At 44.5% G+C, this 68,622-nt stretch overlaps 3 protein-coding genes, 5 non-coding genes and 1 pseudogene across 14 annotated transcripts; 2 read left to right on the top strand and 7 right to left on the bottom strand.

Moving 5' to 3' along the window:
• Window positions 1–12,666: 12,666 nt before the first annotated feature.
• On the bottom strand, window positions 12,667–18,081 carry LOC116418682. The gene is made up of 3 exons (XM_031935095.1): window positions 18,003–18,081; window positions 16,559–16,704; window positions 12,667–13,059 (listed from the first exon to the last, which is right to left on the bottom strand). Exons 1-3 carry the CDS (start codon window positions 18,079–18,081, stop codon window positions 12,667–12,669), a joined length of 618 nt encoding a protein of 205 aa, XP_031790955.1.
• Window positions 16,457–33,372, top strand: RFC4 (replication factor C subunit 4). 2 transcript variants are annotated; one of them, XM_023214704.2, is made up of 11 exons: window positions 16,457–16,724; window positions 18,436–18,578; window positions 21,468–21,546; window positions 25,457–25,536; window positions 28,942–29,061; window positions 30,468–30,611; window positions 30,804–30,924; window positions 31,565–31,690; window positions 32,862–32,942; window positions 33,012–33,125; window positions 33,203–33,372. In XM_023214704.2, the coding sequence occupies exons 2-11, from the start codon at window positions 18,448–18,450 to the stop codon at window positions 33,296–33,298; spliced, it is 1,092 nt and encodes a 363-aa protein (XP_023070472.1). In that variant the 5' UTR covers window positions 16,457–16,724; window positions 18,436–18,447; the 3' UTR covers window positions 33,299–33,372. The 2 variants fall into 2 exon arrangements, with proteins under 2 accessions (XP_023070472.1, XP_023070471.1); XM_023214703.2 differs by having other exon boundaries at window positions 16,650–16,859.
• On the bottom strand, window positions 33,367–41,659 carry EIF4A2 (eukaryotic translation initiation factor 4A2). Of its 6 annotated transcripts, none has more exons than XR_002732087.1 (12): window positions 39,675–39,776; window positions 38,835–38,883; window positions 38,616–38,748; window positions 38,200–38,339; window positions 37,251–37,419; window positions 37,025–37,134; window positions 36,614–36,757; window positions 36,009–36,146; window positions 35,688–35,777; window positions 35,387–35,466; window positions 34,846–34,956; window positions 33,367–34,142 (listed from the first exon to the last, which is right to left on the bottom strand). XR_002732087.1 is itself a non-coding variant. In XM_026455670.2 (12 exons), the coding sequence occupies exons 2-12, from the start codon at window positions 39,701–39,703 to the stop codon at window positions 33,998–34,000; spliced, it is 1,224 nt and encodes a 407-aa protein (XP_026311455.1). In that variant the 5' UTR covers window positions 39,704–39,866; window positions 39,964–41,659; the 3' UTR covers window positions 33,367–33,997. The 6 variants fall into 6 exon arrangements, 4 of the variants coding, with proteins under 4 accessions (XP_026311455.1, XP_023070470.1, XP_023070469.1 ...); XR_002732088.1 differs by having other exon boundaries at window positions 34,850–34,956; XM_026455670.2 differs by lacking the exon at window positions 34,846–34,956 and adding an exon at window positions 39,964–41,659 and having other exon boundaries at window positions 38,835–38,880; window positions 39,675–39,866.
• Window positions 35,522–35,660, bottom strand: LOC111544392. The gene has a single exon (XR_002732145.1). It is a non-coding gene; the product is annotated as a small nucleolar RNA SNORA4 (small nucleolar RNA).
• LOC111544391 lies at window positions 35,841–35,972 on the bottom strand. The gene has a single exon (XR_002732144.1). It is a non-coding gene; the product is annotated as a small nucleolar RNA SNORA63 (small nucleolar RNA).
• LOC111544397 lies at window positions 36,411–36,588 on the bottom strand. Its single transcript, XR_002732148.1, has one exon. It is a non-coding gene; the product is annotated as a small nucleolar RNA SNORA81 (small nucleolar RNA).
• Window positions 38,440–38,508, bottom strand: LOC111544398. Its single transcript, XR_002732149.1, has one exon. It is a non-coding gene; the product is annotated as a small nucleolar RNA SNORD2 (small nucleolar RNA).
• A 9,395-nt stretch (window positions 41,660–51,054) lies between the features above and the next one.
• LOC111544383 lies at window positions 51,055–51,161 on the top strand. Its single transcript, XR_002732138.1, has one exon. It is a non-coding gene; the product is annotated as a U6 spliceosomal RNA (small nuclear RNA).
• A 9,803-nt stretch (window positions 51,162–60,964) lies between these two features.
• Window positions 60,965–61,639, bottom strand: LOC111544262 (annotated as a pseudogene).
• Between the last annotated feature and the right edge of the window lie 6,983 nt (window positions 61,640–68,622).

Raw genomic sequence — 68,622 nt, 5'->3', positions numbered from 1 at the left:
TAAAAAAAAAAAAAAAAAAAAAAAAAAAAAAAAAAAATATATATATATATACTGCACATGTAATCCTCAGTCTCTTTCCCCTACCTGTGAACACAGATATGCCCGTAACTCAGTTTTGACCATACAGATAAAGACATTGTTCTAGGGCATGATGGAAAACCCATATGGAAGCAGTTTGCGAATCCTGAATAACTGTGTGGAGTAAGCAGCTTCCTATCTGCCCTGGACCGTGACATGAGATAGAAGTAAACTTATTATTTAAGTCATGATATGGCTGAGTCTCTGGTATCGCACCTTACTAACATACATGCCATGTGGCATTCCACCATGATTTCTGGGTCCAAAGAGTTTAGGAAATGATGTGGTTAGAAAAAGTATGCAGACTTCCTTCCTGTAGAATTTCTTTGAGCCTGGGTAATTTTTTTTTCCTATAGAACAACTTGAGGGAGAAAACTGCTGATCTCTTGTATTCTCTTGCTTGGTCTGAAAAACACTCTGGAAATGCTGATTTGGATGATTTCTACTTCCTTTAAATATTGCATAATGCACAGCTAGTGTTTAGTTTGTATTCAGAACACCACCAAATTGTACAGAATCAAAGCTGCCTTTAGTCCCACCATTCCATCCAAAGCATGGTACCTGAGCCCCTTTGGGGGACAATAGCAAAATTATAACACTATAGAGGACATGAACAATTTTTCCAAAAGTTTTAGGAGACGTTAATCTCATTGTTCTGTATTCTTTCTCATGTAAACAGGTGGAAAGATGACCAAAGCTTTACCGACAGAAGAGTCATTCTTTTTTTCTCACTTTCAAAGAGTTTTAAGAATGTACCACAACAATTAATTTCGCAACTATTTCCTGAGCAGCTACAGTGAACAAGGGCCTGAAGAAGAAGACACAATATCCACTGGACTGGAATGGAAAGACAGAGTAGACAGAGTAGATATGGTCCATAGCACCTGAGGACAGCACCCCAGAAACATCCAGCAATGACTGGTATGGGAATGGCTCCTCTGGTCACCCACCTGCCGTCTAAGATTTGCAGAGGGTTCATCCTATGAAGCATGGGAGGTTTGGGCACTTCGCACTCTGCCAGCACCATCCAGTATGGACATTTTCACAGATCCAGAAAAGGGCTGAGGTCCAAAAGGTTGAGAATGCTTTGGACTGTGTTACCATAGTGAGTGGCTGGCTATTCAGTGGTCAAATGTGTTTGAGAGGATCCAAGTAATGTGCTTCCTGAGGCAAGTGGCCAGAACCCAGGAGACTCCTCTATTCAGCTACAGCATGAAACATCTGAAGTTCTTACATATTCTCACACAGAAATGGATTCTCAAAGAGAAATGGATATATTGTGATAGGATAATCAGAGATGCTGTCGTAGCGCATTTGAGCTGCTATAAGAAAATACTATAAACTGGGTGGTTTATAAACAACAGAAACTGGCCAGGCACAGTGGCTCACGCCGGTAATCCCAGCACTTTGGGAGGCCAAGGTGGGCAGACCACTTGAGGTCAGGAGTTCAAGACCAGCCTGGCCAACATGGTGAAACCTTGTCTCTACTAAAAATACAAAAATTAGCCGGGCGTGGTGGTGTGCACCTGTAATCCCAGCTAACTGGGAGGCTGAGGCATGAGAATCACTTGAACCCGGGAGGCAGAGGTTGTAGTGAGCCGAGATTGTACCACTGCACACCAGCCTGGGCGATAGAGTGAGACTCAGTCTCAGAAAAAGAAAAAGAAAAAGAAAAAAAAAAAAAACCCAGAAACTTATTACTTACAGTTCTGGAGGCTGGGAAGTCCAAGATCAAGACACCAGGAGATTTGGCATCTAGCAAGGGCCTTTTTTCGGGTCCATAGGTGGTGCCTTTTCACTGTGTCCTTACACAGTGGAAGGGGCAAGGGAGTCTCTCTCAGACCCCCTTTATAAGGATAATAATCCCATTCATGAAGTCTCTGCCCTCATGGCCTGATCACCTCCCTATGTCCCCACCTTCTAACACCATCATCACCCGGGGGGTTAGGATTTCAACAAGTGAATTTGGGGGGAACATAAACATTCAGACCATAGCAGTGGCCAAAACAGAGAAGTCTGCTGAAAAACTTTTTAATGCATTGTAATGCATTCAGTGTGTTAAGTTAGTCACACACACACACAAGACTGAGTGCATAGATGTGTATTATAAAAAGTGTGAAAACATACCACCGCAGATTGTGTAGGACCATATATATATATGTGTGTGTGTGTGTGTGTGTGTGTTTTTACTTGCACATATGTCCATGGTTGTTAGTGCAGCAAAGGGCTCCGTGTGCTTTTAAAAATTCCAGTCTGTTACATTCACAAGCCTGGGTTGGATCTAAAGCAATTTCCCCCTTTGGGAAAGGCATCCTCATGACCTTACAATGGTTGCTGAATACAGTTGAAGGCAGTCATGGTTGGTGATGCCCGGAGCCCACTCCCCACCGTGCTGGTCTGCAGAACTTCTGCACACCATTCCCACAAGCAGGTCTTCTCTGCTCTGCTCGTCTCCACCTCCCTTTTCAGCTAAAGTCTCCTGTGCTTCACACCTTGCTGGTCTCAACCCTCCTCCATCTCTACATATGTTTAAGAAGCAGGAATCAAAAGGTGAAGGAAGGAGGAACTCATCTTCAATAGACAAATGAAAATAAGGATGGGAGAAGGAGAAAGTTGGGAAGGCGCTTAAGATACCCAGAAATGTAAACTGTTAGGAGAAGCATGGGACTCCTGAGGTTGCTCCCTACTATCTTGCAGACTTGCTGCAGGAACAAATGAGGCAGGATCTGTCAAGCACCAGGGTCAGCCCTTAAGCTTAGTGCCTTTCTGAACCCTGTGACCCAGCAGTCCCCATCAACTCGTCCCACCTGCCATGCACAGCTCCTCTGTTTCCCTGTACCTGAGCTCATGCTATTCCCTCCGCCAGGGTGCCCTTCTCCTTCTCCACCGGGAGAAGACACTTGCCTGTAAGACCCAGTTCCAGTGTCACCCCTTCCTGACTGTATCAGGAAGAGTCAGTGACGGTGTTTTGTGCTCCCAGAGAATTTGCCACATCGTGTTGTGATTCTGTTTCCACATCTGCCTCCCTCACTGGACTGAATGCTTCACTCATCTTCATACCTCCCCGGTCTCTACCTGGTGCCAGACCCATTCTCAGGGCAGGGGAGTGCTCAGGAAATAGGTGTTGAATAAAGGGAGTGTATACATACATACGTACATACATACATACATACGTACATACATATGTAAATGTTCTGATGGTCAAATGGAACAATGTGGGCTGAAGGATAACGCAGGTAAAAGAACCTAAGATTACAGATTATTGATTTGGGAGGAACTTTGTTTTATTGTGCAAACAATCTACAGCTTCAAAACAAGGAAGGCACTGTGTAGTTAGGAAGGGCAGTGGGAGAGGGTGGTCCCACAAAACAGTTCTAAAGAATTTGAAAGAGGAACACTCTGCAGGACACTGTTCCAAGGACCCCTCCCTAAGACTTTGTCTCTTATTGGGAGGAACTTTATTTTATTGTGCAAACAATTGAAAAACAGTCTACAACTTCAAAGCAAGAAAGTCACTGTGTTGTTAGGAAAGGGAGTGGGAGAGGGTGGCCCCATAAAACAGCATAAACTTCTAAAGAATTTGAAAGAGGAACACTCTGCAGGACACTGTTCCAAGGGCCCCTCCCTAAGAGTCTGTCCCTTAGGCTCTGCCCCTTTTTGGCCACTTTGTCAAAGGGCTTCTTTATGAACCAAGTGAAACACGTTATTTTTGTTTTCTTGAATTCTAAAGTGATCGTCTCAAGTTTCCTGGGACAGGCTCCTACGAGGTGTCCGTGACCCACTCCATTCCAGAAACAAGACCAGGAGACTGAAGACTCCGCCAGATCCCGCATGTAGTGAAAAAGTGAAATCAAATCACCCCTAGCAATTCCAAAACTAACTGAATCCTAATGGAGCTCTAAGTAACTCCAAAGTTAAGCGTGCTAGATAGTTAAGCCGTGGTCCTCAGCTTTTACACCCCCTACCCCCCACCCCTGCCCCTGCTCTGTGGTGCAGGGTCACGATGGGCTCCTCCTTGTGCTCCTGGGCTCCTGTCAGCATTCTTTTAACAATGGGTCTCCAACCTGAGAATGACAGTTGGTGTCAGTAGCAGCAGTTGGTTCCAGCTTGCCTTTTCCCAGCACTTCCATAACCAGCCTGACAATGCCCATTCAGAGACACCAGCATGGGCTGGGCATGTTCCCGTCCGAATTCTGCATCCAGCTCCCAGACCCTGGCTCTGAGCAGTGTCTCCTCCTCAGAGAACAACCTCCAGCCCTGGGCCATCTTCAGACTTCTGAGTTTTAATCATTCCAACTTCTTTTTGTTCCCTTAGCTCTTGAGGGGTAGTAGCTGCTTCTTGCAGTTGAAATCTTCATGATATCTCAACATCATCCTTTTCTTTTTTCTTTTTTCTCTTTTTCTTATTTTTTCTCTTGCCTTTTTAGTTTTCCAATAGTTGGGTAACAATTCCTTACATTAAATTTTCTGTTAAAATAATTGGTGTGGAGTCTATTTCAGTGATTGGACCCTGACTGACAGCAATGTTAAACCTAAGAAATTCTGAAAGTAAATACACCTTAAAACTAAATAAGTAAAAATTAAAATCAGAAAAGTTAATTTGCAAATTAAAAAAAAAAAAGGAAACCTGACAAGTCTGAAAATAAATAAAAAACTAGGCCGGGCGCGGTGGCTCAAGCCTGTAATCCCAGCACTTTGGGAGGCCGAGACGGGTGGATCACGAGGTCAGGAGATCCAGACCATCCTGGTCTACACACGGTGAAACCCCGGCTCTACTAAAAAAAAAATACAAAAAACTAGCTGGGCGAGATGGCGGGCGCCTGTAGTCCCAGCTACTCGGGAGGCTGAGGCAGGAGAATGGCGTAAACCCGGGAGGCGGAGCTTGCAGTGAGCCGAGATCGCGCCACTGCACTCCAGCCTGGGCGACAGAGCGAGACTCCGTCTCAAAAAAAAAAAAAAAAAAAACTAAATAGGTGCAAACCTCTGACGAAAATTTCTGAAAATCGGCAGGCCCCGGTGGCTCACACCTGTAATCCCAGCACTGTGGGAAGCCGAGGCGGGCGGATTACCTGAGGTCAGTAGTTCGAGACCAGCCTGGTCAACATGGTGAAACCCTGACTCTACTAAAAATAAAAATACAAAAATCAGCCAGGCGTGGTGCACATGCCTGTAATCTCAGCTTCTCGGGAGGCTGAGGCAGGAGAACTGCGTGAACATGTGAGGAGGAGGTTGCAGTGAACCAAGATCATGCCACTGCACTCCAGCCTGGGCGACAGGTAGAGACTGTCTCAAAAAAAAATAAACAACTGGAAAAATAATTTTTAAACTAACAAATCTAAACGTAAATCTCTCAGCAGTTACTTTGGAACCATCCCCTTGGAATTAACCTGTCAGGTGCTAAGTGGCTTGCGCACCCGGTCCACTGCGAGGCTGGGCCCCGGCGCTGGCAGGTTGGAGCTGCCCGGTGCCAGCTCCGGCTCCTCCTAGGCTCGGCCGAGCCCTAGGAGGCGTGGCCTCTGCGAGCGTCTGCCTCCGCCCGCCGCGCTCGCGCAGGCGCACTGGGGGTCCCGGTCCCGCGAGGTCCTTCGCGGGCGAGTGGGCCGGGGAAGAGTGGGCTCCGCAGGCCGGAGCTAGACGAGCACCCGGTACACCACTCGGGCTCCCGGCAGGTGGCCCTGGGCGTCCCCTTTCTGCCGCCGCCGTGGTGCCGGCTGCTTTGTGCGTAGCTGGGCAGGTCCGGGACCCCCACACCGCCTCTCCCGGGAATGCGGGCGCTCTGGAGCCGAGGAGCGGGGGCGTCCGCAAGGGCGCCGCGCCCTCGCCTGGAAACCAGCCGTCGCCCCCGCAGGAGCCAGCCGGCCCGTGGACGCCCTAGCGCGCTCCTTCTCGGTGCTGCCGGTCGTCCTGCAGTTCCGAGAGGAAGGTCAGAGACGCCGTGGCCCACAGAGGCGCTTAGTCTTGCCTCGCTCACACTCACGTTTCCTCCTCATCGCGTTCTTCTTTTTCTCCCTGGGTTCTTTCTCCCCTCTCCAGGAAAGCGGATTTGGAGGAACAGGTTTCGTGACTGTCATCAGACTGGAAAAGGCCCCGCGAGCTGGAAGGGAGGGGACGGGTGCACCCTCAGAGTTATTGCTGGAGGCTGTGGCCAGGCCTGGCAAGGTGGTCCTCCCATCTGGGCCACTGGGCTCCAAGCCAGAACCCCAGTTATGACCGGACACCAGCGCACCGCCAAAGAGACAGCCACGTGGGGACATGGCGGGCTAGCAGGGTCAGAGCCACTTTGAGGACTCGTGACCTCGGCTCCCTGGCTTAGCCAGGTCCTTATGGGGGAGAATCCTGAGGAGGGGGAGAGGGATGGGGGGAGAGGGACAGGAGGCAGGAGGAGATGATGAGTAGGAAGGAGGAAGAAGATGAAAGAAACAAGAAAGAAAGAAATTACATTCAGAGCGCTGCTCACCTTTTCCATGTCTTCTGCACCTTCATAACCTTCAAAGGTGTCCATGGAGCTAAACTCCCTGCTGGAGCAGCCCTGGGGAGAGAAAGGGAAGGATGGGGCCTCTGTGGGGTGGGAGGACAGTCCCTCTGCCCATGGCAGGGTGTAGCAGGCAGTGCCTGTTGCAGGCACGGCCCTCTCTCACTCCTGCTCTCCCAGGACCTGTACACCGCTGGGCTGTGAAGGGGATCTGGGATTTTCAGGCTAATTCCAGCGCTGAAATGCCATAATTCACTGAGAAGAAGCGCCCACGTGCTGTTCATGGCCCTATGTCCTTGTTCCTCCAAGAAAACAGTCGTCTTTATTGCTTGCCAGTCTTCTAACCATGCCTCCTTCCTTTCTTCTTCCCTTCTTTCTCACCCTCCTCCCCTTCTTGCTTCACTTTCCCGTAATGTCAATTTCCCATCTCCCTGGCAGCCTTTGCCAAGTGTCACTGCTCCGCATAAGGGAAAATCAGAGGAACAAGCAAGTGCATCCATCCTGCCTCTCTCCCCAGTGAACGGATAAACCCATCAGTCTTGTCCGTGGTGCACTTGTTACATCCCCGGGCGATGTCGGACACTGTGGGGAACAGCAGCCACCGCCAAATACTCAGCAACTGCCCTGTGCCTGGTGGGATGGCAGGCGTTTGTCAGAGTTTAAGCCTCACAACCCTGTAAGGGTCTCAGCCCCCTTTACAGTTGGGGAAACAGACAGCAATGGTCACTTGGCCAAGTCCTCTTGGCCTGTGGCAGGGCAGCTGGCTTCTCCAGCACCCCTGCTCTTTACCCTCGCTCTGAGTGAGATGCAGTTTCTGCACTACATGGCTTACAGGCCAGGGTAGGGAGCTGAGCATCTGCATAAAGGTGCCAGCACAGGGCAGCCCCAGACTGAGGCTTAACTGAGTAATCCACGCGGCGGGAATCGTGCAGGAGAGTGTCTGCTCAGGCGAGAATTCAGGGAGATTTGGGCAGGCCTTGAGGGGCGGGCAGGACTGGAGAGGGAGGGCATTCTGGGCAGAGGCATGGCGGGAGGGCGATAGGCGGCAGTGGAGGAAGCTGCAGTTATCTGGGTGAGCAGGCGGTGAACAAGTGGTATCTCCCGGCCTGCTCCCCCAGGGCCCCCTAGAAGCCGCGTTCTGGGCCCCACCCCTCCCCAGAGTAGATCAGTGGGGGCTGTGTGAGCAACACGGGGGGCAATTGGGCAGCGCCTCCCTGGAGGTCCCTCTGAAATCCCGCCGGACGCTGGCAGGCTCCAAGGGGGCTGGACACCATCCTCTCGGGTTGAAGCAAGTCCTGGCTGAGTTCCTAGTCCAGGAACTCAGGAGGGGCAAGGGGTGGAGGGCAGAGGAGAAACTGCGTCAGCGATGTGCCCCCCGCCTTCATCCTCCAGACAGGACTTGGGAGCGTCTGCGGGACCCCAAGAGATTCCTCTTTAGGGAAGTCATCCAGCCCTGGGGTCCCCTTATGCCAGGAGCAAACAGTAAGGACAGAAGAATGACCATCTATCTTGTTGAAAGCTCTGTGAGGGAGGAACGGAAGGAGCTGCCTCCTTGACCATCCCCTGAGTGTCCATGGCCTCTGTGCCCCGGATGATGCTGGGGCTGTCAGGGACCACAGAGCCACCCACTGGGAGGCGGGGGGTTGGCCTGGCTCAGGGGCCTTCCTCAGCTGTGGACACCCACAGCATGTGGTGGGAAGGGCTGGGAGGTAACACAGGAACTGAAAAACCTGAGAAGTTCCAGCCACTCTGTAGGGTAAGTTGCTCCTGGGGTAAAATAACTGCCTGGAGCCGGCAGCTGCTTTCTCTGCTCTCCCCCCCCCTGCAGGGAAGCGCGGGAAGGTGGCACAGGTTTGGACCCAGAGGAGCTCTCACATGCTGAATTGGACTGTTTCAGGGGTCATCTAGTCCATTCCCTGCCTCCAGGTGAGGATTTGCCTGAGCCTGAAGGATCCTCCCAGCACTGTCAAGCCCCAGATTCCACCTCCCTGTGGGTGGACTGTCAGCGCAGGCCCTGACAACACAGAGAAAGACACAGGATCCAGCTGAGCCAGTGACAGCAGGAGCTCCTGGTGCCACAGGTGAGGGTGGGGATGCCTGGAGCACCATGGGGGTCCTTGTTTAGTCTACAGCAGGGTCTTGAAATAGGATATAAGTGTTACATCTTGACACAGTGTACACCTGCTGACACACATATTACAACAAATTTTACACAACAGTATTATTCTGAGTATGAGTGATGCCTTTTAATGAGTTTATATTCTATTCACTTTGTAAAATGCTGGTCCACATCCACTGAATTGATTTTACGACCTATTAATCATGTGTTATAACCCACAATTAGAAAGGCATTGTTCGCCGGGCGCGGTGGCTCACGCCTGTAATCCCAGCTCTCAGGGAGGCAGAGGCGGGAGGATAGCTTGAGCCCAGGAGTTCGAGACCTGCCTGGGTAATACAGCGAGACCCCGTTCTCCACAAATAGAAAAAAAAAAAAAAAAGACAGAAAGGCATTGTTCTAGGGCAGGACAGAGGAAGACAGAAAAGAAAGAGAAGCAGAAAAGAAATAATAAGGACAAAGGGAAGGAAGAACAGAGAAAGTGAGGACAGAGTAGAGGAGGGTGTTTTGTGGGAGGTCACACAAATGCCTGCCATGATGTCCCTTCAGGCTTCTCCTAACATAAAGTACATCCCACTCTGTGTCTGTCCTTAAGTCTTTCCCATTGACCCTGGATTTATATTCTATTAATATAAAAGAATATATTTTTGGTGGAAGGGATATATAATAGAATATATAATATATATATAAGATATATATAATAGAATATATGTTTGGTGGAAGGACTATCTTTTCCACCTCTGTAAACCCACAGCTTCTAGCAGCAGAATTAGAATCAGGCAAAAAGCCTAGCGAACACCCCACCCCTAAGTCAAAAAATTCTCATTTTGCAGGAATGGAAACTGTGACTCATAATGGTCAGCCAGACGGTCAGTGATCATCCCCACCAGGCCCTGGCGCATCAAGATTTGCTAGTAGGTGGTCATAAGCATCTGTTTATTTCTAAAGTGAAGACAATGATATCTACTTTGGAGATTTAGTGGAAGGATTAGCAAAATGTACACCAAGAACAGGGTCTGGCCCGGGCAGGGTGGCTCATGCCTGTAATCCCAGCCTTGGGAGGCCGAGGCAAATGGATCACCAGAGGTTAGGAATTCAAGACCAGCCTGGCCAACATGGTGAAACCCTGTGTCTACTAAAAAAATACAAAAATTAGCTGGGTGCAGTGGTAGGAACCTATAAACCTAGCTACTTGGGAAGCTGAGACAGGAGAATCTCTTGAACCTGGGAGGTGGAGGTTGCAATGAGCCGGGATCGTGCCGTTGCACTTCAGTCTGGGAGATAGAGCGAGGCTCCATCTTGGCGGGGGGGGGGGGGGAAACGGGTCTGGTACACCATAGAAGCTCAATAAATAACATTTGCTAGTAATAAGAGTAATAACCAGCCAGGTATGTTGGCTCACACCTGTAATCCCAACACTTTGGGAGGTCAAGGCAAGAGGATCCTTGAGCCCAGGAGTTTGGGCAACATAGGGAGACCCTGTGTCTAAAAAAACTTTAAAAATTAGCTGGGCATGGTGGCCCATGCTGTAATCCTAGCACATTGGGAGGCTGAGCCGGGAGGATTGCTTGAGCCTGGGACGTCGAAGCTGCAGTGAGCCAAAATCGTGTCATCACACTCAGCCTGGGTGACAGAGCAGGACTCTTTCAAAAAAAGAGTCACAGCCTCAGAATAAAACCAGTCACTTCAGGTATGCTGCTGTTACTAACTTTTCAGGGAGTTTTGGCTGCCAATGTCTTCATCCTAGATAATGGAAATCATCACAAAAATGATCATCACAAAAATCATTATCTGGACACACCCAGATAATGTCCACAGAAATCAAAACAAAGGAAACACATGCACACATACACCAGCAAAAACTGAATCCAAGCACACAGGCCTTAACAAATACCTTGGTTACATCAACTTTTTTTTTGAGACGAAGTCTCACTATGTCACCAGACTGGAGTGCAGTGGCATGATCTCAGCTCACAGCAACCTCCACCTCCCCGGTTCAAGCGATTCTCTTGCCTCAGCCTCCTGAGTAGCTGGGACTACAGGCATGCACCACCATGCCCAGCTAATTTTTGTATTTTTAGTAGAGACAGGGGTTCACCATGTTAGCCAGGATAGTCTCAATCTCTTGACTTTGTGATCCACCTGCTTCAGCCTCCCAAAGTGCTGGGATTACAGGCTTGAGCCACCGTGCCCGGATACATCAACATTTCAAGTGAGTGTACGTTTTTGAAAAATGAATGGAATGATCTTATTCCCCCACTGATTTTGCTCAATATTTTGGGAAAGACATAATCCTCAGGGACTTTGGGCTACTCCCAGTCTATGTGCCAAAATAAACATAAAGAGTATATGTAGAAATGGATAATATAAACGGGAAAGGGAGGGGCAGGAAAATTATGATAATAAGAACTCAAGAACGTTCTCTCCTCTGCAGATCTTTGAAATTCATAGTTTATAAATATAAATGTTTTGGGAAATTTAGTTTTAGTGCTTAGTGTTTAGAATACTGTGTGGTTTTTTCTTTACAAAGTGAATCTATTAACAAGCAAATTTAGTAGATAATTTAAATTACGCTAATCAGAAAACACAGCCTGTTGCTGCGGTTCATGCCTGTAATCCCAGTGACTGGGAAGGTTGAAGTGGGAGGATCACTTCAGCCCAGGAGCTCCAGGCTGTTGAGCTATGATCACACTGCTTGGACTCCAGCCTAGGTAACAGAGCAAAACCCCAACTTTAAAAAACAAAAAACAAAAGAACACACTTTTTTGTAAATTAAAGATGGAAGTCTTTTGGTCTAAATTTGTCTTTTCCCTTCCACTAGATGGCAGAATGGAGCCATTCTAGATAGTGCTAGCAAGGCGGCAGCTCTTCTCCCAACATTTTAAATGGTCAAACTGTATTTTTGTTTTGGTTCCCTCTCTCGTTTAATGAAAAAGAAAGGTAAACATTGCATATGCAAATTTCAGGACCATTTCATTTTGGCTCAAAGAGCTGGAGTTGCCTTAAGGAAACTGCTTGGTCCGCGCGGTGGCTCACCCCTGTAATCCCAGCACTTTGGGAGGCCCAGGCGGGCGGATCACGAGGTCAGGAGAACGAGACCATCCTGGCTAACACGGTGAAATCCCGTCTCTACTAAAAAATACAAAAAACTAGCCGGGCGAGGTGGCGGGCACCTGTAGTCCCAGCTACTCGGGAGGCTGAGGAAGGAGAATGGCGTGAACCTGGAAGGCTGAGCTTGCAGTGAGGCTGAGCTTGCAGTGACCCGAGATTGTGCCACTGCACTCCAGCCTGCGTGACAAAGTGAGACCATTTCTCAAAAAGGAAAAAACTTAAATTAAAAAAATTTAGGCTGGGCGCGGTGGCTCAAGCCTGTAATCCCAGCACTTTGGGAGGCCAAGACGGGAGGATCACAAGGTCAGGAGATCGAGATCATCCTGGCTAACATGGTGAAACCCCGTCTCTACTAAAAAATACAAAAAACTAGCCGGGCGCGGTGGCGGGCGCCTGTAGTCCCAGCTGCTCGGGAGGCTGAGGCCGGAGAATGGCGTAAACCCAGGAGGCGGAGCTTGCAGTGAGCTGAGATGGCACCACTGCACTCTAGCCTGGGCGACAGAGCGAGACTCCGTCTCAAAAAAAAAAAAAAAAAAAATTTTAAAAATACCTTATAGTAAGCTTAGAAAATCAGTAATCTGTTTGAACTTTCAAAACATTTTGCTGAGGCAGGAGGATTGCTTGAGCTCAGGAGTTCAACGCTGTAATACGCTATGATTGTATCACTGCACTGGGCAACAGAGTAAGACCCTGTCTCTAAAATATGTGTGTGTGTGTGTGTAGTGTCTACCCAAGCCAGCGATTTTTGCATGTTTCACACAAAGACTTATTTCAGGTTGAAAGGAAAAAATCAACACTCAAATGGAAAACAATTTTAACTTATTTTATATATACACCTATTTGAGTAAGCAAGTATTAAAGGAACTAGGCCACCACACATAAAATGCTGTTACCACGTATTTACATGTGTATATTTGGTCTTCTTTTCTTTCATACATTCAGAAAAAGTTGCTTCAGTCCCTTGCTCACTTGGTTCTGGCATCCTCTCCCACTTCTCCAGCCCATCCTGCTGAGTTCCCTGCATGCCTTGATTAGGGTCCAACCAAGTTTTAACAGCCAGTTCTGTTAATATTGAGTTAGGCAGTATCAGTATGCCCACCAAATTCTCCAATCTTCTGTGTTGCAAAGGGAACAGAGATGAGCCCAAACCATGTAAGTCTGTGGAGGAAAACTCACACATCCCCAGGACAGTGATCATATTCTTTGTCCGCGTTTTCACGTGTCGTCTCAGGGCTACAAAGAAAGCCATGTGTGAGCTCAGCCTCCAGGGGCTCTGCATTGCCTGCAACAGCACAAAAGCCAAACCCTTCAGCCCAATATTTGAGGCCTACCTGCCCCAAGTCTTATTTCCATCCACCCTATCCCTGACTCTCCCAGACTGGGCTCCAGATCATCACTGAATGTGCTCATTTCAAGGCAGCTCTGTGATTTTCAAGGTTCCTGGGCCCACCTTTTACTACCGATGTGACTGGCACGTGTTGCCCAGTTGCTAGGATGGGACAGTGGCCTTGATTTCTGCCAGGACTGGGGCTTTGCCTTGTTTCCCGCCCTCTCTGCTGCCTGCCCCTGCACTCTTCTGGGTGGGGCCTGACCTTTCCCCGCAGTCTCCCTGCACCTCCTGATCACAGGTAGTCATGCCACAGCTGAGGAGCTTGTCCAAACCTCAGTGCCTGCCTCTCTCCTCGGCTTCTCGTACTGCTGTGTCTCACCCATCAGTGACACTCTGCTCTTCCCTGCCCAAGCCCTAGCTGACTCCATACACCCGGTACAATGTCCTCTTCTGCCCGGTTGTCTCCGAGAGGCCCTCTCTCTATACCCCTCATTGGCTCCCAGTGTCCTTCCTCTCACCCATGGCCCTGAAGTCCCTCTATGCTTTGCCCAGTGATAGGATTATTATGCTTAACGATTCCCAAGGTTAATAGGTATTATACAGTGGTGTAAGAATGAACTGAGGTGATGATATTTATGCGTTAGAGCTTTGTAAAGTGCTAGACAGATGTGAGGTACTGCTATTCCCAGTATTTCTGATCTTGGAATCTCGGACACAGCCCTCCCACCATTGCCTACATACCCCTGAGTCTGCATTCTGCTCCTAGAGTCTCATCCCCTTTTAGGCACTGGCTCCTGCTCGCTCACCATCCACTGTGGATCCCGGCTGAATTCGTAGAGCCCTCGCTGTTTGCATCACTCACCATGACATATCATCAGACCCTGCTAGTGCACCAGGCACAGGAGACTCAGCTCTGCTGTCAACAAGTTGTATGAAGTTGACTCCCTGTCTGCACTTCTGTAAAAGAAGGGGACTGGGACAATACCTCTGGGCCTTTTAGTTACAATGATTTATGTACAGTAGCCCCCTCTTATCCGCAGTTCACTTTCTGCAGTTTTAATTACCCTCAGTGAACCGCAGTTCAAAAATATTAAGTGGGGCTGGGCACAGTGGCTCATGCCTGTAATTCCAGCAATCTGGGAGGCTGAAGCGGGTGGATCATCTGAGGTCAGGAGCTCGAGACCAGCCTGGTCAACATGGTGAAACCTCGTCTCTACTAAAAATACAAAAATTAGCCTGGTGTGGTAGTACACACCTGTAATTCCAGCTTCTAGGGAGGCTGAGGCAGGAGAATTTCTTGAAACCAGGAGGTAGAGGTTGCAGTGAGCCAAGATCGCGCCATTGCGCTCCAGCCTGGGCAACAGAGCGAAACTCCATCTCAAAACAAACAAACAAAAAATATTAACTGGACAGTACAGTACAGTAAGATATTTTGAGAGAGAGGCCACATTAACAGAACTTTTATTACAGGATGTTGTTATGATTGTTCTGTTTTATTGTTGTTGTTAATCTGTTACTGTGCCTAATTTCTAAATTACACTTTATCAGAGGTATGTATGTATAGGAAACAACATAGCATATGCAGTGTTCAGTACTAGCCATGGTTTCAGCATCCACTGAGGGTCTTGGAACACATCCCCTACAGATAATGGGGGAGTACCATGTATCGATTTTTATTTTCCTCTTCATCTAAACGTCATGCTTTTGATTTCTACCCACAACCTAGAGCACAATGCCAGGCTCACATGGGACCCTGTAAATGAGGTTCTGTGTTGGTAACTGAATAGTGGATCTGTGCAACTGATACAGTTTGGATATTTGTCCCTGCCCACATCTTACGTTGAAATGTAATCCCCAGCTTCGGAGGTGGGGCCAGGCCAGAAGTGTCTGGGTCATGGGGGCAGATTCCTCCTGGCTGTCCTCACAATAGTGAGTGAGTTCTCATAAAATCTAGTTGTGTGGCACCTCCCCCCACAACCCAACCCCCTTGCTGCTGCTTTCACCACGTGAGATGCCAGCTCTCCCTTTGCCTTCTGCCATGAGTAAAAGCTCCCTGAGGCTTCCCCAGAAGTGAAACAAATCCTGGTGCCATGCTTCCTGTATAATCTGCAGAACTGTGAGCCAGTTCACCTCTTTTCTTTATAAATTACTCCATCTCAGCTATTTCTTTATGGCAATGGAAGCATATCGCCTACTGATATGGTAAGGTGATTTTTCAACACACCAACTGATATGGTAAGGTGATTTTTCCACTTGCCTACACCTAATTTATATTTTCATTTTCTATCTCATAACAACCGAATTGTTTTCTGGGAGAAATTTAGTTAGAATATTGAATAGTGTTGTGAAAGGCCACTCTCTTAGTCCATTTTGTGCTGCTATAAGAGAACACTTCACACTGGGTGATTTATAATGAACATAAATGTATTGGTTCACAGTTCTGGAGGCTGGAAAGTTCAGGGTCAAGGAACGAATCCAATCTCCCGGGAACAAGAACTCACTACCTTGAGAATGACAAGTTCTCACAGCCCCCTACTTCCTCTGCATAACCACACATCACATTGTCTGTCACTTTCCTAGTCTGTAAAGCTACTTGAGGGCATCTTCTAGCGTTTTCCCTGCTGTATCTGCAGGCATCTAGCACAGTGCGTGGACATTCGGTAAGCATTTGTTACAAGATAAATGAAAGAAACGTGCAGTTAACAATGGATATCATGCTGAGTGTGTGCCAAACAAAACAGTCATTTGAAGAAGACCCGGATCAACCTTATGGGTTAGTAATTAGTAAAGGCCTGTAGAGAAGGTGGCCTTTGAGAAAGGTCAGGTTTCAATAGGATTAAGAAGCATTTCAGACTAAACCAAGTACTTGGAAGAGATAAAAGCAGTGGTGTCAGTCACCTGCTTAGAAGCCACAGTGCATGAATCTTGGTGGGGCTAAACATGATTATCGATCTTTTAACTTTTATTGAACGCCTGCACTTCCAGATTTCTAAGTGGGGCTCAGGAATTATAATAGATGTCCACAGCTGCATGGTCTTCCCTCTCCACAACAGGCAGACACTATTAGAAGTAAAAGCCACGGGACTTTTACTCAAGAGGGCAAGGCAAGGCATCTTCAGATGTCTCTGCCCTTAAAGCACACGCGTTCTGCTCTGCGACGAAGCAGGACAAGGACAGGGACCTGCACGTCCGGAGGCCCGGACCTACGAAGATAGCGGGCTCGGGACTTTCGGTGGACCCTCAGGGCTCCAGAGGCCCGCGCGCCGCTGCCCCGCCCTCATTGCTGAGCCTGCCAGGTAAGCGGCGCCAGCGCCGTGCCCGCGCGACCTCTACTCCTTCGGGGAGGGTGGCGCTCACGTCTCAAGGGGGAGCAGTGCACCGGGACAGGGAGACCTCCTAGGCCATGCCTGTTCCAGTCCAGTTCTCCCTGAAAGTCCGGCTGGCTTATTACCTGCTTAAATAAAACCATATGCGTGCAAAGTCTCCCCGCTGGCAGCGCGCCCCAGGACCGGAAGTGACGCGTTACGTGCCCGCGTATTCCTACCGGCGTATTCCCGTCCTGCTTTTCGCTCGCCGTTCCGTGGCGGGAACTGAGGCCTGTGGGGATAGCGGTGATCGTAAGTCTCCTGGGCCCGTTATTCTCAGATTAGGGAACGGAACTAAAACTTTGAGACCATCTTGTCCGTTTTGAATCGCGGAAACCTCAGGAACTAGCCGGCGGCGGTGACCTGCACGAGAAGCCAGGCTGACTGGTAACCGGCTGGAGGAATTGCAAGCCCCCTTCGCCTTCCCCACTCCTGCCCTTGATGCCCCTGTGAGGTCTTCCACTTCCTTCGGGGCCCCAGCCTAGCCGCCCTTTCATGCCCTGGCCGCGCCCTTTGGTGAAAGGGTGGTTCCGGACAGCATCCTGCAGACCCTGGCTTTGGGCTGTATTAGTGTTTAACAGCCCGAGGCAGGGATGGACTAATCCAATAGCGTTATAAAAACCTTGGCTGCCGATAGATATTAACAATTTATTTTATTTTATTGAGCATATCCCCATATGCCAAGCAAGGAACTATGTATTTGCATACATTCTTTTATTTAACTCAGTTGTCCTATGGAATGGGCCTTAGCTCCTTTAACAGAAAAGGAAACCGGGTGTCATAGATGGTAATTCATTCACCAAATATTATGGGGCATCTACCATGTACCAGGCACTGTTCTCGGCACCAGGGCTTGTAGCAATGAAAAAAAATAGAATTAACTGGAGATTTTTCAGGCAAGCTAATGATGCTTTTTATCCCTGAAAACACCCTGGAAGAATGTTTACCTGCATGTTAGAAATAGTTACCTTCTGGGTGGGATTTTCTATTACTTTTTAAAATCCCTCATGCTTTTCTGCATTGTTTTGATTTCTTCAAGTGAGTGTGTTATGAGAAAAACAGCTGTTTCTATTTTAACAACAGAGTCCCCCACCTTCCTTTCCCCACAGAAAGTCTCTGAAGGTAGGTAGGCATTGACTCTGCCATTAAAATAGGTCCCTGGCCAGGCGCGATGGCTCACACCTGTAATCCCAGCACTTTGGGAGGCCGGGGCAAGAGGATTACTTGAGCCCAGGAGTTCCAGACCAGCCTGGGCAACATGGTGAAACCCTGTCTCTACTAAAAATTAAAAAAATTAGCTGGGGATGGTGGCGCACACCTGTTGTCCTAGCTACTGGGGAGGCTGAAGTGGGAAGATCACAGGAGCCTGGGATGTCGAGGCTGCAGTGAGCCATGATTGTGACACTGCACTCCATCCTAGGCAAAACAGTGAGACCCTGTCTCAAAAAAAACAACAACCAAAAAAGGTCTTTGAGTGAGTTCTGACAAGGAAAGGAGTGAAGGTTCTCATTTGTGGTGCAAGCACAGCACCTTTAATTGCTGAAGAGTCCATTTCAGGGTCTGAGCTAAAGCTAGGCCCATGACTGTGAAAGAAACCATGGAGGCCCATGTGGTTTGGTCATGAGGGACATCATATTTATCAATGCATTTGGAACTCATTAAACATTTTTGTGACATATGATCTTTGTTCTATAACTCCTGCACTATAAATAGATTCTAAGTTCCTTAGGGACTTTGACCACTTTTCTGTCCTCGTAGCCCTCAGTACAGTGCATTCAGAGTGTTCTAGGTCATGAGGTGATGTCCTTTATTATGTAACACCTTTGCACAAGGCTAAGTGTGTTTTCAGGCTGTACTTTCTCATAACGGTTCTCCCCCCACCCCACTTTCCTATGGTGCTGATTCTCAAAATGGTTTTGATAAAGCTTTTTTTTTTTTTTTTTTCTGTCTTGCACCTGACCAGGGTGAAGTAACCATGCAGGCATTTCTCAAAGGCACATCCATCAGTACTAAATCCCTGCTGGCCAAGGACCGAGGAGTAGCTGCCACTGCGGGAAGTAGTGGAGAGAACAAGAAAGCCAAACCCGTTCCCTGGGTGGAAAAATAGTAAGAACACTTGTGTCTTTGTTAAAATAATTAATAATTATCTCTCTAACCAGTTCTGATCACTTTTTTTTTAAACTTATGGAGGAATACTGTGTTCTGTTTAGAAGTTGGCTTTGAAAAAATCACCCGGTTATATAAGTCATAGAACCCTGGAACTGAAGTTACTTGAGAATAATCTAGTTTAATTTCCTTATTTTGTAGATAAACTGAGATCTCTACAAGCAGAGGCTTCCATTGTAGGGACTGGGATACAAAAGTGAAGAAAACAAGTTTCAGTAAAACTGGCTATAAATACTTGGTCAGGAGTTCTACTTTTTTTTTTTTTTGAGTTGGAGTCTCACTCTGTCACTCAGGCTGGAGTGCAATGGCACAATCTCTGGCTCAATGTAACCTCTGCCTCCCAGGTTCAAGCAGTTCTCCTGCCTCAGCCTCCTGAGTAGCTGGGATTACAGGCACCCACCACCATACCCGGCTATTTTTGTATTTTTAGTGGAGACAGGTTTTCACCATATTGGCCAGGCTGGTCTCAAACTCCTGACCTCATGATCCACCCGCCTCAGCCTCCCAAAGTGCCGGGATTACAGGCTTGAGCCACCGTGCCCAGCCAGGAGTTCTACTTAAATCCAAATAGGTAATCTGTTCCCCGTTTTCATTACAATAGGTGGAGATTATTACTATTATTACTATTTTTGAGATGGAGTCTCACTCTTGCCCAGGCTGGAGTGCAGTGGCATGATCTCGACTCAATGCAACCTCTGCCTCCTGGGTTCAGGCGATTATCCTGCCTCAGCCTCCCGAGTAGCTGGGATTACAGGTGCCCACCACCACACCTGGCTAATTTTTGTATTTTTAGTAGAGAGGGGGTTTCAGCCAGCCCTGGAAATTCAGTTTTGGTTAGCTCATACATTTTTGTCTAAACAACACTTGAATTGGCATTTAAATTGTCAGTCACCACCCAGGTGGCTTACGCCTGTAATCCTGTAATCCCAGCAATTTGGGAGGCCAAGGTGGGAGGATCACTTGAGGCTAGGAGTTCCAGACCAGCCTGGCCAACATGGTGAAACCCCCTCTCTACTAAAAAAAAAAAAACAACAAAAATTAGCCAGGTGTGTTGGCGGGCACCTGTAATCCCAGCTACCTAGGAGGCTGAGGCACGAGAATCACTTGAACCTGGGAGGCAGAAATTGCAGTGAGCTGAGATCATGCCACTGCATTCCAGCCTGGGTGACAGAGCAAGACTCTGTCTCAAATAAATAAATAATGTCAGTCATCTAAGTGATACTACCACAAGTAATTGTAACTATTGGTTGAATGTAGCCTTAGTAATTACCAAAGTTTACAGATTATTTACAGGCCGAGTAAGGCCCTCATATGTTTTTTGTGTTTTTGTTTTTTTGGTTTTTTTTCCTTGAGACTGATTCTCGCTTTGTCACCCAGGCTGGAGTGCAGTGGCATGATCTCAGCTCACTGCAACCTCTGCCTCCCGGGTTCAAGTGATTCTCCTGCCTCAGCCTCCTGAGTGGCTGGGATTACAGACATGCGCCACCACACTGAGCTAATTTTTGTATTTTTAGTAGAGATGAGGTTTTACCATGTTGGCCAGGCTGGTCTTCAACTCCTGACTTAAGGTGATCTGCCTGCCTTGGCCTCCCAAAGTGCTGAGATTACAGGCGTGAGCTAAGTATGCATCCAACTAATATTAATGCTTTCTAAGCAGGTGTTCACTTTAATTTTTTTTTTTTTTTTTTTTTTGAGATGAAGTTTCGCTCTTGTTGCCCAGGTTGGAGTGCAGTGATACGATCTCGGCCCACTGCAACCTCTGCGTCTGGGGTTCAAGTGATTCTCCTGCCTCAGCCTCCTGAGTAACTGGGATTACAGGCCATGCGCCACCCTGCCCAGCTAATTTTGTGTTTTTAGTAGAGACTGGGTTTCTCCATGTTGGTCAGTCTGATCTCGAACTCCTGACCTCAGGTGATCCACCTGCTTCAGCCTCACTAAATGTTGATATTACAAGTGTGAGCCACCACACCCAGCCCCATTTTAATTTCTTTCTTTTTTTTTTTTTGAGAGGGAGTCTCTCTCTGTCACCCAGGCTGGAGTGCAGTGGCGCAGTCTCGGCTCACTGCAAGCTCCGCCTCCTGGGTTCACATCATTTTCCTGCCTCAGCCTCCTGAGTAGCTGGAACTACAGGTGCCTGCCACCACGCCAGGCTAATTTTTTTTTTTTTTTTGAGACAGAATCTTGCTGTGTCACCCAGGCTGGAGTGCAGTGGCGCGATCTCAGCTCACTGCAAGCTCTGGTTCCTGTGTTCACACCATTCTCCTGCCTCAGCCTCCCAAGTGGCTGGGACAACAGGCACCTGCCACCACGCCTGGCTAATTTTTTGTATTTTTTAGTAGAGACGAAGTTTCTCCATGTTAGCCAGGATGGTCTCGATCTCCTGACCTCGTGATCCACTCGCCTCGGCCTCCCAAAGTGCTGGGATTACAGGCGTGAGCCGCCGTGCCCGGCCTGGCCCAGCTAATTTTTTATATTTTTAGTAGAGATGGGGTTTCACCGTGTTAGCCAGGATGGTCTCGATCCCCCACTTTAATTTCTAATTAGTGTTTGTAGTGTATAAAATAAAATCCTTTTGCTTAATTTTTGTGGATATAACAGAGTCAAGCAATGCAGATAGGAAGTAAAACATTATTTCACTCTTTCAGGATGTGTTTGCTTATGGTAAAAACAAATGGGGTTTCCACCTATTTCCAATTATGAAAAGGTTTCTCATTTCATTGCTGATGTTTGAGAATTGTCATTAGTATTTTAGTAGAAGGAACACTTGAGAGTTTTCTGTGGTTACTATAATATACTAAATAACCTCTTTCCTCCTCCCCACCCTGCAAGTCGCCCAAAATGTGTGGATGAAGTTGCTTTCCAGGAAGAAGTTGTTGCAGTGCTGAAAAAATCTTTAGAAGGAGCAGATGTGAGTTGCAAATGGTGTTTAATGTCACTGGGATATTTAAGACTTAATTTATTCACCCTCTTTCTTCCTTTGTAACTTCAAGCCTTCATTAAATATCATGCTCTATGTACAGTAGGTCCTTGATAACTATGATACTTAGTACATATGATAATTAGTACAATGATAATTAGTTCAAATATTTATTGAGCATCTCCGATTTAATCTTACATAGCAGTGTTACACAGTATTCAAGTAAAAGTCATAGTAATTAAGACAGGCTATGAAACATAGACATAGAACAAGACATAAAACGTAGAACAAGATGAACTATGCCCCTTTTTCATGGGTTTTTATTGGTAAGAGGGAATAAACAAGTAAACCAATAAATAATTCTAGGTAGTAATATGTGCTATAAAGAAGAGCCAGAGATACCTCTAAAGTATAATTGCTTACTAACTTTAGGATTTGGATTGACCTGTACTACAAAAAAAACCAGAGCTTTGAATTCTGCTTACAGCACTCTCTTCTGCTGTGATATGGGGGATAAAATATCCATGAATGATTTGCATTGTAAATTATTCTGAGATAAGATAAACCCATGTGGAGAATTAGCAACTTAAAGTTGTGTTACCATGAATGCCCAAAGTGCTTCAACAGCTCAGTAAAGTGGTGAAGTGGGATGTAGTTTTTGCTTTAGTTTCAAGATTTGCTTCCTTCCTCTCAATCTGGCTGCTTTTAATTAGAGGTTCTTTTGGGTTATGCTGCTGTCATTCTCTTGCTGAAATTATATTACTACAATACACATTTTGAAAGAAGTTAAATTTATAAAACTATTTAGAATCTTTTTCTTTACCAGTATGTGTTTTGATTTGATTCGTATACTCATACCTTTTTGGCCGGGCACAGTGGCTCACACCTATAATTCCAGCGCTTTGGGAGGCTGAGATGGGAAGATCACTTGAGGTCAGGAGTTCGAGACCAGCCTGGCCAACATGGTGAAACCCCATCTCTACCAAAAATTATAAAAACTAGCCAGGCGTGGTGGTACACACCTGTAGTCCCAGCTACTCAGGAGGCTAAAGCGGGAGAATCACTTGAAACTGGGAGGCGGAGGTTGCAGTGAGCCAAGATCGTGCCACTGTACTCCAGTCTGAGTGACAGAGTGAGACTCTGGTCTCAAAAATAAATAAATAAATAATAAAAAATAAATAACACAAATACTCTTATACCTTTTAATTCTATAATAGTATGCCATTTTATTTTTTGATATATTCTGCTTGTATATCTTGATAACAGTATATACCATTTTAATTGCAGTTGCGTAGTAATTCTTAATTACTAGTATCTTCAGCAAATGTAGTGAGATTAAGATCCAGTTCTTTTTTTTTTTTTTTTTTTTTCAATTGAGACAGAGTCTTGATCTGTCACCCAGGCTGGAGTGCAGTGGTGTAGTATCAACTCACTGCAACCTCTGTTCCCAGGCTCAAGTGATCCTCCCACCTCAGTCTCCTGAGTAGCTGGGACTATAGGCATGCACCACCACACACAGCTCATTTTTGTATTTTTAATAGAGACAGTGTTTAGCCATGTCAAGTGACCTGCCCACTTTGGCCTCCTAAAATGCTGGGATTACAGGTGTGAGTCATCCTGTCCAGCCTAAGATCTAGTTCTTGACTTTATGCCATGTAATTTATGAGGCTGAAGTAAGAACTTCAGTTTAATATTTTGTACATCTTTTCAGACTAACTTTTGTAAAGAGGTGAAATAGTTTTTTTAATTCAAAAGAGTAAAGGAAAACAATTCATTCAATTTACTTTGAAAGGTTTTACTGTAGTCCCAGCTACTCGGGAGGCTGAGGCAGGAGAATGGCGTGAACCCGGGACACGGAGCTTACAGTGAGCCGAGATGGTGCCGCTGCACTCCAGCCTGGGCGACAGAGCAAGACTCGTCTCAAAAAAAAAAAAAAGAAAGAAAAGAAAAAGAAAGGTTTTAAAGAATTATAAGAAGATAATTTTTTCAGAAATTGATTTTCTTTCTTTTTTTTTTTTTTTTGAGACGGAGTATCGCTCTGTCGCTGAGGCTGGAGTGCAGTGGCCGGATCTCAGCTCACTGCAAGCTCCGCCTTTCGGGTTCCCGCCATTCTCCTGCCTCAGCCTCCCGAGTAGCTGGGACTACAGGCACCCGCCACCTCGCCCGGCTAGTTTTTTGTATTTTTTAGTAGAGACGGGGTTTCACCGGGTTAGCCAGGATGGTCTCGATCTCCTGACCTCGTGATCCGCCCGTCTCGGCCTCCCAAAGTGCTGTGATTTTCTTTTAAGAACTGGTATTCCACATACAGTTCTTGAATGTACTATATATATTAGACTAGTGTATAATGTAAGGTTTAATAAGTTTACCGTGTTTCAAAGAATTTAAATTATTGTATCTGATAGTTAACCTGGGTGAATCATTACATTGGTAAGGGATGCACAGATCAAAATAATAGTTGTAGACCTCAATTACTAAGAAGCCTAGGAGGTTTTTAAGTTATGAATCTCATAGTTTGTACTACAAGCTATATGTTATGAATGTAACAGTAATAGTCTTCTAATTAACATATTTGTCTATGTATTGGTTTATTCATTCATTTGGCCAACATTGACTACTGTAGTAGATGCTAGGATACAGATGTGAATAGAACAAATAAGTTTCTTGGTTTTTTAATGAAGTAGGCAGGCATTTTACAATTAAGCCCCACAGTTAAATAACAATAAACCAACGCAAAATGCAACAAAGACTAATGAGATAATAGGAGAGACCTACTTTAGACTGAATGGTTTCTGATTTGTAATGCATTAGGAGTTGGCCAGGCAGAAAGAAGAGGATCAGACTCCAGGTCATGGGAACAACATATGTTAGGGCCAGAAAGTGCCAAGCTGTTAGAGGCCATTGTAAGCTGGAGCCTGGAAGGTGAAGGGGGTGGTAGGCAGATCATGGAAGTCCTTTAGGCCATGGTAAAAAGCTGAGGGTTTTTTTGTTTGTTTTTGTTTTTCTAAGTGGAATACTTTTAAGTAGCAAGCAGAGTGGTATCTAATTTAGGTGGAGAATGAATGGACAGGAAGAGGGAGGGTTAGGCAAGAGTGGAAACAAACTCTAATGCCTAGTTTCCTGTGTACAGTGATTTCCTTACGTGAAAGGACATACTGAAGAATGTACAGTTTCATAGCAGAGCTCATTAGAATTTAGTTGACTTACTGATTTTCACCTTAGATCAATCGACTGCTTGATAGGAGCCAAACTAGCTAGATATAAGATATAAAAGAAGGTAGCTAGTTATTTAATCTTATCCTTTCCTCTTCTAATGAATTGTCCCTGATACATGCAAGCATCCTTACAGAGTACATAATCGTGATGTGGGACAGTGCCTAGCGCTTAATGTATGTCTAGTTTTGTATTTTTTGTTAATATTTCTGTTCTTGGTACTTCTGCTCATTCAAAGCCCTAATTATGTCTTTTTTAGTCCTTTTTCCTCAGTTTTGGCCAAATCCCATTACTCTTTTGGTCTGCTTCCCCTTTGAAGCCACTGACATTTTGTATAATATAAAATCTTACCTAATCTTGAGCATAGAGGTGGGATAGGAAACTGAGATTCCCTTTAGAAATAAAAGGTTTCTCATTCCAGCTTTGAAAATGTATAGAGCACAAGCATAAATACTGGTTCAGCTTAAGAGATTAAAAAGACACTTGGGGAAAAAAGTGGTAGTATATGAAAAAGCAGGATTTAGATCTGTGAGTACTATGATGTCAGTTATATTAAGAAATCTTTAAACTTAGAAGTTACGTGCCCTATTAGAGAAGTCGTTGCACTGTTCCACAGACAGTTTTTTCAATCTTCCTTTTCATCTATTTGTGCCAGAATACCATTTATTAAAAATAAATTTAATTTCTACAGCTTCCTAATCTCTTGTTTTATGGACCACCTGGAACTGGAAAAACATCCACTATTTTGGCAGCAGCTAGAGAACTCTTTGGGTATGTTGAAATCAGTCTGTTTTTCTTTTTTAAAAGATTTGACACCAAAATTCTCTGATACTGCTTTTTTTTCCTCTAAAAATTTGCACTTTGTTTTCTGTAGGACAGTTTTCTTTCTATTTCTGATTTTTAAAAATCCCATGAGCCCATTTTGTTCCTCCCTCGCTCCCCTGAAGAAACCAGCTTGCCTGCATCTTTTTTTTTTTTTTTTTTTTTTTGAGACGGAGTCTTGCTTTGTCGCCCGGGCTGGAGTGCTGTGGCCGGATCTCAGCTCACTGCAAGCTCCGCCTCCCGGGTTTACGCCATTCTCCTGCCTCAGCCTCCCGAGTAGCTGGGACTGCAGGCACCCGCCACCTCGCCCGGCTAGTTTTTTGTATTTTTAGTAGAGACGGGGTTTCACCGTGTTAGCCAGGATGGTCTCGATCTCCTGACCTCGTGATCCGCCCGTCTCGGCCTCCCAAAGTGCTGGGATTACAGGCTTGAGCCACCGCGCCCAGCCGCCTGCATCTTTTGTAACCTTCATTCTGAATCTTGTTCACGTGTTTGAATGTACTACAACACTGGGAGCCTATGATTTTTTCCATCACTTTCTTTAAATTTTCCATTATAATTTTGGAGTCCAGAGGGTCCAACTTAATGTCCAATTGTGCTGATAGTTTTATAACCCTCTTAATGATTGTGTTCACATCTGTATGGCTGTATGATAGAATCTGCTGTTTCTGATGGTACTATTTGCACCATCCATTCTTGAGTCCTGCTCTAGACTTCCTAGGCTGTGACTCTGGAGTGGCCAGGCCAGCTCCTTGCCTCAGGTCTGCTGAGCATAAGTGGTAGTTGATGTAGTATGATTCCAGGTACACCAGAAAATCTTCCTGTGAGTCACCTTCTTAGGTTCCTCTTCCTAGATTGACCATCTTGGCTTAACCAGCCATTCTAGAGGAGCCCTTCACCTAGAGTTAAAAGATGTGTAGTGGGCTGGGTCTGATATACATGAAACATGCACCAACATAACAAAGGCTGTCTTGAGTTTTTCCAGAATTAATATTAGACATACAACTGATAGAAATATCTGAAATCCTACATATGAAAATAGGCCAGGAGCAGTGGCTCACATCTGTAATCCCAGCACTTTGGGAGGCCAGGGCGGGCAAATCACCTGGGGTGAGGAGTTCGAATCCAGCCTGGCCAACGTGGTGAAACCCCATCTCTACTAAAAATACAAAAATTTGCCAGGCATGGTGGCATGCGCCTGTAGTCCCAGCTACTCGGGAGGCTGAGGCAGGAGAATCGCTTGAACCTGGGAGGTGGAGGTTGCAGTGAGCCGAGATCACGCCACTGCACTCCAGCCTGGGTGACAGAGTGAGACTCGGTCTCAAAAAAAAAAAAAAAGATGCCACTGAAATCACCAAATGTGTAAGGATTATTAGTTATGTCAAAATGTAAAGGACAAACGGAGAAGCTGCTATGTGCCTAATATTTTATTTGACAGCAACTTTTGATGCTCAGTAAAATTATAAAAGAACTTTTTAAATTATTCTACAACTCAATCAGATAGAACCAATCTGAATCAGCCTTAACAGTTGTTTATTATTAGTTAGAGTAGGTCAGTCCAGATTATACAACTTTTTCTATATTCTTGTAAAATAATGTTTGTCTTTAAAGAACTTACTTTAACAGTGAATTTCATAGTTAATATTGTGGTTTTAAAATAGAAAATAGATGCATGTAAATGTTTATGTCCATAAGCATGCTTAGGATACCATGCTGATTAGGAAAAATAGAGATAAAACTAAATCACAACTCTTGTTTTTTATTTAAAAATGTGTGTGTGTGTGTGTGTTTAAAAGACTAGAGGGAAGTTTCAAAACAGTGCTTTGACAGTGTGCCCTTTTTTTTTCTTTTGATTTTTCTGATTTCTCTACAGTAAGCATATATTACTTTTAGTAATTTTTATTAAAACTCACTTTAAAAACCTGCTCATGTTTTAATCCGTTAATTTTCCTTAATCTAGTAAGTTTCCTTATAGCAAACTACCCTATGGAATTTATTTATTTGTTTGTTTGTTTATTTACTTATTTTTGAGACGGTGTCTTGCTCTGTTGCCCAGGCTGGAGTGCAGTGGTGCGATCTTGGCTCACTGCAATCTCTGCATCCCGCATTCAAGTGATTCTCCTGCCTCAACCTCCTGAGTAGCTGGGACTGCAGGCGCCTGTCACCATGCCCAGCTAATTTTTGTATTTTTAGTAGAAACAGGGTTTCACCATGTTGGTCAGGCTGGTCTCAAACTCCTGACCTCATGATCCACCTGCTTCGGCCTCCCAAAGTGCTGGGATTACAGGCATGAGCCACTACACCCATCCGGAAATAATTTAAAATGTGCTATATTCTAACATTGTTTAAAATTACAACATTTAAAACTAGATTTTTTTTTTTTTTTTTTTTTTTGAGACAGAGTCTCGTTCTATTGCCTGGGCTGGAGTGCAGTGGCCGGATCTCAGCTCACTGCAAGCTCCGCCTCCCGGGTTTACGCCATTCTCCTGCCTCAGCCTCCCGAGTAGCTGGGACTACAGGCACCAGCCACCTTGCCCGGCTAGCTTTTTGTATTTTTTAGTAGAGACGGGGTTTCACCGCGTTAGCCAGGATGGTCTCGAACTCCTGACCTCGTGATCCGCCCGTCTCGGCCTCCCAAAGTGCTGGGATTACAGGCTTGAGCCACTGCGACCGGCCTAAAACTAGATTCTAACAATAGAAGAATGTTAAGTAAATGATGGTACAGTCACAGGATGGAATATCATACGACTGTTAAAATGTTATTTACAGTGGTTTTGATAATATGCCGAGATACTTATTATACATGCGAAGTGGAAAATCGATTTAGAATTTTATATGTGGGGCCAGGTTGGTGCTTCACACCTGTAATCCCAACATTTTGGGAGGCCAAGGTGGAAGGATCACTTGACACCAGCATGGCAACATAATGAGTCCCTGCCTCTACAAAAAGTAAACAAAATTAGCCAGGTGTGATGGCATGTGCCTATAGTCCCAGCTAGTTGGGAGGCTAAGGTGGGAGGATCACTTGAGCCCAGGAGTTCAAGGCTGCAGTGAGCCATCATCATGCCACTGTTCTCCAGCCTGGGTGACAGAGCAAGATCTTGTGTCCAAGAAAATAAAAAGAAAAGAAATTGTATATTTTATGTAATAATGTCTACATTTTTTTAAATGCATGGAAAAAGCCAAAATGGTAACTGCAGCACTCTACCGAGAGAGAATACAAAAGTGATTGTGTGCCTTCTATCCATATTGTTTACTAAGTGGATTTTAAACATCTGCAAAGTGTGCAAGTGTTAAAATGTGATTTAAGCCTACTTGTGCTCTATGTTTCATATTTGTTTCATTTTGAGACAGACCTGAACTTTTCCGATTAAGAGTTCTTGAGTTAAATGCATCTGATGAACGTGGAATACAAGTAGTTCGAGAGAAAGTGAAAAATTTTGCTCAGTTAACTGTGTCGGGAAGTCGTTCAGAGTAAGTAAATTTGCCCTCCCTCCTCCATAGCATGTATTATTTTAAATATGTGTTTCTGCCATCGCTCCTCAGCCTTTTGGCTAAGATCAAGTGTATTTCTGCCAAATTGTCAACTCCCTTTTCATGTTAGAAGACTATCCTGCCTGAGGTAAACTGATTTAATCAACTATTTATGCTCCTTAGGTGGCAAAGGTCCAGGATTACATTAGTGGTACCTAAACATATATGTAAAATTTACACGAGCACATTTTAAAATTTATGAAAGTGAATGACTAATTTTTGATATCCACCTTGAATTGATGGTGCAGTCAGTCACAACCTCTATAGCACCTAATTTATTTTTATGTGAAATGAAGACTGGGAGGTGGACTAAAAGACTCTGAGATCCCTTCTACCATTAATACTTGAAATCTGTTTTCTTGGTATAATTTTCATATAATTATGTTAATGCCACTTTGGGTGGGAGAAAAATTTTAATGGCAGATTACCAAAAATCAGTGTGCAGAAGGTAATAACTCACAAAATGGGAGAAAATACAAATCATATATCTAAAAAGTACTTATGTCTAGAACATATGAAGAACTTTAAAAACTCAGTAATAAAAACAAATGACCCAATTAAAAAATGGGCAAAGGATCTGCATAGACATTTCTCCAAAGAATATATGCATGCCTAATGAGCACGTGAGAAGATGCTCATCAACATCATTATCCATTTGGGAAATGAAAATCAAAACCACACTGAAATACCATGTAACTCCCACTAGGATGGCTATGATAAATACAGAAAATAACAAGCATTGACAAGGATGTGGAGAAATGGTAAACCTCATACATTGCCGTTTGGAATGTAAAATGGTGCAGCCTCTTAGAAAACATCTGCTCAAAAACGTACACAAATGTTCATAGCAGCATTATTCCTAACAGCCAAAACATGGAGACAACCCAAATGTCCAACTGATTAATGGATGAATAAATGTGGCATATCCGTTTGCCATAGTATTTGACAGTACAAAGGAATGAAGCAAACACATGCTACAACATGGATGAACCTTTAAAATATGTTAAGTGAAAGAAGTCAGCCACAGAAGACTGCATATTATATGGTTCCATTCATATAATGTCCAGAATAGGCAAATCTATAGAGACGAAAGTAGGCTAATGATTGCCTAGAGCTGGGAAAGACGGGGGAAGAAGAGTGACTCCTAATAGGTACAAAGTTTCTTTTAGTGATAAAAATGTTCTAAAATTAGATCGTGGTAGTAGTTGCACAACTTCGTGAATATACAGAAAAACACTGAATTGTACATTTTAAATGGGTGAATTGTACGGTATGTATATTTCAACAAAGCTGTTAAAACCAATACACATATTAATGTTCAACTCTTACATGTTTCTCTGAATCAGTGGGAAACCGTGTCCACCTTTTAAGATTGTGATTCTGGATGAAGCAGATTCTATGACCTCAGCTGCTCAGGCAGCTTTAAGACGTACCATGGAGAAGGAGTCTAAAACCACCCGATTCTGTCTTATCTGTAACTATGTCAGTCGGTATGTATATTGCCCTGAAGACAGATGCTAGGCAGCCTCATTTTCATAACCCAATTAGGGAAAGGAAATTTAGAATTTTCAAGGCTACGTTAATTTTTCCTCCATCCAATCTTGATTTGTTCTTGATAAAATGAGTTCTTTTGGGGAAATTCTTTCTTTAGACACCAACTTGGTTTTTCTCATCTTCCACAGAATAATTGAACCTCTGACCTCTAGATGTTCAAAATTCCGCTTCAAGCCTCTGTCAGATAAAATTCAACAGCAGCGGTTACTAGACATTGCTGAGAAGGAAAATGTCAAAATTAGTGATGAGGTAATTACTAATTATTACAATTATTAGAGTTACTAATTCCTTTGATGAATGCATATAAAGAGACCCTGAAAGATTGAAATATGTGTTGCCTCAACCCTGATGCCAGTTCTTCAGACAAACTTAAGCTAAAGGGGCAACAATTGAAATGTGTAGGAATTACAAGGTTTAGCTTTTCTATTACTTTTTGAGTTAATTACTTTTAATATATCAAAGACCCAAAACTGAGGTGGATTTCATACATATAATGCAAATTCTGCAATATAAATCTCTGCATGCTGACAAGATTTTAGTCTTCTAGCTCATACTTCAGTACTTCCCTAAAATTGATAGAAACATAAGGCCCTTATTAATTATAACAGAATTTAACCATAATTTGAATTTGCTTTATGTGAGCAAGAAAATGGGATAGATATGGAACATTTTTTCATCTCTGGAAATTTATTTCAGAAGCAAGACATCTCTATCCTTCCATTGTACGCGGCCCCTAGACTGATCATATTTTATTCCAAAACACAAATGTTTTTTCTCATTAACTCTAGACTAAAACATAGGGTTTTTCACTATTACTAAACATTTTAAAATTAAAGTCATAAATCCTGAATTGGCCATCATAGGTTAAAAACAACTCATTTGTCTTCAGGGAATAGCTTATCTTGTTAAAGTGTCAGAAGGAGACTTAAGAAAAGCCATTACATTTCTTCAAAGCGCTACTCGATTAACAGGCGGAAAGGAGATCACAGAGAGAGTGATCACAGACATTGCTGGGGTAAGAGTACTGGATATTCCAAATTTCTTTTTAGTTGGCTTTTTTGTGGCTTTTAGGAAATTTTCATCCAACAAATACTGAATGTTTAGCAAGTGCCAAGTACTGCACTAGGAAGTATAAGGGAATAACCTGGGAGTATCAGAGTGTTTCAGGTGAGGAGATAACAGTGACTTTTCAGTTCGTCAGGCATGCCATGTAATAGACATTTCAGGAAAGGAAAGGACACTTTCAGTTCTTAGATTTTCTCTTTTTTTGAGACAGAATCTTGATCTATCGCCCAGGCTGGAGTGCAGTGACGCAATACTAGCTCACTGCAACCTCTGCCTCCCACCTCACCCTCCCAAGTAGCTGGGATTATAGGCACCTGCCACCATGCCCAGCTAATTTTTGTATTTTTAAGAGATGGGGTTTCACGATGTTGGTTGGCCAGGCTGGTCTTGAATTCCTGACCTCAGGTGATCTGCCCCCCTTAGCCTTACAAATTGTTGGGATTACAGGTGGGAGCCACAGTGCCCAACCTTCAGTTTTTAGATTTTTTTAAGAGATGCCTTTGGCAGTTACATCAGTTTTAGCAGATGTTCTTATACATGAAAACTATTTTGCCAGTTGTGTATAAACAAAAGGCATAATCCAACTTACAGTAATAATGGAGTACCCCACCTGTCTTTGGATACTGCCATGTCAAAACTCACCTCAGAATCACTACTACTTAAAAACTTTTGTTTCTATGACATTTTTCACCTTCATGGTAGGCCTTCCATATGACAAGACTGGTACCACTAATCCTCTTAAAATTTCTGGATATTGTGGACTTTTTAAACCAATCTCATTAGTGGCATCTTTACATGGATTTTTAGAGAAAGGGCACTTCCACTTTAAAGAAAGCAGTCTGGCTGATCTTGGCCACTAGTCTTCATCCACTGACCAGAAGCAGCTATAACCCATGTGTGCCCAAACTTGGGCTTTAAAAGCACAACTGTTAGCACCTTGGTTACTTTAGTGGTGACTGGAGTTACTCTGGCTCTGTTCTCCCAAAGCCTTCCCAACTTTACAGGGTTATCACAACATTAGCCAAGTATGGAACTTTATGTGTAGAACAGAAAGGACTGGGGGGAGTGTACGTTAGTCTCACCTAGAAACATCTTTTAATACCAAACGTTCAATTACCTAGGTAATACCAGCTGAGAAAATTGATGGAATATTTGCTGCCTGTCAGAGTGGCTCTTTTGACAAACTAGAAGCTGTGGTCAAGGTAAAGTCAGCTTACTAACTTTGGGGAAAGGAGTATTAAGTGATCATACCAAAAGTTTTTTTTTTATAGGACTTAATAGATGAGGGTCATGCAGCAACTCAGCTCGTCAGTCAACTCCATGATGTGGTTGTAGAGAATAACTTATCTGATAAACAGAAGTCCATTATTACAGAAAAACTTGCCGTAAGTAGGTACTTTGCACATGTCAATGAAACATTTAACTACCTGAAGGATGCTAATTTCTTAAATTTTTCTTGTAGGAAGTTGACAAATGCCTAGCAGATGGTGCTGATGAACATTTGCAACTCATCAGCCTTTGCGCAACTGTGATGCAGCAGTTATCTCAGAATTGTTAAAAAGTGAATATATTTTGATGTGGGGTTTTGTAAATAAGGGAGTTGTAATAAAAATGACCAAAAGCACCTTTAAAGTGAATATACAATTTATTTAACATTCAAACTTCATTAAGACATGTGCAATATGGCAATTTTACTGGGGATTAAACCCTACCTAGGATGATTGCTTGCTGGGGCTTAGCAACAGGGTCCAGTTCACACTTAGCACTAATTAAATACTTTATTGAATAAATACAATACCAAACAAAATGCATTCAAATGCTTTCTAAAAAAATTTTAAAGGCCTTTCTACTCAGGCTAATGACAAACACAATAAAGGCAGATATGCTAGTTTAACATAATTGGCTGATTTTATACAGCACTTATATCTTTTAGTCCACAAGTATATTATTAAATGATAGAGAACATCTAATACAACCATTTCTACAGAACTAGGAAATAAATTTCTAAGAAAGAAAGATTTTACAGACCCCATCTTTTATACCCACCCCAACAGTCTAACTCTAAAGAGGATAAAGCCAATGACTTTCCTCACAAGAGCTCACGACTAATGTCGCTTTGCTATCAAAATCTGTATTTCTGATCCGTTATGAGCATTGAGACAAGATTCAAATATTCCCAAAGAAAGAAGCACAATGCACGTTGTGATCGCCTATTCAGCAACAGCGAGCACTGCATCCAAAACTCTCATCCCAGGAATTAAATAAGGTCAGCCACATTCATGGGCATCTCCTCCACTGTAGTATTGTAGAAAGTCTCAATGTCACGAAGAATCCTCTTGTCTTCTTCAGTAACAAAGTTTATAGCCACACCTTTCCTCCCAAATCGACCCCCTCTGCCAATTCTGTATAAGAAAAAAACAATCAGAATGTTACTTCTCACATAATTTATGAACTACTGAACATGACGATCCACTTGTTAACCATCAGCTGCTGTTTACTTATCAAGGTTATAGTTCGTGCTTCTAACTGGAGCACTAGCTGCTAATGCATATCTAGAGAAAAAAATCTTCCTTTGCAGTTAGTGCCAAAAGGATTCAAGGCTTGTCTGGCTGCAAAATGAGATTTTTATCAGGCATCTTGAGCATTATTATAAAGCAGATGACAGTATTGTGTTTGGGGTAGTGAAATTAAAGCCCATACCAAAGTGGGCCAGCCAAGAGCAGGTGTCAGCCTGGGACAGATGTAAACACCAGGAATAAAAGAGCAGTTATGTAATCCATTTCGACGCACTTCTGGAACTGTAAACTGTAAACAAATGCTGCAAAGGTTAACTATTTTCTAAAACTTACTTTTTTCCAGTGGGAAAACAAATATTTGGTATGGTAACCCAAACTTATCACTGCTTTTTTGCTCAGTTTCACACGTTGTAACTCAAATTACTCAAAACGTGTTTAACCGCCAAACAGCTACCTTCATGTTAGAAACCAGACAATACAAACCACCTAGTAAGAAAGGTTCCCTAACAGAAATACTAACACAAAAAATGCCTCAGCTGGAGCAACTTAAAATAAATAATCATGACAAAAGAAAAACAAATATAAATACCGACTCGCTCTTTATTCAAACAGTGTGCTGTTTCGCTTATGATTCCACGTCCTAAATTACGTCAACGCCGTTTCTGAGTGCCATCTCGTCATCAACTGCTGCTATCGACTCCTGTATTTTTTAAAAAGTCTTTTTTTACATCACATAACAAAGTACGATTCAATTTATTTAGGGATAAAGCCACTATAACTAAACCAGGGTTCACTCAAATTGCTACCAGGCGACACCAAGAAAATCCCAACTATGGAAAAAATCAAGAAAAAGCACATGGACACAAGAACATCACTAAAAGCTCAAGCGTAAGCTAAGACCAACAATTGCAGGGGGAAAAAAAACCTATGCCCACAATCTGAGCAATGTTTACAAGTTTTCCCACTTTGTTCTCGTCAGCCTTCCCCTAGTACAAATTTAATTACATCATCTTACTGAACACTACTGACTTTACTGAATCTATTCCTTGATTTGATGTTACCTTTCATACAAATCACAGTAGAAAAACGTATCAATTTTTTTCAATACAGCCAAGATGCTGGCTTCTCACCTGTGAATATAGTTTTCACGATTGGTAGGTAGATCATAATTTATAACCAAAGACACTTGTTGCACATCAATCCCGCGAGCCTGAAACACAATGGCATATGTTAAAAATTCTAATTCAAAAAACCTGATACCTGTACATGTAGGCCACAAAATAGTAGCGAACTATACTAAGTGGTATAGCCCGCTGTGGAGTGTGGTCCTTTTACTCTTCCAAATAGCCCAAGTTGGCAAAGGTTACTTAAAAACCTTCCCCCCCAAAAGCTAACTTTTGGTAGATTTTTAAAAAGTATTAAAAGACTTACCAACAAGTCAGTAGTGATCAGAACACGACTTGACCCTGACCGGAATTCCCTCATGATAACATCTCTCTCCTTCTGGTCCATGTCACCATGCTGCAAATTAATAAACCTTAATTCAAGAATCACCAGTCAGGTCAGTATTTAATTTTAATCAACATGTATGAGACCAAGCGTCCCTGGCTGCTACAGGAAAATAGCAGACAGGTATAGTTAAGAAACAACTTTATTTTGAGCAGGGGGAACGACAACACAGCACTTAGCAGCTATATTGTAGTCTGAATCCTGCTTTTAGTGGAAATCCAGACATTTTAGAACACCTCTTACCAGAGCAGAAACTGTGAAGTCTCTGGCATGCATTTTCTCAGTCAACCAGTCCACCTTGCGCCTTGTATTGAGAAAAATAACAGCTTGCGTAATGGTCAGTGTCTCGTACAAGTCACAAAGTGTATCCAACTTCCATTCCTATAATGTTTAGAAAGGACAGACATTTAGCTTTTCCAACTTTCTTCAGTTAAAAATTCATTCTGGGCCAGGCACAGTGCTTATGCCCATAATCCCAGCACTTCGGGATCCCAACACTTGAGCCCAGGAGTTCCAACCAGAGTTTCAAGATAGTGAAACCCAGTCTCTACCCAAAATACCAAAATGGCCCCTTAGCCAGTCTCATGACCCAGTCTTCAAAACATAGAAATTGTAAAAATTAACTTCATTCTGTTAGGTCTAATGAGATATCGCACCAAATCTTAAGACAAAGGACATTGGACATTAAGAAAGAGGTCCACCCCAGTCTTTACAATCAAGTGCTATTACTTTTCTTCTTGTGTGTACTCTGCTAGCATTATTGCAAAAACCAAGACATAGTCCTAGTGTCTGCAATTTTAGCACAGTGCTTATACAAGAAGGTAAAATAATGTCTAGCAATCAGTTACCTCTCTCTCAACATTAATATAAAACTGTTTGATTCCTTCAAGGGTCAATTCTTCCTTTTTCACCAGAATTCGAATTGGATCTCTCATGAATTTTTTGGTCACTTCCAACACATCAGTTGGCATTGTGGCAGAAAGCAACACAACCTTAAAAAGAGAAAATTATGTTGTAGCACAACTTACACAGTAATACCCAAGGGAAAATGTTTGAAGCCAAGCATCTCTGTCTTACTACGGAGTGGAGTTAGAGATAGTTATGCATCAAGTGCTTTAAGCAGGGGGAACGACAATAAAACACGTCAGTTGTATTCTAACAGTACCTGCATTAAACCCCATCTCTACCTTTAAGAGGGGAGTGAAGTAATGCATTAAACCCCATCTCTACCTTTAAGAGGGGAGTGAAGTAATGCTTACCTGAATACTTGTGTTTAGTTTTTGGAAAATCTCATAGATTTGATCCTTAAACCCACGGCTCAACATTTCATCTGCTTCATCCAAAACAAACATTTTGATCCATTTTGGAGCTGTTAGAAACAAAGTCATACTGTCATTTCTAGATCTACTCAGTAATATGATGACTTTTCAACTGTAACAGTAAAAAAAAAAAAAAAAATCATACTCTTTTAAAGACAATACTTACAAAGATATCTTCTGTTTAACATATCAAAAACTCTCCCAGGTGTACCAACAACAATATGTGGTGCTTCGGCCTGCAGTTTTTGCATTTCATTTCGAACATTTGTTCCACCAATGCAGGCATGACAAGTTGCTCCCATATAGTCTCCAAGTGCCAGAATTACCTTTTGGATCTAAAAACCAAGCCTTAATTATTATCCCGAAGAACTCCAGGATCAATGACTACTTTTTAAAGCATACTGGCAAATTTAAACTGGTCTGCCAACAGCTTTTATGCATGCACAGCACAAAACTACTTCCAAGCTTAAAACGCAGACTGACCTAACTGCTTCAAGGTAAAACTCTCTTAATGTCTTTCTTCTGCCTTGTCAAACTTGGGATGCTACTGCCCCACGCATCAGCTGGACAATTCAAGAATAACATTTCCTACAATATTCTTCACTGTGTGTAGGGAGTACATAGTGAAATATATGTTCTGTAATTACAGCTAGGGCAAATAATTTTTTTCCCCAGAGGATATTGTGGCTTATATAATCTTGACCTCAATAAAGCCTACAGCTTTATTAGGAAGGTTTACTTCAAAGCCAATATAGCAGTGAGCTTTGAAAACATAGCATGCAACAGATGCATCACAAACTACGGAGACAGTCAAATGGTAACATGTCACTGCAGTTTTCATGTTGCACAACTGCATTCAAACTTAAAAAATGGGGACAGATCTAGTACATCCAATAGAGTGCCTCGGATTCTCCATCTATTAGTATACAACTCTACAAACCATACCTACATACCCAGTTCTTTTAAAGCTTTCAACAAAAACTCCCTGCATGCATGGATAATCAAAAGGAAGGATCTGGTAGGACCAATTTATACTAAGTTTTAAATTCTTCACAGTTGTGAAACCTGAAACCTATGCAACACGCAAGCAGTTTTTTGAACTACACTATCAATACCTGTTGAGCCAGTTCTCTGGTGGGGGCCAATACTAGTGCTTGGGTCTCCTTGAACTCAATCTCCAACTGTTGCAGGATGGAAATAGCAAATGTGGCTGTCTTGCCAGTACCTGACTGAGCTTGAGCAATCACATCATACCCTAAAAAAAGTAGGATACATATTTACCGATCCCACATCAAATTGTCACTTCTACTTCACACCATGTATTCCATTTGGAACATGAATTATGCCCAAATAATAAGTGATCAGCAATGAGTATTCTCTTCATTTCAGGTCAGTCCCGAAAGATGATTGCCATCATTTCACTTTAAGGAATACACAGAGGTGCTAGTCCCCCAGAGTTTACTTTCCCTTTTAGGGTCCATGACTATGTAGAACAATAAAGTCATTTCCTAAAAATGCCAGTTTCTTTTACCTTTAATACAGGGAATAATAGCTCTCTGCTGAATAGCGGAAGGCTTCTCAAAACCGTAAGCATAGATGCCACGAAGAAGAGACTCCTTTAAATTCATATCATCAAAGTTATCAACAATCTCATTCCAGTTGCTCTGTAAGTTAGAAAAAATAATGCACGCATGAATGAGATGAACACACTCACCTTTTCAAAGCTTCAAGATCCACAACCGTTTCTTACCTCGATGACACCATCGGGGTCCATTCCCTCTGGGCCGCCATGTTCTCTGCTGACAAGAATACTGCAGTCAGACATCCCTTCCAAGCCACCTTAACTGCATCTTAAAGGGACAGCCCTTTGCAACCCGTCTCAGCACGTTAGCCTCCCCTGCACAAGTTAAAGCAGCAGCTGCAGAACGAATATCACACTGCGCGCCTTCCCTAAAGGTTGGGGGCTGCGGATGTCCGGAAAGGCAGCCCTCCAGGCCCCAGCGCATGCCGATCCCGTTTCGGCGGCGGAGCATCTCGCGAGAGCTCGGGGCGACGAGCTCCGCCCCCAACAATGCGCAAGCCGGGTGATTGACGCGGGCGGAGCGGCCTGGCGAGAGCGATGCCAACGGTTCGCCGGCAGCCGTGCCGGTCCGGTCCCATCGCCTCCGCGCCGTGGCCGAGCGGAGACCGCTGCCTCCAACCCTTCCCTAACTGAAGCCAAGGACCCCTAACTCCTGTGGTTGACCGAAAATAAAGCTTCGGGTCCTGGTTACACTGTACCGAACGCGGACTGCGCCACGGCTGTTTACTGCATGTTTCCCGTGTTCTACACTGGGAGAGGAAGCAGCCAAAATTCCGTAATGTCTTAGTGAGGAGAAACGCCCTTTAGCCACTGCTTTCGCACCATCGTCCTGTCTCCCCACAATCCGGGCCCTACCCATCATGGAAGCTTCTGGAAGGGCACAGGGGTGCTGTACCCTAAGGAAACGTACACTAAGTTGGAGTTTTTGCCTCCATGCCATCCACTATACTCTCTCCTGGCGCCCTAGGACCTTCACTACAGACCGCGACCGCCTACAGAGCGCCATACCTGTTATAATCCGCGGAGCCACCAGACATGATCCGAACAACCACTCAGCGCCCGACTGAAAAGACAGCAGAGCCCCGCCACCCGTTTTTTATAGGCTCGTGGCCGGAACCCGTTTCTTGCGGAGGAATTTTCTCGCCGTGCTTCGGTCAGCCACAAAATTGTGATCCTGGGGTCGTTACCTCGGATAAAATCCTAATCAAGTCGGTTGGAAAATCCAAATGTGGTAATTTCTCGATTTTATAGGGTCGCTGGAAATCCTAGGGCCCGGGGTTGGGTTGGGACTCTTTACCTCGCGGCGGAAGAATATCGCTGCGGCGTTAGTCAAACACCTCTTTCCCCGCCTGCCCTGCTCCTACGGGGTTTCCGCGTCCCTGACTCAGAGGCGGGCCGGGGGAGTGGAGCCGGAGCCGGAGGCGGAAGCCGGAGACGCTGCTTGCCGGGCGTCTGGGGCTTCCTGCGTGCGAGGGGTCCCGCCTCACGGCTCGCTGCCGGCGCTCAGGTGCGGGAGGGGAACACGGTTATTCCACTTGTTCCCACCGCTGTTTTATTTGACAGTGAAGACCTACCTGACATTTAGCCCGACCATTAACATCCATTCAGATCTTGGAAACGTAAAATTCCTGCTAGGGAAAATGTCGGCCACCCAGCGAGTCCCGGAAAGTTTGGTTTACCGGTACATTCTGCAGCGAGAAAAAAAAATGGAGTGTCATTTGCGATGTCTCTGAAGTAGCCAATTCTATTCTCATATCGTTTCCGGTCTCTCGCTTTCTTTTTAAAAGAGTGTTACTGATTTTAACCTAACAGGTGTGAGGAATGCCTGAAAAAAATCATAAACTTTTGCAAATGGATAGAAGCTAAGGAGCAGTAATTTTCCGTGGAACGCACGAATTTAAATGGGCGCTTTGGCAGATACAGCTCTGTGCCGCTTTGGGACTACATCGGTTTTGAGTCCATCTATATTGGTCATTTTTTAAAGGCTTTGAGCTTTGCCAATGTATAGTGAAATGTTGATTTATTGAAATTCAGAGCAATAATATCCTTGCTGCGTAAACTGCACGGGTCTTTAAGCTCCAGATGTTTTCAATTAGCCCCATCTCAGGTCCCTTCACAGAAACAAAAAAAACAATATATGTAGTCATTTAACTTTAAAATACAGCCCTACCCATAGTGCAAAATGTCATCGAGACTATCTGGGAAACATTTTGTCATATTTCAGAAGGCCAACTTAAAGAATCATTACTGGGAAAGCTGACTCAATTTTCTGTATTATAGAAGATATTTGGTTCTAAATACTATTTTAATACAAAAATTATTTATTCATGTGAAAATTCTTATCATGCCAGGAATTGGGACAAAGATGAAGCATACCAAAATGGCAAAGTGGGCCTGGCCCTCAGTCTGGTGGTACTGCTCCTTATTCATTCCTCTGTAATGTTCGAAAGCCATATTTGAGGTGATGCCAGACACTTTCTGAGAATGATGGTTGTCAGAGATCCTTCCTGTCTCATCCAAAATCTACTAAAACTATCCTGAGATTTAAGAAATTGAAAAATAGACTAAATCAAAAAAATGACCAACCGTTTGGTTTCACTTGGGTGAAAACAATTGATCACAGGGTGATACCAATCAACAACACTTAATTGTTGGTTGTTTTCTTTAGGATTAGCACTACACTAGATGCTGTGGAGGATTTTCAAGCCTCTTAAGAGGAAGGAAGGGCTAAACTCTGTGGTATCGGTTTGCAAGTGCTGAGTAAGTTTCAAAGTAAGAAAACTTCAAATACAGTCAAAATCCACACCCACACTGCCTGTAACCTTACAGTGTATTCCTAATAAATGCAGTGCTTACCACATTTGCCTGTGCTTACTAAATAGTAAGTAACAGTAACTAATGAATGAATTAAAGATCAAAACGTATACTTTAACAAAGTTTTGCATATCAACACAGAGCGTGCTCTTTTAAATTTAAGTGATTCTGCTTACCTGGAATCTGAAATTAGATAGCCTTCTCAGTGGATTATAAATGCTGCTTTGTCAAACTTTAGTGTTTGAAACCATTTATACTGCAAATAATCCTAAATCTCAGATTATTTCCGTATCTAAGCCAACTAAGATAGTTTCGTTTTGCTCTTCAAGAGCGTCAGCTAACAATTCTAAAGCCAATTAGCAACCAGAGAAGCAAAGAATTAGTACAAATCTGTCAGTACTACATGGAAAAACAATAACAAAACCTTAAAAGAATATGCATTCAACCGGGCACGGTGGTTCATACCTGTAATCCCAGCATTTTCGGATGCTGAGATGGGCAGATCGCGAGGTCAGGAGATCGAGAGCATCCTGGCCAACATGGCAAAACCCCGTCTCTACTGAAAGTACAAAAATTAGCCTGGTGTGGTGGCGGGCGTCTGTAGTCCCAGCTACTCCGGAGGCTGAGGCAGGAGAATTGCTTGAACACGGAGGTGGAGATTGCACTCCAGCCTGGGTGACAGAGCGAGACTCTGTCTCAAAAAAAAAAAGAATATGCTTTGTGTTGACAGTGACATCTTCCTATAAAAAGTACCATGTATTCTCATCATTCAGGGAGCATTTGTATGCCATCTTGAGATTCTTACGTTATTTTGAACCCGTCAGTTGATTTTAAGCGATAGCTGCACGTTTAAAGCAGTGTCTGGATAATCTATTGATATGTAGACATTTGTTAATGTATGTATTTTGGATCTAATTATTACTTATTAATGTTATTTAGTAATAATAAAGTATAAAGCACAAAGTATAGTACATGCTGTCCTTACATCTGTAATTTCAGTGTTTAAAAATAACTGGGCCAGGCGCGGCGGCTCACGCCTGTAATCCCAGCAATGAGCCAGATGGATCACGAGGTCAGCAGATTGAGACCATCCTCGCTAACATGGTGAAAGCCCGTCTCTACTAAAAAATTAGCCAGGTGCGGTGGCATGCGCCTGTAATCCCAGCTACTCAGGAGGCTGAGGCATGAGAATCACTTGAACCCGGGAGGTGGAGGTTGCAGTGAGCAGAGATGGTGCCACTGCACTCCAGCCTGGGTGACAGCAAGACTCCACCGAGAGGAAGGAAGGAAGGAAGGAAGGGAGGGAGGGAGGGAAGAAAAGAAAAAAGAACTGCCTGGAGCTGGATAGAGATGTTGGTGCTACTCACTTTTTTTTTTTCTTTTCCTTTTTGGCAAACCCAGGATAATCTCCGTAACTTCTTTTTATTACACAGTTTTTGAGGAAATTAGAGGCTAGGTTCTGCTTGCCTGAGACCCCGATGCAATTTGGAGGGTGGCATTTACTGCCGTGTTCTTACACTATAACTTAGAAAACATTTGTGGTTGGGCGTGATGGCTCACGCCTGTGATCCCAGCACTTTAGGAGGCTGAGGAGAGCCGAACAACCGAGATTAGGAGTTCGAGACCAGCCTGGCATACATGGAGAAATCTGGTCTCTACTAAAAATATAAAAATTAGGCCAGGTGTGGTGGCTCACGCCTAATCCTCACACTTTGGGAGGCCAAGGCGGGCAGGTCACTTGAGCTCAGGAGTTCGTGGCCAGCCTGGCCAACCCGGTGAAACTCCCTCTCTAGTAAAAATACAAAAATCAGTCTGACGTGGTGGCGTACGCCTGTAATCCCAGCTACTCGGGAGGCTGAGGCAGGAGAATTGCTTGAACCCGGGAGGCGGAGGTTGCAGTGAGCGGAGATTGTGCCACTGCACTCCAGCCTGGGCAACAGAGCGAGACTGTGTCTCGGGAAAAAAAAAAAAATGTGTATATACAAAAATTAGCCGGTTGTGGCAGCGCACACCTGTAATCCCAAGTACTCAGGCAAGAGAATCACTTGAATTCAGGAGGCGGAGGTTGCAATGAGCTGGGATCCCACCACTGCACTCCAACCTAGGCGACAGAGGAAGATTATGCTTCAAAATAATAATAATAATAATTTGTATGAAGATAGGTAAAGATATTAACAGAGTTGAAAAAAATGGAGAAAACTGAGGAGGACCATGGAAGGACTTTTAAACTAGCTAAGAACTAGGTTTGAATCCGCTGATCCAAAGTTATTAAACTATTGTGTAGCCAAGATACAGAAGATTTTCTACCTTTACAGAGGAAGACTGAAATAAAAGTACATTGCTGTACTTCAAATCAGGTGATCAGAAACTGTGGTATGCATAAAAATCAATGGGAACATCTATTTGAAATGCAGATACTTGTGGACTCTGCCCTCTCACCCAGATTCACTGGATCCGAACAGAGGTGGGGCCAGTTTTTTATTTTGAAAAATTAAGGTTGGGAACAGTGGCTCATACCTGTAATCCCAGCCCTCTGGGAGGCCAAGGTGGGTGGACCACTTGAAATCAGTAGTTCGAGACCAGCAAGGCCAACATGGTGAAAGCCCATCTGTACCAAAAATACAGAAATTAGCTGGGCATGGTGGCGCACACCTGTGGTCCCAGCTACTCGGGAGGCTGAGGCAGGAAAGCAGGATAATCACTTGAATCTGGGAGACAGAGGGTACAATGGCATGATCGTGCACTCCAGCCTGGGCAACATCTTTATTTTACCTCAAAGATTCAATATTTTGGCCAGGCATGGTGACTCACACCTGTAATCCCAGCATTTTGGGAGGCCAAACAACTTGAACTCAGGAAGTGGAGGTTGCAGTTTGCCAAGATCATGCCACTGCATTCCAGCCTGGGTGACAGAGCAAGACTCTCTCAAAGAAAAAAAAAAAATCACTGTTTTTCATCAGTTTGCATGTCTCTTCTAGATTACATGAAGTCTCCAGAATTAGGTTTGTCCTCAGGACAAACCTACACCTCTGTGAGGGATGGAAGAAAGACCTTGATTGGCAATCTCACCCCTAAAATGTAGGCCTGGTATCTGGAATCCCACTCCTATGCCCCATTACCTGGGGCTCTATACTGCCCTCTTCATGTGACACAACCAACTCACCTTTCATGCTTGTTTGTTTTCTGAGACAGTTTCGCTCTTGTTGCCTAGGCTGGAGTACAGTGGTGCAAACTCGGCTCACCTCGGCCTCTGCCTCCCGGGTTCAAGCGATTCTCCTGCCTCAGCCTCCTGAGTAGCTGTGATTACAGGCATCCACCACCATGCCCAGCTAATTTTGTATTTTTAGTAGAGACGGGGTTTCTCCATGTTGGTCAGACTGGTCTCAAACTCCCGACCTCAGGTGATCTGCGCGCCTCGGCCTCCCAAAGTGCTGCAATTATAGGTGTGAGTCACCATGCCCGGCCAAGAATTTATCTCTTTTAATTCTCATAACACACCCGGCCTCATCTTTCATCCTTATCATATATATGAGATAAAGTTTATATATATATGTATATATAAACTATATATATTCCTATATAGTTCATTAAAAGTCATAGTTATATTGTTTTTTGGAAATGACAGAAAAGAAAACAATCACCATCCAAAGAATGTCTGTCTATTTTTAAACATAATGGAAATCATACTTTAGGTGAAAAGTTTTTCCTCTATTTTTTTTCCTTTTTTTTTTTTTGTTTATTTGTTTGTTTTTGTTTTTTGAGACAGAGTCTCTCTCTGTTGCCCAGGCTGCAGCGCAAATGGTGTGATTTGGCTCACTGCAACCTTCACCACCCAGATTCAAGTGGTTCTCCTGTTTCATCCTCCCAAGTAGCTGGGATTACAGGTGCACACCACCACACCCAGCTAATTTTTGTATTTTAGTAGAGATGGGGTTGCACCATGTTGTCCAGGCTGGTCTCAAACTCCTGACTTCAGGTGATCCACCTGCCTCGGCCTCCCAAAGTGCTGGGATTACAGGCATGAGCCACCGCACCTGGCCCTTCATTATTTTAATAGTAAAAAAAATTATTGAAATAATAAAACTATAAACAACCTAAATGGCTGTCAAAAGGAGATGGGTTAGTAAATTGTATGCTGTGTATATTAGTCATTAAAAACAATGAGGTCTACTTCTACTTCTAGAAAGATGGAGTAGACAAAATTTCTCCTGTTCCTCCTACTAAGTGCAACTAGTCAAACACCCTGGACATTACACATAAAGCAAACACAAGAAGACTCTGGGAGGTGGGGAAAAGAAGGCAGACAGGTAGGAACCTCAAGATACACGTGATAGTGAATTCCCTGGGTTTTCTTCTTGCTTCACCCATCCTGAGTTGAAACTGAAGAAGCTAGCAACCCAGAAAAGCCAACAGGCACAGATAAGAAAAGCCCCAGCAAGGCCGGGCGCGGTGGCTCAAGCCTGTAATCCCAGCACTTTGGGAGGCCGAGACGGGCGGATCACAAGGTCAGGAGATCGAGACCATCCTGGCTAACACGGTGAAACCCCGTCTCTACTAAAAAATACAAAAATCTAGCCGGGCGAGGTGGCGGGCGCCTGTAGTCCCAGCTACTCCGGAGGCTGAGGCAGGAGAATGGCGGGAACCCGGGAGGCGGAGCTTGAAGTGAGCTGAGATCCGGCCACTGCACTCCAGCCTGGGCGACAGAGCGAGACTCCGTCTCAAAAAAAAAAGAAAAGAAAAGAAAAGCCCCAGCAAAAGGCTGCTTTCTCTACCCAGGTCAGAGGCATCCTAGGAAGATAGAAAAATTTTAGACAGTAATTCCATTATTTCAGCTAAATACCACAGAAACAGCTGTGGTCCTACCCACACCCATGCCAGCAAAAGCCAACTGAAGAGCCCATGATTCTACCCTTAGGAGGCTGTAATGAGGTTCTCTGACAATCTCCACCCCCAGACCCCTGCCACTACCACCACCACATTGTCAGAGGAGACTACGGAGTAGCTTCAACTTCTAGGCCCACCGGGCAGGAACAAAGGTGATCCTTGAGATCCCACTAAGGTGGTGTCATAGAAAGCCTGCTGGGAAATCAGGACTTTATCACACAGTCGTCATGAGACCACCTCATTGTAGTGTCGGTGGAGAACACATGAGGAACTCCAGCCCCCACCCAGCAGTAACAAGGATCATCCCCTCCGGTGTGAGTGAGAAATCTGGGCTTCCACCCCCTGCTGGCAGTAGGGAGGCCGTGCTGTCCTTCCTGTGCCAGAGCAGCATCAGAGAAAGCCAGCAAGAGCCAGAGATTGAAGTGAGATCTAATGAGCATGTGAAAAATGCTCAGTACCACGAATCATTAGAGGAATGCAAATCAAAACCGCGATGAGATACCACTTCACACCCATTAAGATGACTATTATTATTTTAAATAGAGAAGGGGGTGGGAAGGGTTGGGAGGTGAGTCTCAATGTGTTGCTCAGGCTGATCGTGAACTCCTAGGCTTAAGCGATCCTCCTGCCTCGGCCTCCCAAAGTGCTGGGATTACAGGCGCGAGCCAGCTCGGCTGACCAAAATGACTATTTTTTTTTTTTTTAAATAGAAAATAACAATTGTTAGTGTGGATGTGGAAAACCAAAATCCTTGTCCATTGCTGGTAGAAATGTAAAATGTTGTAGCCACTATGAACAATATGGCAGTGACTCCAAAAGTTACAAAATTACCATATGACCTACCAATTCCACTTCTGAGTATATACCTAAAATAATTGAGAGCAGGGATGCAAACAGATATTTGTACACCAGTGTTCATAGCAGCATTATTCACAATAGCCAAAAGGTGACAGCAACCCAAGCATCCATTGATGGATTAGTAGATAAAACAAACATGGCTGGGCATGGTGGTTCACACCTGTAATTTCAGCACTCTGGGAGGCTGAGACATGAAGATCAGTTGAACCCAGAAGTTTGAGACCAGCCTGGGCGATGTAGGAAGACCCCATCTCTACAAAAAAATCAAATAATTAGCCAGGTGTGGTGGCATGTGCCTGTGGTCCCAGCTACTCAGGGAAGGCTGAGGCAGGAGGCTTGCTTGAGCCTGGGAGGTGAAGGCAGCAGTGAGCCATGATTACGCCACTACACTCAAGTCCGGGGGCAACAGAACAATATCCTGTCTCCAAAAAACAAACAACACAAAAAATCAAATTGTGCTTTATACATCAGTGGAATATTATTCAGCCTTAAAAAGGAATGAAATTCCAATCAATCCTACAGTACGAATGCACCTTTGAAGACATTATGCTAACTGAAATAAGCCACACACAGAAGGACAAGTAGTGTATTATTCCATTTATATGAGCATAGAAACAGAAAGTAGGAGGGTTATCAGGGACTGGGGAAGGAGGAATGGGGAGTTACTGTTTAATGTGTACAGAGTTCCAGTTTGGGGAAAAAGGTTTGCAGATGAATACCCATCATGGTTGTATCATATCATGAATGTGCACAATGCTACTGATGTCTACACTTAAAAATGGTTAAAATGGGCCAGGCGCGGTGGCTCGTGCCTGTAATCCCAGCACTTTGAGAGGCCGAGGTGGGCAGATCACAAGGCCAGGAGATCAAGACCATCCTGGCTAAAACGGTGAAACCCTGTCTCTACTAAAAATACAAAAAATTAGCGCGGTGTGGTGGCGGGCGCCTGTAGTCCCAGCTACTCGGGAGCCTGAGGCAGGAGAATGGTGTGAACCCAGCAGGCGGAGCTTGCAGTGAGCCGAGATCGCACCACTGCACTCCAGCCTGGACAACAGAGCGATACTCCATCTCAAAAAAAAAAAGGTTAAAATGGTACCTTTTATGTGTTATGCCTATTTTACCAAAATAAAAATATATTCCTAGCCAGATAATCTAGTTAGAATGAAGTTAATCCATTAGAATATTTTCCCACCTACTTGTAGTTGTTAGTCTACTGATTTAAAAAACAGGCTGGGCACGGTGGTGGTAGTTCACGCCTGTAATCCCAAGACTTTGGGAGGCTGAGGTGGGTGGATCACTTGAGGTCAGGAGTTCGAGACCAGCGTGGCCAACATGGTGAAATCCCATCTTCACTAAAAATACAAAAATTATCCGGTCTTGATGTCACGCACCTGTAATCCCAGCTACTTGGGAGGCTGAGGCAGGAGAATCACTTGAACCCGGGAGGCGGAGGTTGCAGTGAGTTGAGATCATGCCATTGCACTCCAGACTGGGTGACTGAGTGAGACTCCATCTCAAAAAACAAAGAAAAGAGAAGAGAAGAGAAGAAGGAGGGAGTGAGGGAGGGAAGAAAGAAACACAGAGAGACAAAAAAGATCTTGAGTCACGTAACAATACAGAAGTCTCCAGATTTCAATAGAAAATCACTTAAGCCAAAAATTGTGGCCGGGCGTGGTGTTTCACACCTGTAATCTCAGCACTTCAGGAAACCGAAGTGGGAGGATCACCTGAGGTCAGGAGTTCAAGACCAGCCTAGCCAACATGGTGAAAGCCCATCTCCACAAAAATACCAAAAAAATTAGCCGGACATGATGGCAGGTGCCTGTAATCTCAGCTACTCAGGAGGCTGAGGTGGGAGAATCGCCTGAACCCGGGAGGTGGAAGTTGCAGTGAGCCAAGATCGTGCCATTGCACTCCAGTCTGGGTGACAGAGGGAGACTCCGTCTCACAAACAAAACAAAACAAAACATAACATGAAGATTTCAAACTGAATGAAAAAGACAATGGGTGCCAACTCTGAGATAGAAATGTTGGAATTATCTGGTCAAGGTTGTAAAGCAGCCATGACGAAAATTCTTCGGTGACCAATTATGAACATGCTTGAGACAAATGAAAAAATAAAAAGGAAAAATTGATAAATTGGACTTATCCTGAAAACCCTTTGCTCTCTTCTTCATTCCTCCTCCTTCTCCATCTCCTTTTCCTTCTTCTCCCAGTGGCAAGTAGATTATATTGGCCTTGGACTGGGACACTCAGAGGGGGAACCCACACCCATGGTGCGTGTGTGGGCAGGGCGAGATGGAAGCTATCTCATGGTCACTTGCAGCGTAACAGGTTCTGGCTGTGCTGGATGATGAGTCGCTGAGGGCCTGGTTGGTTGGTAGCCGCAAAGCCCAGACGTTCCTGCTGGCGGCATCTTCATGGGGAGCTGGGATTAGGCAAGGAGTCTAGGGCCTGGATGCAGAGCCTAGGGATGTGTGGGGGTCAGGGAGGATGGACCAGAGAAACCTGTGTGCTGGTTAGCGTGGTCTATCTGCGGTTTCAAAGGCAGAGCACCACCAGAGGAGGAACCCTGTTTGGGTGTGCTGAAAGTGGCCCAGCAGATCATAAGGCTATGGCTGGGACATGTATGCACCTCAGGGAGCACTGAACTGCTCTGAGCTACCGACTAGGGCCACAGGCTAGCTATGTGGGCCCGTATTGAGGTGGGGGCTGAGCAGTCCCAGCGGCACCGCCCAGGCTGCCTGCTCTGGGGTCCCTGCAAAAGCCGTCGCTGAGCCCACGGACTTCCGGGTCGCAAGTACGTGGGGTCTGAAAATCTGCTTGGCTGAGTCAGCTGCTTATGACAATGCCCGGGCGATCGTGCCCTCCAGCGCTGCCTGCTGCCCGCATGCGGAGTAGGAGGCCAGTCCCCGCCTGAATAATCATCGGGCTCTGCCGGCCCACAGCGGATGTCAGAAAGTCAGGTCGCTCTGCTCCTTTCGCCTCGGTTTTATTTCCTCATGGAAACTTTCTCGAGCTGCAGAAACAGCTGGTCCTTCTCTTTCTGCCGGGCCCACAGCTTCTCCTGCAGCGTCAGAATTTGTTCCTTCCCATCTTCTCGCCATCACCTTATCCGCCTCCTCCTCTTCCTCCTCGCCCCGCAGCCTGCGCTCCCGCTGGGGGCGCTTCGGGCACACTGCCTGCGCGACCCCCCACGGGACCCTGCGCAGGCCAGCTCGCCCCGTCGGCCACGCGACCCCCCACGGGACCCTGCGCAGGCCAGCTCGCCCCCGTCGGCTGGGGGCACCCGCCACCAGCCCAGCGGGCAGCCAGAGCTCCTCCGAGTGCACAGGAAAACCTTGGGTTTTGAAAGACCCTGTTAAAATAAGGATGAAAAGATAAGCTATAGAGGATAAAATATGTGCAAACCACGTATCTGGCAAAGTACTGGTATCTAGAATAGATAAAAACTCGCACAAAACTCAACAGTAAAAAAAAACAACAGTTTTGGCCGGGCGCGGTGGCTCACGCCTCTAATCCCAGCACTTTGGGAGGCTGAGGTGAGCAGATCGCCTGAGGTTTAGGAGTTTGAGACCAGCCTGGCCAGGATGGTGAAATCCCGTCTCTAATAAAAATACAAAAATTAGCCGGGCGTGGTGGCAGACGCCTGTAATCCCAGCTACTGGGGAAGCCGAGGCAGGAGAATCTCGAACCCGGGAGATGGAAGTTGCAATGAGCCCAGATCCAGCCACTGCACTCCTGCCTGGGCAACAGAGGGAGAGAGACTCTGTCTCAAAAACAAAAACAAAACAGTCCTAATACAGCATGAGCGAAAGATTTAAAAAGCAGTCTGTGCTGACTTCTGCACACATTTACTAAAAAATCGGAATGATACAGAGATTAGCATGGGCCCTGCACATAGATGACATGCAAATTCATGAAGTGTTGCATATTTTTAAAAAATTAAACAAAATTTAAAAAAGAAAACAAACATTTCGCTGAGGAGGATATACAGATGGCAAACAAGCATGCGAAAAGATGTTTAACACTATTAGCCATTTGAGAAATGCAAATAAAAACCATAATGAAATATTGCTATACATCTATTAGAATGGCTAAAATAACAAAGTGACAATAACAAATTCTGACAAGGAAGCAGAGAAACTGAATGTGCCGTCCTCTGCTGGTGGAAATGTAAAATGAAGTGTAGCTACCTGGAAAGCAGTAATAGTTTATTTTCTTTCTTTTTTTTTTTATACGGAGTCTTCCTCTGTTGCCCAGGCTAGAGTACAGTTTCATGGTCTTGACTCACTGCAACCTCCACCTCCCAGGCTCCAGTGACTCTCCTGTCTCAGCCTCCCAAGTAGCTGGGATTACAGGAACCTGCCATCACACCTGGCTAATTTTTGTATTTTTAGTAGAGACAGGGTTTCACCATGTTGGCCAGGCTGGTCTCAAACTCCTGACCTCAGATAATCCACCCGCCTTGGCCTCCCAAACTGCTGGGATTACAGGTCTGAGCCACTGCACCTGGCCACAGTAATAGTTTCTTAAAAAGCTGAACAGGTAACTACCACCATACCATGTGATCCAGCAATTTCACTCTTGGGCATTTAGATGAGAGAAATGAAGACTTATGTTCTCACAAAGACTCTGATATGAATGCTCATAGCAGCTTTATTTATAATATGCAGAAACTGAAAACAATCCAGATGTCTTTCAATGGATGAATGGTTAAACTGTGATATATTCATACTGTGGAATACTACTCGGTAATAAAAAGAAAGAGTCTATTTATTATTACATATCACAATTTGCATGAATCTCCAAAATTATGCTGAATTTTAAGTCAATGCTAAAAAGTTACCTCCTGGCCGGGCGCGGTACCTCATGCCTGTAATCCCAGCACTTTGGGAGGCCTAGGCAGTTTGATCACTTGAGGTCAAGAGTTCGAGACCAGCCTGGCCAACATGGGGAAACCCCATTTCTACTAAAAATACAAAAATTAGCCGGGCATGGTGGCACATGACTGTAATCCCAGCTACTCTGGAGGCTGAGGCAAGAGAATTGCTTGAACCCAGGAGGTGGAGGTTGCAGTGAGCCAAGATCATGCCACTGCATTCCAGCCTGGGTGATAGAGTGAGACTCCGTCTCTAAATAAATAAATAAATAGCTACCTCCTGCATGATATAACATTTTTGAAAAGACAAAATTATAGAAGTAGAAAACAGTAGTGGTTGTTAGGGGTTAAGGAGAGAATGGGGGCAGGAGAGAGATGAACTGTGGCTATTAAAGGGCAACATGGGCCGGGCCCGGTGGCTCACGCCTGTAATCCCAACACTTTGGGAGGCCGAGGCAGGTGGATCACCTGAGGTCAGAAGTTTGAGGCCAGCCTGACCAACATGTTGAAACTTGGTCTCTACTAAAAATATAAAAATTAGCTGGGCATGGTGATGTGCATCTGTAGTCCCAGCCACTCGGGAGACTGAGGCAGGAGAGTCACTTGAACCCAGGAGGGGGAGTTTGCAGGGAGCCGAGATCACACCACTGCACTCCAGCCTGTGTGACAGAGCAAGACTCCATCTCAATAATAATAATAATAATAATAAAAGTTAATAAATAAAAATTTAAGAATAAAAAATTATCTGAGTGTAATAGTGCATGCCTATAGTCCCAGCCTCTTGAGAAACTGAGGTGGGAGAATTGCTTGAACCCAGGAGTCTGAGGCTGCAGTGAGCTGGGATCGTGCCACTGCACTCCAGCCTGGGTGACAGAGTGAGAATGTCTCCAAAAACATAAAGAGAGACAATGATTATTAAATGTAAAATGGCCTCCTAGGGTGAATCCTGGTACAATAGAATTGCCAGAGGCGTTCTAAATAGACTCCACCTTAAGTGAGGGCTAGGAAAATGAGGCTGGAACTTGCTGGGCTGCTTTACCAGAAAGGTATTCCTAGCCTCTAGATGTTTACTAAAGGAATAAATTGATAATGTTTACTGAACAGACTCAGATGTGGGAGTGTCCTAATATTCCAATATCTTGAGAACAAAGGCATTCCTAATTTTGCTTTAAAGATAATAATATCGATTCTTACAAAATAAAGTAATTAAGAACATTAATCCTTTATCACAAACCCTTGAGCACAGCACATCTTCCCATGATCTTTATTCTATATATACAAGTATTGTACCTAGGGTGGACGCGTTTCTCCTCTTACTTTCGGGAACGTCATACTCTGTCTACGGAATAGCTGTACTTTCACTACTTTACTTTCTTAATGAGGTTGCTTCTCCTTTGCGCTGCGAACTCAACCTGCATTCTTTCTTGTTTGAGATCCAAGAACCCTCACTTGGGGTCTGGATCGGGAACCCCTTCCTGTAACAAAATGACAGTGAAAAGCCACAGTAACAATGAAGTCACTAGATCTCTGTTTACCAATATACAAAGATGTTTACATATTGTAAATGCTCAAAGATCCTTATATTTTGCAAGATCCTGTTTGTGTGAAAAAATGGAGGGGTAGGCCAGGTGCAGTGGCTCATGCCTGTAATCCCAGCACTTTGGGAGGCTGAGGCATGCGGATCACCTGAGCTCAGGAGTTCAAGCCCAGCCTGGCCAACATGGCGAAAACCTGTCTCTACTAAAAATACAAAAATGAGCCAGACACCTGTATGGTGGTAGACACCTGTAATCCCAGCTACTCAGGAGGCTGAGGTAGGAGAATCGCTTGAACCTGGGAGGCGGAGGATGCAGTGAGCCAAGATTGTGTCACTGCAGTCCAGCCTGGGCAACAGAGCTAGACTCTGTCTCAAAAATAGTAATAATTAAAAAAATAGATGGTAAGCAGGGCATAGTGGCTCGCGTCTGTAATCCCAGCACTTTGGGAGGCCAAGGTGGGAGGATTGCTTCAGCCCAGGAGTTTGAGACCAGCCTGGGCAACATAGTAAGACCCTATCTCTATATTAAAAAAAAAATGGATGGGTACATGTGTAGGCTTATGCAAAGAAACATATACGTAATTATTTCAATCAAACGTTTCTAGAAGGAAACAGTGATTTCCTCTAATAGGGAGTGCAAATGGGAAACAGACAAGAAAAACTTACTTTTTTTTGAGACAGACTCGCTCTGTCACTCAGGTTGGAGTGCATTGACAGGCTCTCGGCTCACTGCAACCTCTGCCTCCCAGGTTCCAGCTATTCTCCTGCCTCACCCTCCTGAGTAGCTGGGATTACAGGCGTGCACCACCATGCCTGGCTAATTTTTGTATTTTTAGTAGAGATGGAGTTTCATCATGTTGGCCAAGCTGGTCTTGAACTCCTGACCTCAGGTGATCCACCCCCACTTGGTCTCCCAAAGTGCTGAGATTACAGACATGAGCCACTGCACCCGGCCAGAAAACTTACCTTTTGTTTGACACACTACTGTTCTGTTTATATTTGTTTAGTACCATGAGCATATATTACAACCATATATATATATATATGTATTTTTAGACAGAGTCAGCCTCCATTACCGGGCTGAAGTACAGTGGCTCAATCATAGCTCACTGCTACCTCAAACTCCTGGGCTCAAACCATCCTTCCACCGCAGCTTCCCAACTAGCTGGGACTGCAGGCAGGTGCCACCATGCCTGGTGATTTTTTTAGTTTTATTTTTATAGAGATAAGGCCTTGCTATGTCACCCAGGCTGGTCTTGAACTCTTGGCCTCAAGTAATCCTCTCACCTCCGCCTCCCAAAGTGCTGGGATTACAGGCATAAGCCACCGGACCCAGTGACATTTATAATTTTTAAAACTGTAATTACAATGCTGTCATTATTTAGGTTCAAGCAAATCTAATTGTGGCTTCCTTAGAACAAAAGATATATTACGGCATGATTATTTTTTATTATAGGAGTATTTCCTTTATCAATGACTAATAATAGGTTTATTTAAAAATGCCTTATATTGTGATTTAGTTTGTAAAAGTGCGCCACTTTCTCCACCTTTTTTTGTTTGTCTCTTAAAATTTACTTATTGGCCAGGCGCGGTGGCTCACGCCTATAATCCCAGCACTTTGGGAGGCCGAGGCGGGTGGATCACAGATTAAGAGATCGAGACCATCCTGGCCAACTTGATGAAACCCCGTCTCTACTAAAAACACAAAAAATTAGCTGGGTGTGGTGGCACGTGCCTGTAGTCCCAGCTACTCAGGAGGCTGAGGCAGGAGAATCACTTGAACCCGGGAGGCGGAGGTTGCAGTGAGCCGAGATGGTGCCACTGCGCCCCAGCCTGGGCGACAGAGACTCCATTAAAAAAAAAAAAATTACTTATCCTGCCTGGGTGCAGTGGCTCACACTTGTAGTCCAAACTACTCAGGAGGCTGAGGTGAGTGGATAGCTTGAGCTCAGGAGGTGGAAGCTGCAGTGAGCTGAGATCTGGGTGGATAACTTGAACCCAGGAGGTGGAGGCTGCAGTGAGCCGAGATCACGCCACTGCGCTCCAGCTTGGGTGACAGAGCGAGACCGTCTCCAAAAAGAAAAAGAAAATTTACATTATCCTTTTAAGATCAGCTCAAAAACCTCCTCCTCCACTATGAATAACCCTAGAAACAGTGATTTCTTTCCTTTGGACTCCCATAGCCATTCTTTCTGCTGCTTTTATGATATTCATCATGTTCTAGCTTATTTAGTAATGTGTTTCATCTCTTCTAAATTGTATCTACCTTGAGAGGGTAGATTATGTTTTATTAATCTTTGTATCTCTCACAATATAAAGCCCAGTGCCTTGGTGCTTGTATTAGTTTTCTGTTGCTGCTGTAACTAAAACTGCTAACTTAGTGACTTAAAAACAACACAGATTTAGTATCTTTTTTTTTATTTGAGATGGAGTTTCACGCTGTCGCCTAGGCGGAGTGCAGTGGCATGATCTTGGCTCACTGCAACCTCTGCCTCCCGGGTTCAAGCGATTCTTCTGCCTCCCAAATAGCTGGGATTACAGGCGCTACAGACATCACGGCCGGCTAATTTTTGTTTTTTTTGTAGAGATGGGGTTTCACCATGTTGGTCTCGAACTCCTGACCTCAGGTGATCCACCCTCCTCGGCCTCCCAAAGGGTTGGGATTACAGATGTGAGCCACTGCAACTGGCCGCAAATTTAGTTATCTTACAGCTCTGGATATTAAAAATCTGAAATGGTCTCCTTGAAGCCTGAATATTTAGTTAAAAAAACCCCAAAATCTGAAATGAGTCTCACAGCTAAACTCAAGCAGTAGGCAGAGACGTGTTTCTTCTGGAGACTCCAGGGCAGGCCTTTCTCATTATCTAGAGACTGCCTACATTTCTTGGCTCATAGCCACATCACTCTGACCTCTGCTTTCATCATTGTTACACCTTTGACTCTGACCTTCCTGCCTCCTTCTTTTTTTTTTTTCAGACGGAGTCTTACTCTGTCGCCCAGGTTGGAGCATGGTGATGCGATCTCAGCTCACTGCAAGCTCCACCTCCTGGTTCATGCCATTCTCCTGACTCAACATCCTAAGTAGCCAGGACTAGCAGGCACCCACCACCACGCCCGGCTAATTTTTTGTATTTTTAGTAGAGACAGGGCTTCTCCATGTTAGCCAGGCTGGTCTCAATCTCCTGACCTCGCGATCCGCCTGCCTCGGCCTCCCAATGTCCTGCCTCCCTCTTATAAGGACTTTGTGATTCCACTGGGCCCATTTGAATAATCCAGGATAATCTTTCCATCTCAAGATCTTTTTTTTTTTTTTTTTTTGGAGACAGAGTCTCACTCTGTTACACAGGCTGGAGTGCACTGGCACCATCTTGGCTCACAGCAACCTCTGCTTTCTGGGCTCAAGTGATCCTCCTGCCTCAGCCCTGCAAGTAGCAGGGAGGCACAAGCCACCATGCCTGGCTAATTTTCGTACTTTTAGTAGAGATGGGGTTTTACCATGTTGGCCAGGCTGGTCTCAAACTCCTGACCTCAAGCAATCCACCTACCTCAGACTCCCAAAGTGCTGGGATTACAGGTGTGAGCCACCGTGCTCAGCCTGTGTTTTTTTTTTTTTTTTTTTTTTTTTGAGACAGGGTCTTGCTCTGTCACCCAGGCTGGAGTTCAGTGGCACCATCTCCACTCACTACTACCTCTGCCTCCTACTATATTAAAGAACCAGGGTGACAGAATAGTTCCTCCTATTTACTCCCTCATGAGTTGTTTTGTTTGTTACTTCTGCTGATACTATCTGTAGACTTTGTATGGTGTTGGCCTGAATTCAAAGCTGAGCCTATATCATGGGTTGGTAAGGGTGCCCCTTAAATGTAGTCCCTGCATCTAAGGCTGAGGTGCAGCCAACTCAGAAGCAAAGCAGCAGTTTACAGACCTTATTTTTTTGGTATAAATCCAGTCATTCTTCAGTTATTCAGGCTTCATAATTTTTGCTATACCTGAGTACTCTTTGACATATTTACCTAATTTTTCTTTTTTTTCTTTCCTTTTTTTTTTTTTAAGAGATGAGGTCTTACTCTCTTACCCAGGCTGGTTTCAAACTCCTGGCCTCAAGCAATCCTCCTACCTCAGCCTCCCAAAGTGCTGGGATGGCTAATTTTTCTTAACAAAGTATTGTAACTATAGGTAACAATTTGCATTTACTTAGCTTCAGTGAAATTACAGGTTTAATTTGTTATCTTTTTTCAATGCTGATTAAAATAATCAGATAAGTATCAAAATAAATGCTCCATCTGAAACCTTCTGACTGTTTGGGATATGCTGGTACTGACAGATTGTAGCCTACTGGAATCTGTAGTCATTAGGCAAATCATGGCAGAGGCAAATGCAAATTTTTTTTTTTTTTTTTTTTTTTTTTGAGACAGGGCCTAGCTCTGTCTCCCAGGCTGGAGTGCAATGGCGCGATCTTAGCTCACTGCAACCTCCACCTCCCAGGTTCAAGCAGTTCTCCTGCCTCAGCCTCCCAAGTAGCTGAGATTACAGGCATCCACCACCATGCCCGGCTAATTTTTTGTATTTTTAGTAGAGACGGGGTTTCTCCATGTTAGCCGGGCTGGTCTCAAACTCCCGACCTCAGGTGATCTGCCTGCCTTGGCCTCCCAAAGTGCTGGGATTACAGGTGTGAGCCACCACACCCAGCTAGATCTTGTTTTCAATGTAAATTTCTAAATAGTGGGACTGCTGAAGTCTGTGAGTAGCCACGTAAGTATTTTCAGTTGTTGCTGGTGAAGATTACTTTTGATTATGCTACTAGGATTTGGGGGAAAAAATATCTCCTAGAACCACCACTATGCCACTTTCCTGTCTGTTCCCATTGAAACACTTGAAGTGATGTATAAGTCGCTGGTACTTTCTGATACTATCTCCTAGAAGATCTTTGCGTCTTCCCTAAAGAGAGAAAAGAGTCGGGGGTAGTGCCCTTTCATTTTATTTTCCTTTAAAATTTTGGGCTTGGCCTTGATCTAAATGAAAGAAACTATAAGTTACAGTATCACTTAATATGCGTTGTAAGAAAGCTATTATGTCAAGTACTTCAAATTTTCAAAGTATTCACCATTACTTTGTTATCCTCCACTGCACTCCAGCCTGGGTGACAGAGTGAGTCCCTGTCTTAAAAAATAAATAAACAAACAAAACAATACATAAATAAAATAAAATAAATAAAAAGAAGGGGTGAGGAATATGTACAGTCTGGTGAGATCAGGATTAAAGGAAACAGATTGGTGAAGAAAAACCTCATTATAATTTATCAGGCTTGGGATTTTTTTTCTTTCAACATTTTATTTTTTAGTTTCCGAAATACAAATCAAAATACATTTTTGTTACATATCATTTTAACAAGCTTAACATTCTTTTCAATACAAGATTACTCGATATAGGTATTTTAAAACTTCCTTTTTAAAAAAGTCATACATTTTATTTTAGAGTAAATATCTCATCAAAAAAATACATGGGTACATGGGCTATTGTTGTTTATTATTTTAGAGCACACCCTCCAACTTAAAATTTGGTCCACTAAAATGTGTAAATGTTCATCTGGGCACAGTGTCTCACGCCTGTAATCCCAGCACTTTGGGAAACCAAGGCAGGTGGATCACCTGAAGTCAGGAGTTCAAGACCAGTCTGGCCAACATGGTGAAACCCCGTCTCTACTAAAAATAAAAAAAAAATTAGCCATGCATGGTGGCACATGCCTGTAGTCCCAGCCACCTGGGAGGCTGAGGCAGGAGAATCACTTGAACCCGGGAGGCAGAGGTTTCAGTGAGCTGAGATCACACCATTGCACTCCAGCCTGGGTGACAAGAGTGAAACTCCATCTCAAAAAAAAAAGAAATGTTCCTCCTATCACAAAAAAAAATTAAATCTCATGGCTGAACAAAACAGAAATGTGGCCGGGCACAGTGGCTCACATCTGTAATCCCAGCACTTTGGGAGGCAGAGGCTGGCAGATCATGAGGTCAGGAGTTCAAGACCGGCCTGACCAATGTGGTGAAAAACTGTCTCTACTAAAAATACAAAAACTAGCCAGGCGTGGTGGCATGCGCCTATAATTCCAGCTACTTAGTAGGCTGAGGCAAGAGAATTGTTTGAACCCAGGAGGAAGGGTTGCAGTGAGCCGAGATCACGTCACTGTACTCCTGCCTGGGTGACAGAGTGAGACTCCATCTCAAAAAACAAAACAATGGCCGGGCGCGGTGGCTCACGCCTGTAATCCCAGCACTTTGGGAGGCCGAGGCAGGCCGATCACCTGAGGTCAGGAGTTCGAGACCAGCCTGACCAATTTGATGAAACCCCATCTCTACTTAAAATACAAAAATTAGCCGGGCGTGGTGGCATGTGTCTTTAATCCCAGCTACTTAGGAGGCTAAGACAGGAGAATTGCTTGAACCCAGGAGGCAGAGGTTGCAATGAGCTGAGATCACGCCATTGCACTCTAGCCTGGGCAACAAAAGTGAAACTCCATCTCAAAAAAAAACAAAAACAAAAACAAAAAACCCCAGAAATGTTGGCACAGGCTTGAGTAAGCGTGAAAAACAAGTTAGGATGTTTTAACTGTATAGAGGCACATTAGAGAATCCACATAGAAACATCTGGCAGAACAACTGGCTTATTTCTATTGGAGCTGTTCTGTTTCAAAAAGGGATATAAGGTACATGGGAGGGTGCTGAAAACTCACAACAGCCACAGAATTAGTTACTCAAAATTAACCAGAATTCAATATACAAGAATATATGACAGCAGTAGAGCAATCTCAACAGTTACTCGATGCCTGCAAAGCAAGCTGTAAGCTTACAACAAGTAACTCAGCAGGAACAACGGTCAACAGGTTTATACGACTTTGAAGGTGAGAAAACTTTATCGTTCATAGATGATATCTTGTGCACAAGCACATTAGTTTCCAGGACACTGGGAACAACACCACAACATACAAAGTAAGAATAGGGCTGGGCACGGTGGCTCATGACTGTAATCCCAGCACTTTGGGAGGCCGAGGTGGGCGGATCACAAGGTCAGGAGATCAAGACCATCCTAACTAACACGGTGAAACCCTGTCTCTACTAAAAATACAAAAAATTAGCCGGGCATGGTAGCACATGCCTGTAATCCCAGCTACTCAGGAGGCTGAGGCAGGAGAATTGCTTGAACCCAGGAGGTGGAGGTTGCAGTGAGCCGAGATTGTGCCACTGCACTCTAGCCTGGGTGGCAGAGCAAGACACTGTCTCAAAAATAAAATAAAATAAAATAAAAAAGGTAAGAATAAATCCAAGCTGTTTAACCTTCCACCATTCTCTTGAGTATTAAACCCAGGCCACCTTTGGCCGCTTGCAGGGGTGTCTTTTCTTCTTCTCAATGTAAATACTCGCTCCTTGGGACACCAGCAGTTTTGCTTCTTCCACTCTCTCCTCATCACAGGCTAAGTGTAGAGGAGTGTTACCCTCAGTGTCCGGATGTTTGTGGATGTTCTGTAATACAGAAGGATAGGAGTCATCTTCAAGTTACCCTTGGCTGCTGCATGGTGCATTGCTGCAGCCTCACAATGGTCCTCAGCAGCTGAATCAGCCCCGCCTTCTAGTAACATGACAGCAATCTCATGCCTGTTTTTCGAAGCTGTATAATGTAGGGGAGTACAGCCATTTTGACTGACAGCATTTACTTGAGCACATTTTCCCAGAAGGGCTTTTACAATCTCATCCTGCCCAGCGGAAGCCGCAGTATGAAGAGGAGACCAACCTGCATTGCCTTTATCATTCACTGGCGCTCCAAGTTGCAACAAAAATTCAACCATTTCTGCCTGTCTGGCTGAGCATGCCCTGTGCAATGCGGTTCTGCTGTTCTGGTCAGTTCTACTAGCCAGGAATTAATAGACCAGAATACTCTCCTTCAACTCTTCCAGCTTCCTCTGTAGGCCAGGTTGCAGACCATAAGGTTAGACACACACCCATCCATTTTGCTTTCCCAGGAACTTGTGATACTATTTTGTGTGTGTGTGTGTGTGTGCTTTATTTACTTATTTATTTAATTTTAGAGATGAGGTCTCACTATGTTACCCAGGCTGTTCGAGCTCGAGTGATCCTCCCACCTCAGCCTCCCAAAGTGCTATAGGATTACAGTCGTGAGCCACAGCACCTGGCCAATATATGCGTTTTCATCCATGGTTCGTGACTTATAACTCCCATGGCCCATGTCACAGTAAACAGACTCTCCCTTTGACCTTCTCTCGCCCTTCTTTCACTTGCCTGATGCAGGACTCTAATTGTGAGTCATAAAAGTCTCCATTCCTGAGGAAGTTCTGCCTCATAACCTGGAGGTAAGAATGCTGCACTGAAGAGCCAAGAAGAATCTGAACAGACAGGCCTTGCTGGGTTTAGATCATTCCCTTTTTGTCCAATCAGATTTCAAGATGGCTGTCCATGCTTCAGTCATGCCTATCCAAGAAGTCTCCATGAAAGGCCCAAGAGGACAGGGTTTAGGGAGTTCTGGAGACCTGAACACATGGAGGCTGACAGGAAGGTGAATAAGAACTCATTGAACAGCCAGGCACGGTGGCTCGTGCCCTTAATCCCAACACTTTTGGAGGCCGAGGCAGGTGTATCACCTGAGGTAGGGGTTCGAGACCAGCATGGAGAAACCCCATCTCTACTAAAAATACAAAATTAGCTGGGCGTGGTGGCAGGTGCCTGTAATCCCATCTACTCAGGAGGCTGAGGCAGGAGAATCGCCTGAACCTGGGAGGCAGAGGTTGCAGTGAGCTAAAATCACGCCATTGCACTCCAGTCTGGGCAACAAGAGCGAAACTCCATCTCAAAAAAAATAAAAAGAACTATTTCAACCAACTCCTCGGGCACAGAAGTTCCTGTGCTCAGGACCCTTCCAGACCTCTTAGTATGTAGGTAGGTATGTAGGTATGTATCAATATCTCTTCATCTGTTTATTCATATTTTTTAAAAATCCTTATAATAAACCAGTAAACTTAAATGTTTCCTTGAGTTGTGTGAGCCACTTTAGCAAATTAATCAAACCCAAAGAGGAGTTTGTGGGAACCCCAACCTGAAGCTTGTTGGTCAGAAGTTCCTGAGGCATGGACTTGTGAATGGTGAGAAGGGGCGGGGCAGACTTGCGGGACTGAGCCCTCAACCTGTGGTTTCTGAGGCTATCCAGGAAGATAACATCAGAATTGAATTAAACTGGAAGACACTCAGCTGGTGTCCTCTGCTTGGTGTGTGGGGGGACATCTCCACATGACTGGTGACAGAAGTCTTCTGTGTTGATTGTTGTAGCGAGACATTAGAGGAAAAAAAGGTTGGTTGGTTTGTTTGTTTTCTAACACAAGGCTCTGTCTCTCATTATATATAATAAGAAATACCGAAACTTTTCCTGAGCTGTTCCCTCTGCCCTCCGGGCTCAAGTGATCCTCCCACGTCAGCCTCCCAAGTAGTTGGGATTACAGGCACATGCCACCATGTCCGGCCTTTTTTTTTTTTCTTTCTTTTTTCTTTTTTGAAGACAGGGTCTCACTCTGTGGCCCAGGTTGGAGTGTAGTGGCATGATCGTGGCTCACTGTAGCCTCAACCTCCTGGGCTCAAGCCATCCTCCTGCCTCAGCACCCCTGCCCCCCAGTAGCTGGGACTACAGGCACGTACTACCACACCCAGCTAATTTACTACAGGTATTTTGTGTAGAGACAGGGTTTTGCCACGTTGTCCAGGCTGGTCTCAAACTCCGGGTCTCAAGCTGCCTGGCCCAGGGTGCTTCTAATATGAACACAGCTCAAAACTTGGTTTTTGAATAAGGCTGCTGCTGTGATAAACTCAGTTGGCAAACTCCCTGCAGAAAGCAAAGGAGATGCTCCCTGTCTGAACTCCCTCATTCCAGAATAAGTAAAAGGCAAAAGATCCTTTGGAGTTCTTCAGCGGGAACTTCATGATTTTCCTGTCTTCAACTGTTGAATCTATTAGACTCACTGAAGTAGATATTGAAAGGAAAATCTATTGAAAGTGAACTAAGTATGGCCTGGCACAGTGGCTCACGCCTGTAATCCCAGCACTTTGGGAGGCTGAGGCGGGCGGATTACCTGAGGTCAGGAGTTCAAGACCAGCCTGACCACATGGAGAAACACTGTCTCTACCAAAAATACAAAAAATTAGCCAGGCATGGTGACACATGCCTGTAATCCCAGCTACTCAGGGAACTGAGGCAGGAGAATCACTTGAATCCAGGAGGCGGAGGTTGCGGTGAGCTGAGATCACGCCATTGCATTCCAGCCTGGGCAACAAGAGCGGAACCCCACCTCAAAAAATAAAAAAATAAAGTGAACTGAGTAGGCCAGGCACGGTAGCTCACGCCTGTAATCCCAGCACTCTGGGCGTCCAAAGCAGGTGGATCACTGGAGGCCGGAGTTCGAGACCAGCCTGGCCAACATAGCGAAACCCCGGCTCCACTGAAAATACAAAAAAGTCGGCCAGATATGGTGGCAGGTGCCTGTAATCCTAGCTACTCTGGAGGCTGAGGTACAGACATTGCTTGAATCCAGGAGTTGGAGGTTGCAGTGAACCGAGATCGCAGCATTGCACTCCAGCTTGGGCAACAGAGTGAAACCCTGTTTCAAAAAAAAAGAAAGAAAACCTAGTGACGTTCCAGGTTTCAAAAGCAGAGTCAGGGCATGCATTTCTATAAGTATATGGGAATTTAGATTAATCAGATCTAAGTCAGTCTGATAAAATAGAGGTACTCAATCTCTATCTGATCTCTCAGCTGTGTTTGTAGACAGTGAGGAATCATTAGGAATGGATGTTCAACAGGGTACACCTGAGGCATAATTACTAACTATGCCTTCGTGGCACCTATTTTCCAACTTTGGCTGCTTTCTTTGCAGTCCCCTTCGTTCTTATAAGTAAAAGGCCTGGAAAGGGTTGGATTGTTTGGATATTAAAGGATTTATCTCAAGATAGTTGCTTAAGTGCTGTGCTTGAGTGAACCGAACTGTGAGTTCCCCAGGGCAATCCTGTGGGCTAAGTAGTGAGAACTGAGGTTTCAGGGCTTCCCAGGGAACTCTGAATAGTGTGTGGATCTAGGTGGATTTTGAGGCTCCCAGGGGCTCCCATGGCCCTACCTTCGCTCCTTCTTGCCCTTCCTCTTCAAACGGGGTTTCGTCTCTATGGATTACAGTCTTGAATTTTGGTTAAAATCAGAAGATTGCTATTTAGCTTCTACTGTCTCCTGAAAGCTCACTAAAGTACAGTGAAAAGTGTTATTAAAAAGGACTTAAAGGCCGGGCATGGTGGCTCACATCTGTAATCCCAGCACTTTGGGAGGCTGATGCAGGTGGATGCCTTGAGCCCAGGAGTTTGAAACTAGCCTAGGCAACATGATGAAACCCCGCCTCTACAAGAAAAACAAAAGCAAAAAAACAAAAAATGAGTTGGTTGTGGTATTGCAGGTGGGAAGATCACCTGAGTCCAGGGAGGTGGAGGCTGCTGTCAGTCAAGATCATGCCACTGCATTCCTGCCTGGGTGACAGAGAAAAACCCTGTCTCAAAAAAAAAAAAAAAAAAAAAAAAAAAGACTTAAACACTAAAGAAAATTGGAAAAGAGACAACAGCCCACAAAGCTGCTTAAATTGGAAAGCAAATGGGAAAACGATGACGAAATTAGCAGATGGGAGAAAGCTTAGTCCTAAAACAGAAGTGAGGAAAGCTGATAAGCAACTTCATCTGAGCTGCGGAAAGACCCACAGACCAGGAACTGGGGGCACCAGGTGCCTTTGGACAAGGGGACGTGAGAGTAAAACACAGACGCTGGTTGAAAATCTGTTGAAAATGCAGTGGAACTTCAGGAATTTCTCCCCCTGCCCCAGGTAATTAGGCAACTTTTCCTCCTCCAATCTGGCTAGAGGTTTATTCTCCAAAAATAGTGAATAAAAAGACCTCTGGATTGAGGGCCCTCATGAAGGTACACCTGACATTTGGTGATCATGTAGAGAACTGTTTTTTTTTTTTTTTCTGTGTCATATTGTTAGACTTGGGGAGGGCCATGTGTGCACTCAAAAGCCTACCTACTATCCCACGAAGAGGTTTTTGCTATGCCATAGTGATTTACTTCTCTTTTCTGTTTGCTGCTATTGTTGACACCAAACTGAGAATTTTGTTTGGGTCATATTAAGTCTGACATTCAAACAGGGATGTTGAGTGGGCAGTTATATAAAGTTGTATATGTAAGCCTGCAACAGGGATTGGGAGTGAGAAATCAGGTTGGAAGATCTCAGTGTGGGAGTCATTGACATATATATGGCATTGAAAATCACTGGACTGGATGGGGTCACGTAGAGAATGAGCATAGAATTATGAGACTGGATAGAGGACTGAGTCTAGAAATATTCAACATTTATTTTTATTTATTTAATTTTTTTGAGATGCAGTTTCACTCTTGTTGCCCAGGCTGGAGTGCGATGGCAAGGTCTTGGCTCACCGCAACCGCCACCTCCCGGGTTCAAGCGATTCTCTTGCCTCAGCCTCTTGAGTAGCTGGGATTACAGGTGCCTGCGACCATGCCCGGCTAGTTTTTGTATTTTTAGTACAGACGGGGTTTCACCTTGTTGGCCAGGCTGGTCTCGAACTCCTGACCTCAGGTGATCCGCCCATCTCGGCCTCCCAAAGTGCAGGGATTACAGGCGTGAGCCAACGCGCCCTGCCATATTCAACATTTAAAGGTCAGCAAAGGAGTACGAGTCCACAAAGAAGACTGAGGAGAGGTAGGAAAAAGAAGAGAGTGTGACAAACCAAGAGAATATGGAGTTTCAAGGAGGGATTTCTCGAAGGTTTAAATGCTGATGAAATATTAATATGACCGCTAAGAAATGACCACTGGATTTGCAAGATGGATGCTATTGGTAATGTTGACTAGAACAAATTCAGTGGTAGGGATGAAAGCTTGATTAGTGCTGGTTAAAGAGAAAATGTGGAATTAAGGCTATGTGTAGTGAATTAATATGACCTGATAACTTTCACAAATACTAGATAAATTATGACACAATTTTTCTTTTTCAGAGGCAGGGTCTTGGCCTGTTGCCCAGGTTGGAGTGCAGTGGTGCAATCGTAGCTCACCGCAGCTGGGCTCAAGCTATAGTCTCACCTGAGTCTCCTACAGGCGTGTGCCACCATGCCTGGCTAATTTTTTTAAGAAATGGAGATCTTGCTATATTGCCTAGACTGGTCTTGAATTCCTGATCTCAAGCAATCCTCCTGTCTCAGCCTCCTGAGTCACTGGGATTACAGATGTGAGCCACTGAACCTGGTGAACACAAATTATTTTAAATTCATAGCTGAGCGTGCAAGGCGAAAGGACTATCTGCAGATATATCAAATGAGGAGGAAAGTGAAGACCAACAAGGATATAAGCTGACTCTGACTACTGTAAGCCAAAAGGTATATGAGACAGGTCTCATTCAATTTAGAAACTTTACTTTGTCAAGGTTAAGGATGCACCTGTGACACAGCCTCAGGACGTCCTGACAACAGGTGCCCCAAGGTGGCTGGGGCACAGTTTGGCTTTATACACTTTAGGGAGGCATGAGACATGTCAGATGTACATTGTAAGATGTACATTGGTTCAGCCCAGAAAGGTGGGACAACTCGAAGCAGGGAGGAGGTTTTCAGGTCATAGGTAGGCAAGAGACAAATGTTTTCTTTTGAGTTTCTGATCAGCCTTTCACTGAAGGCACAATTTACCAGAATAGTCACTTATGTCTTAGTCTGGCTTGGTGAAACAGCAGGGCAAAGGAAGCAATCGGATGTGCATTTGTCTCATGTGAGCAGAGCGATGACTTTGAGTTCAGCCTGTACTTTGTCCACAGGGAATTTCCTGGTGGGCAGATTGTGAGGGAGGTATGTAGCTTTTTAAACTCTTTGTAGCTATCTTATTTAGGAATAGAATGGGAGGCAGGTTTGCCCTGGCAGTTCCCAGCTTGACTTTGATTTTGGGGAGATTTATTTTCCTTCCAAACTACCTAAGGGTTGAATTGGCTTTAGTAATCTAGGGGCGTCATTAAAAAAAAAAAAAATATTATATATATATATATGTGTGTGTGTGTGTGTGTGTGTGTGTGTGTGTATACATATGCATACATATATGAGACAAAGTCTCACTTTGTTGCCCAAGCTGAAGTGCAGTGGCACAGTCTCAGCTCCCTGCACCCTTTGCCTCCCAGGTTCAAGCAATTCTCCTGCCTCAGCCTCCCGAGTAGCTGGGATTACAGGCACGCGCCATCACACCTGGCTAATTTTTGTATTTTTAGTAGAGACGGGGTTTCGCCATGGTGGCCAGGCTGGTCTCAAACTCCCGATCTCAAGTGATTCAGCCTCCTCGGCCTCCTGAAGTGCTGGGATTACAGGCATGAGCCACTGTGCCCGGCCTAAAAAATACTTTTTATTTTGGAATAACTGTAAGTTTGCAGAAAAGCTGCAGGTACTACACAGAGTTTCTCCATATTCATTTCACCCGTGTTCCCTCACTGTTAACATCTCAGAGTTTAGTTTCTCATAGGGGTTTAGAGTTTGAATTTTTTTACCTATGTGGTACCCCAAACTCTAATATAAGAACTTATAGAAATGTGTACAAGCCCAGTGACGTTCCAAGACTCTCGGCAGAAGTCAACAGAGAACAGACGTGCCAGTACTCTTTCTCACAATGAATTCTCTCAGGAAAAAGCAAGCCCTGTTACCGATGAACTTATGCTCCAGACACACATGGAAACTGCTCACCATGCCTGTGAGTCAGTCCCAACAACAAACAGCCAGGTTCGTGGTCGTGAATTTCGGATTATGGAAAGATTATCTAAAAGAGAATGTGAAATGAGCAGATTTAAAATGACAACCCAAATGTCCATCTGTGACAGACTGGATTAAGAAAATGTGGCACATATACACCATGGAATA

Source organism: Piliocolobus tephrosceles, chromosome 2 (genome assembly GCF_002776525.5).
Source record: "Piliocolobus tephrosceles isolate RC106 chromosome 2, ASM277652v3, whole genome shotgun sequence".
In the NCBI taxonomy this organism is placed as follows: domain Eukaryota; kingdom Metazoa; phylum Chordata; class Mammalia; order Primates; family Cercopithecidae; genus Piliocolobus; species Piliocolobus tephrosceles.
This window is presented reverse-complemented; position numbering and strand designations above follow the sequence as displayed.

Excerpts from the sequence above, each read along its gene's own strand:
- LOC116418682 (XM_031935095.1), bottom strand. The coding sequence starts at position 18,081 with ATGGGCCTCCATGGTTTCTTTCACAGTCATGGGCCTAGCTTTAGCTCA. Across the intron at positions 16,705-18,002 it reads GGACTCTTCAGCAATTAAAG|GCCTCAGTTCCCGCCACGGA; the intron begins GTGCTGTGCTTG and ends CTATCCCCACAG. Across the intron at positions 13,060-16,558 it reads ATATGGTTTTATTTAAGCAG|GCAATGCAGAGCCCCTGGAG; the intron begins GTAATAAGCCAG and ends GTGCTGTTGCAG.
- RFC4 (XM_023214704.2), top strand. The coding sequence starts at position 18,448 with ATGCAGGCATTTCTCAAAGGCACATCCATCAGTACTAAATCCCTGCTG. Across the intron at positions 30,925-31,564 it reads ATGTCAAAATTAGTGATGAG|GGAATAGCTTATCTTGTTAA; the intron begins GTAATTACTAAT and ends ATTTGTCTTCAG. Across the intron at positions 32,943-33,011 it reads AACTAGAAGCTGTGGTCAAG|GACTTAATAGATGAGGGTCA; the intron begins GTAAAGTCAGCT and ends TTTTTTTTATAG.
- EIF4A2 (XM_023214701.1), bottom strand. The coding sequence starts at position 39,703 with ATGTCTGGTGGCTCCGCGGATTATAACAG. Across the intron at positions 38,884-39,674 it reads GGCTCCGCGGATTATAACAG|CAGAGAACATGGCGGCCCAG; the intron begins GTATGGCGCTCT and ends TATTCTTGTCAG. Across the intron at positions 36,147-36,613 it reads ATATTAATGTTGAGAGAGAG|GAATGGAAGTTGGATACACT; the intron begins GTAACTGATTGC and ends TAAACATTATAG.